Source organism: Zalophus californianus, chromosome 17 (genome assembly GCF_009762305.2).
Source record: "Zalophus californianus isolate mZalCal1 chromosome 17, mZalCal1.pri.v2, whole genome shotgun sequence".
Classification (NCBI taxonomy): Eukaryota; Metazoa; Chordata; class Mammalia; order Carnivora; family Otariidae; genus Zalophus; species Zalophus californianus.
This window is the reverse complement of record NC_045611.1, coordinates 26,577,586-26,647,549: the sequence shown is the minus strand read 5'-3', so window position 1 is coordinate 26,647,549 and position 69,964 is coordinate 26,577,586. Positions and strand designations below refer to the sequence as shown.

Below are 69,964 nucleotides of genomic sequence, written 5' to 3'. Positions count from 1 at the left end.
TGGTCAGGACAGCTGTCCCCCACCTCACCCCAGGCCTGAGGAAAGGGGGCCCGTCGCTCTGACTCCCCCTCTGCTTCCCGCACCTCTGCGCTCTCTGAGGCAAGCTCCCAGTCACCGCCCAAAGACACAGGAAATCACGTTCCGTACCTGGTTCCCCAGCCCCACTGCACTCATCTGCTGATTCAACTCCAACCGGGCAGTCAGCGGTGCCTATGGATTTTGAGGTCACGCTGGAAAGGGAGAGGAAGCCTGTCCTCCTTCCTGGCATGCAAGGAACACAGCAAATGTGCCGTGCAGCCAGCACTGAGGGCCACCAGCTCTGTCAGGATGTTTGGGGGCAGGGGCGGGGGGGGGGCAGGGCGTGCAGAGAAGGATCTCCATCCCCAACGCAAGAAAACGTCACCCAGTCTCCTGCAGGTTCCAACCTCAGCAGGGAAGCCAGCCCCCACCAAGGCCCGCTCTGTCGGCCCAGACCACCTGATTTTCCTCATCAGGGGCACTGGCTCTCCCCGGGAGGGCAGCACCACCATGAACAGACCCAGGTGGAGCGACCGGGCCAGTCCCAGCAGAGTCTGGATGGAATTACAGTGCGGCAACGCAGGAGGCTGGGGGGGGGGGGGGGCTGGCGGGAGCCCAGACCCTGAGTGTGCAGCCAGAGCCGGGCTGCCCGCTCCCCAGCGCTCTGCCGACAGAGCAGAAGCCGCTGGGGCTCTTCCATAAGAGGAGATGTGATCGGAAGGCAGAAGACAAGCCCAGCGCAGGCCGGGGTCCCACCCCTTGGCAGGCTTGGCTCGGAAGAGAAAGATGCTCCTGATGGGGATTTTATCACACCAAAGAGAGCACAAAATCCACACATGTGGCCCGGGTGTCCTCAGATGTTCCCTGCAGGGCAGGGAAGTGATCTTCGAGGCCGCCTTGGCCCCTTTCCACCTGGCACTCTTGACTCTCTGCACGCCTCTCCAGACCACCCCAGCTTTGTTTCCAAGGAAGAGGGACATTACCTCGGCTTGTTTGTTTATTCCTTATCTTGGTACGGGAGCCTGAGGGGCCCATGGGAGTGGGGTGGGTGGGTGGGTGGCAGCCAAGGATGGGGGTGGGGGCCCTGGGCCTAGGTCCAACCCACAGCACCTGGCTTTTATGAGGGACCTCGGCGCCTACCTGAGCCAGAACCCCCCTTTTACCAATGAAGAGGCAAACCCAAAGAGGGCAAACAACTTGCTCCAGATTGTCCAGTAAGTCAGTGCTGAGGCAGGCCCCCTCCCCCTCTCCAGGCCTGACTTCTAATCCCCACCTGTTTGTACAACCCCTGACAACACCTCAGGGACTCAGAGCAAAGCTGGGCTATGAAACCACGCATCTGTGCTTTGATTCAAAAAGGCTCCAAGAAAACAAGAGGGGCGGGGTACGGGTGGGGGTTCTAGATGAAATGATATTAGCGAAACTGGGTAAGGTTTAATGCAGGGTGACTGAAGGCTAGGGCCCACAGCGGCTGTCCTGCCAGTACCCTCAGGCCTTGGGTGCTGGCCAGACCCCGCAGAGCCACACACTCCCATGATGGATGGGTGTACAAACCCACCTAGGAGCCCAGAGTTGCCTGCAGGGGCCCAAACCCAAATACTGGGAGCTTCAAGTTCAGGTCACAAGGGATGCCTCCTCTTTTAAGTAGGATTTGCCCCAGAACAGGAACCTCTAACAGACAGAAAATAATTACCAAGCTGACCACAGGCCTCTAAGAGCATTACTCATGGTTCTTGGGTCCCTCTCTTGACTAGAAACCTCCTAGAATCAAACTCTTCTTTTTATTTTTTTTAAGATTTTTTTTTTTTAAAGTAATCTCTACACCCAACGTGGGGCTTGAACTAACAACCCTGAGTCCCAGGCTCTACGGACTGAGCCAGCCAGGCACCCCTCAAATCCTTCTTTTTAAATTGACCAATTGGCGATAAATACCGTGAAATACTGCAGGGTGTTCAGTTAAGCCAAGACGAGCCTGTTGTCCATTTCTGACACCCACTATACATTTCAGAGTAAAAACTTTAGAAGTCTACCCTGCTTATTACAGTGAGCACCAGTGAATGTATAGAATTGTTGAATCACTGTGCCGTACACCTGAAGCTAATATAACACTGTGTTGTCAACTATACTTCCATTTTTAAAAAAAATTTAGAAATCCATTTCTCAAATGAGGGGTCCCACAGAAAAGGTAGTGGAAATGGATAAAATTGTCCCCACCTTTTCCCTGAAGAACTGAGGCCCCTCTGCATACTTGCTGCTAGAATCTAGTTTTAGCAAGAAACCTACTAAATCCGTTTAGTGAGAAATCCCCACCCCTGATAAATCTGATCAAACTCCCCATCCCCACTACCCCCAGGTGATACCCAATCACCCTGGCCTGCCTCCCCCACCCCACCCCCTAGCCGCCTCCTTGGCTACAAATTCCCCCTTGCTCTGGTTGTATTGGGGATTGAGCCCAGGTCTCTACTGGAGTCTCTTTCCCTATTGCAATAGTTTGTGTGGGTTTGGGGGGGTTTTTTGTTTTGTTTTTTGGTGGGTTTTTTGTTTGTTTGTTTTTGGTAAAATCTATCCTCACTGCTTTAACTTCCCTCCGACTCTGTTTCTCCTTAATGGTTTTTGGTGCTGTGACCCAGAGCTGAACCGGAACCACCATCGGACTCACAGACATGACAACCAGGCTTCGCGGTGTCCACCTAGACCTTCTGTCTCCAGTCTCTTTGCTGGGGCTTGAGTATCCAATGATGAATCCGACTCCAGAGCCCATTGCTCTGAATAAACGTCCCCTGAAACACAGTGAGGATTTCAATTCTTAGGATTCTGGGTATACTCTAGAAGCTGGGTCGAGCCCTAAGCAAGCAGCTGTTTTTAAGAAGCTGTGTTAGAGTCCTGGGTAAACAGAGGCTAGGTGAGTCCTACGCTTTTCTGATTCAAAGAGGCTAGTCTCTGTAAGGAACAGAGGCTGGGTTAGAGTCCCAGATATTTCTGTTCATAAGTATAAAGGTACCGTTAGTCAAGAACATGGGAGCTTTTCAACCCACTGAAAGCTCTCCTCAAACTCCTGCTGACAATATCCTTCTAAGGCCAAATGCTGTCCACTTTCTTTCTCATTAGCAAAACTTTACTAAAAACTCTCTTTACAGTGGGCCCTCTGGGGGGCTCTTGGGATATGCCCAAATTAGTCCACCTAAGGGGAGCCCTCGGGCCAAAAGGAACAAAATTCTCTGATGCACAATGCTCTGCTTAGTTCACTCGGTATGAAGAAACCAAAAAGCAACTAAATGATTCAAACCTCATTCAAACTATAGAAGTTCTTCAACAATGTCTTCAGAGAAACTGTTCTGACTCAGTAAACCCCCTAGAACCCGTCATAGCGCCCCGATTTCCCCTTGCAGTTCTCCTTCATATCCATCCCTCTCTCCCAAAATGTCCTTCACCAACACCATGCCCAGCCCCTCAACTCCCTGCAACTGGAAGGTGCACCAGACCCCCATCTCTTGCAGATGAAGCCCAGGGTGAGACCCCCCTACCCGTTCTCAAGCCAGGCTGACAGAAGAAACGCCATTTAAACCTTGGTCTCAGTCAGAATTAACACGTCACCATCGAGGACTTTCCTGACTCCTGAAAGAAAAGGAAAAGATTCACTAGATACTCTAGGATTGTTCTGGGAGCATGCTCTCCAGATTCCCTGATTTAGATCAACTTCTCCACCTATGGTTTGGCCTTGGGGATGCGTCCCTTCGGTTTGGAAAGGTCAAAGGAACACCATACCTGAAGACCCTCAAGGGTACCAGACGATGTCTAACTCCCATTAGAAAAGGAGGGATATAAGGAAAAAAAGAAAAATGACTAGAAGCCATTCTTTAGGTCTCTCTCACCAAAATTGACTGGTCATGGATTCAAAATTAAAAACAAAGATGAAATGTGTCTAATGATCACCGTCAATTAGAGACAACAGGAAGGAGCTCTCGGGGCTGGAACTGACCTTCCAAACAGCCGCAGCTCTGGCCACAAGCTTTGGAAATGGTCTCAGAGCAGAGCTCCCTGACACATTCCAGAGAAATAATATTAACTGGCACAACACAGACATGTCTAAGCGCCAGACATTAGCCCAGCGTTACAAAGATGGTATTTCAAAACCATTGGGAATAAAGAATGCAAGCTCATGGCATTGCAATTAAAACAGCTAGGAGGACCTGAGAATTTTCATCTATGGCAAATTCCAAAATCACCGTCTTCCATCAATCGAGACACTTGCTGAAATTGAAGAAAGAAGGATGTTGGGCCTGGGAGTGCCAGGCCTCAAGAGGAGGGAAAAAACCCGAGTCCCGTCCTCACCAGAAAATTCTTGACTCTCCTCCTAGGAAGTAAGAGTCCAGTGCCCTCAACTGCCACCAAAGTCACAAGGGGGAAATAACCATACACGTTTCAAGGGCACCCCACCACGCTTCTCACTGACTCCAGGGCAATGTGTCCTACCCTTAACCCCACCTTGTTACCCGGCCCCCTTCCTCGAATCACCAAACTTTACCAGTGGTGAGTTTTGATAATTTACTTCATGATCTACCTGCCTCTGTCTCCACCCCTTAATATTTCCATGGGGCCTCCTGAAGCTCAGTGCAACTTCCTTGCCAGTTCTGCTGATCCAGAAGCCTGTTTGGAAGGAATCTTCCCATGAGTAGGAGATAAAAGTTTATCAAGCCCTGGAAAGTCTCCTTCTACAGGTCCCTGACTCCTCCCCTCCACATCTACCTCCCCTAACACTCTGACTTCCCTGGGGTCCTCTGCCCCCTTCAATTAACACCTTCCTCACTGAATATTTAAATCACCTATTAGGATTCTCTCTTCTTTTTTTTTTTTTAAGATTTTATTTATTCATTTGAGACACAGAGATAGAGAGAGAGAGAAAGCATGAGCAGGGAGAGAGGCAGAGGGAGACGCAGGCTCCTCACTAAGCCAGGAGCCCGATGTGGGGCTCGATCCCAGGACTCTGGGATCATGACCTGAGCCGAAGGCAGACGCTTAACCATCTGAGCCACCCAGGCGTCCCAGGATTCTCTCTTCTTTACGGACCAAAAAACCTGACTAATATGGACGCACAGAGATACAGAACCCCTTAAGGTATAAATAGATGTTTCCATGTGCCTCCCCAGGATTTCTCAGGATCATTTAAAGTCAGAAGGACTGGAGGGGCCCCACCCGATAATCCAAGATTTATTAGACAAAAAACTTCTAATCCCCACTTCTAATCTATGCAATACTCCCATTTTGGCCATTAAAAAAACCAAACGGGCAAAAACATCAGCCCAAGATCTGAGAATCTCTTAACAAAATTATTAAATCCATACTTGCCTTGGCACCTAATCCTAACACTATCTTGTCTGCCACTCCTTCGAACCCCAGTACCTCCCAGTCCTCCACTTGTGTTTCACCTTGTGTAGAATTCCCCTTCATAAGGAATCCCAATACGTGTTCTGCTCACCTGGGATAGCCACCAACACGCCTGCACCGCGGTGCCCCCAGGCTCCACTGAGGCACTTCCCACACACCTTAAATGTCAGTTTGAGGGGCTTAAAATTCCCAGGAGACTCCACCTTAATCCGATGCGTAGATGACCTTCTTCTATGTTCTGACAGTTATGGCAACTCCTCTTGGACACGGACTACCTTCCTAAGGCTTTTTAGAAAGAAAGGGCCACAAAGTGGCTGAAGACAAAATTCAGCTAAGCTGTGTGTCTGATATCTGGGTCACTGTACTTCGGCTGCATGTAAAACTATCTTCACAGACCAAGGCTCCCCTGTTTGACATTTTCCCCTCCCTGAAAGAAGAGGACAACAGATAGGCATTTGGGGTCTTGGAGGATATTGTAGGATGTGGCTAGACCTACATTCTCCTGATTGCCTCACCCCTCTGTGCCATGACTAAGGAGGCCTCCCCAGATGCGGGAATCTGGGGTCCCCTATCCAAAGATGCTTTTGAGAACCTTAAGGGCTCTCTCTCCACTTTCACTTCCCACACTTACACTGACCAGTTACTCCCTGCCTTTTTCTTTGTGCATGAACACAAGGGTCATGCCCTCAGAAGCTTATTGGTCACCAAAGATCTCAGCCCCGTGGCTAAGGCATAATCCCCCTTGCCCATGAGCCATGGCTACAACCACCAAACTTGTCCCAGCTGCCTCTGATTTAGCATTAGGTCATCTGCTGTACAGACCCTATTGCTTAATGGAAACACATAGTACTTTTCTGCATCTTGACTTACCTCTCATGAATCTTACTACTGTCCCCCCTCACATCGCTATATGTCACTGTCAAAACCCTGTCACCTTGCTTCCCTTACCCACTAATGGGATGCCCCACCATGGTGTCCCTAACACTAGTCCACGATCCTGTCTTAGGCTAGATTCATCAGAACCGCCCCATACACACTGACCTCACTCTTCATGTCAATGGCTCCAACCTCTGAAAGGAGGATGGGGCCTTCCAGGATGGATACGCCACCACTGATCAACACAAACCTCTAGAATATTGAGCCCTGCCAAATGTCAAATCAGCCCTGGTTGCTGAGTTAATTGCTCTTATTCGGGCTTCCGGTAAGAGCAGAAGGAATAAAGGTTAACATGTGTACTGAAGCTGCTACACCTTTGGGGTAGAACGTGACTTGGGCACGTAAAACAGAGAGGATTCTGACAGCAGCCAGTCCCCCCAGTCAAAAACAGACCCCAAACCGCAGAACTTCTAGAGGCACTGTTATTATCCCCGTAGACTACGATGGTAAAAACTGAGGGACACGGCACAACAAATTCAGACGTGACCTAAAGAAACAGACCGACTGGTAAGTACGCTACATCAGCAGACTCCTCCCTGCCCACCCCAGAAATCCAAGGGTTTCCAAGCCTTGGGACTACACCCTTGCATCCCGCTTTCAGGGCCTAGACCCCTGGTGGGATTATTCACCTGCCCCTGAGAGAGCACTATTTTAGGACGACTCCTCAGGCAATCATAAAAGAAATCCACATGGCGCAAATGGTAGCTTCAGACTCGGGAAGAAATGGATGGGGAAAGCTGGATGTTTAAGCCATTCAGATAGACTTTGGAAACAGCCAGATGGCTGCTCCACAGTCCCCAAGTTCATCTCTAGAGTGTGGGGCTTATTCAACACCACTCTCACGGAAAAGGACAAAGTGCAGGATATAGGAGACAAACGGTAGTTTGGACTCTTTGGCTTTTATTTGGACCAAGCGGTCGCCCCTTGCCTCAACGGCCAGAAACAGAAGCCTGGAAAAACCATAAAGGTGCAGCAAGGAAGGGAAGCGGCTCGCCCTCCACCGTGTCAACCCAGATACTTACCCCTTGCGAGAAAACCCCGCACCTATTCCAGTCCATCCTCACAAGGGTCTCGTCTTTTCCATTGTAATTTTACCACAGGCCCTTTTCCAAGAATGAGCATTTATCATCACACTTACCTAACCAGCACTAAATCCAACATAAAAGCCCCAAGCCACGACAGGGTTCCCTGGAGATCCCTCATGGGAATGAAAATGTCCCCACGGCACCTCCTACCTGGTTTCTCAGACCCAGCCCAACCCCATAGAAACCACCTCCAGACACAGCTTCTCCCCCATCCTCAAAATTAGCATTCTCTGGTTATCCTCAGCCACCAGATGGTTATTTTTATGACCCCTGGCTAATTCCTGATGGTTCTGACTTTGTCTGGGGAACCCACGCTTCTTGGTTGTCCCCTGCCAACCAGACCAGCTCTTGCTACCTCGTCAATCTTACCAAATCTTTTCATCTTACTCTGTTTCCTGCAATCTTCTTGCATTCTTAAATTCTCTCTAAAACAACCACCCCCTCCCTCAGGGTCACCTCGCTCTCACTACAAGAACAAGAGGTATCCATGACATCCCAGATCCTCCAAATGGTGATCTCCGTTCCTGGGAAGGCGAGGTAGAAAAAACAGCCACAAAACTGGGCCTGCATTCCATCCAGGATCTCTCGACTTTTGGGGGAAAAGTTTGCCACTTTTTTGGGTACCATCCCTAGGAATTTATCACCTGGCTCAAGAAGTTAGATTCCACAACAGAATCATCTACTCATTGCTGAAGCCATTCACCTTGTCCCTAGATAATATCACCGTGGGCCTCGAGTCAGTGACCGGCCAACTACAAGAAACCCAGCGAGCCATTCTCCATATGACCCTGATTACAGAAGGGGGCACTTGCCCAGTGGTCAGAAGTAACTAGTGCATCTTCAACTCCAACAATCTACCAGACATCTTTGCCATAACCAGGAAGGTTCGAGAGGTGAATGAAGAAAACCTTTCACTGCCATTCTAACTCACACCAAGGAAGGATAACAGGTCCTGAGACTTTTGGTAGATCTCTGAAGGTCTGTGAAGTTGGGTACACATATTGATTCCGTCTCTAGCGTCCATCTACTTTTCTTCAAGGTATTCCTCTCATTAAAGGTCCTGTGTGTCGTACAGAACAGCAATTATCTATTGTCACCAACCACATAAGGAATAGACTTACGTTGTTCAGAGGAAAGAAGAATTTCTTTTCTTCACTTGAGCAAGGGGGGAGACTGACAAAGATTCTTTGCTTGACCAAACTTTAGTCAGGATCCCCCTGAACCTTCTCCCCAAGGAGGCCCTTCTATGTACTTCCTTCTAGAATCCAGTTCAGCAAGAATCCTGCTAAATCAGTTTACTCAGAATTTCCCACCCTGAGATCTTATCACGTTAGGCATCCCTACAACCCCCAACCCCCACAGGTGATATCTGATCTCCCTGGTCTACCTTCAGCCAGAAGCCCCCCATCCCCACCCCGCTCCCCACCTCCCACTCCACTTGCTTCTTGGCTATAAATCCCCCCTGTTCAGGTCGTATTTGGAACTGGGTCCAGTTCTATAGTGGAATCTGTCTTCACCTACTGCAACAGCCTAACCTGTTTTCTTTCGCAGTGGTCTTTTTCCTTACCTGCCAGGTCTCTGAACATGCCATTTCCAAGCTCAGCCGGATCTCTGGCGATTTCCAGGAGGTGAGGCGGGCTTGTCCACCGCAGGGCTTACTCTAGAGAAACCTGCCCTCAGGTAGGGAAAGTTCCCATTCCCAGTGCTGGGAAGTGGCAGAGGAGAGGAAAGGTCTCCACCCTCCTGTCCTCCCCACCGGGTCTTCACCTCACAACCCTGGGGCCCAGTCGGTGGGGCCAGGACCGCTATCCATCTGGATTCACAGCCTCTGCGGACTTTAGACCGGGCCCCCGCCACCCCAGGCCGTCCGCATCCACGCAGACGGATCTTAAGCTGCTCCTGCAATAGGATCAAATCTAGCACTTTCAGCTCAGCTCTGTGGAAGTTTTGCCCACTGGCCCATCACTTTGTGGAACCACACTGTTACATTTCACTTGCACAAAACAATGTCCTCTGCTTGGACAAAGTGTCGAGACAGCAGAAGCATACCTGATCCTCAGCAGCCCTTTGCCCCACATTCCAGATAAGGACATGGAGGCGGCAGGTAAGTGGCAAAAAGTGCAACTGCCTCCCTCTGAAACCTGTGCTCTTGTCCGTGCAAGGTGCCCAACCTGACTGGGCAACTGAGGAGGGTCACTCAAGGACCAGTGACATCCTGAGGCTTTTTGAAAAAGCCCCCGGGGCCAACAAGCCGCTAGATTTTTATCTTTTTTCCCCCCTAAGACAGGACACTTGGGTCCCTCTTCCCTCAGCCTCCCTTCCTGCCCTCCACTGCCTTAGTATCCCTACACACCCGCCAGGTGGGAGAAAGAAGAGTCTTTCTTCCTCCTTGCTCCCTCCCTCTCTCTAGGGGGTTGCTAGGAAGGGGGGGTGTCAAACCCGCTCTCCACAAGCACCGAGGGAGTGACGGGGGCGAGCTGGCAAGGACTCCCTCCTTCTGGGAAGAGTAAAAGGGCCGCTCAGTCGGAATGCACCGCCGGCACCTGCTACCGAGAAGCCCTCCAGCTGAGGTACCGCCGCTGGCCCCCGCCCGGGCCGGCGCGCGGAGCGAGCACTGGCCCTTTAAGAGCGGCGCGCGGGGAGGAGGGCTGGGAGCGCCCCGAGCTGCGCCGAACTCGCGGGGGACGTCGGGCGCCGGCTCCCTGGCTCGCTCACTCGCTCCGACCGGCTCCCTGCGCCTCCTCCCGGGACTGCGCGGGGACCCGGGCCCGGCCGGGCGCGGGGCGAGCAGAGTCCCCGGGCGGGAGGCGCGCGCTCTGGGCAGCACCCGGCCCCGGGCATGGACAGAGGGAGCTGGGCGCGCAGGGGGCGCCGCGGGACCGGGCGGCCGGAGCGCTGAGCCAGACAAAGGCTCAGGAGTTGCGCTAGCTTTCGGGAGCCGGGCCCCGGGCGCCGAGGCTGCGGGACTCCGCGGCGGGCGGCTCCGGCCGGCCACCTCCCCCCGTGGGCCGGCTCCGCGCGCCCGGACCTGCCCTGCCGGCTCCTCCTCGGGCGTGGGAATTTGCCGAGGGGACCTAAGCGGTTCCGGCGGGGACAAGGACCGAGAGGTCTGCCGCGCGCCCGCCCGGCGGGGAGCCAGGGAGCGTCGCAAGTTTCCGAGCCGCGTGCGGGGCCCCGGCGCCGGCCAGCGGGCGAGCCCTGCGTGCAGCGCGCCCGGCCGGGCTAGGCGCCGAGAGCATGGGCAGCGACCGGAGCGCGCCCGGACGGCCGGGCTGGGCGGGCAGTCTCCTCGGCGGCCGGGAGGCGGCGGCGCGGCCGCGACTGCTGCCGCTGCTCCTGGTGCTTCTGGGCTTCCTGGGCCGCGGCGCGGCGGCGGAGGACGCAGAAGTCAACGCCGAGGTAAGGACCCCCCTCTCGCCCGGCTCCTCCGCGGCGGGCCGGGGGCTTGCGGCGGGGTGGGGGGGCGAGAGGGAGCCACGCCCGCGGCCTGGGGCGAGGGGTGGAGGGCGCGGAGACGAGCCCCCGTCCGAGAGATGGGGGGCGGGGAAGAAAGGGGCCAGCGTAGCTGCCCCTCCCCAGCTCGCCCTCTGCGGCGCACCTCATCCCAAATCCTGGAGGGTGTAGGAGTCGCGCCCAATCGACCCCTACGGCCCTGCCCGGGTCACTGATCCGCCCCAGCCCGGGTCCCGGGAGTCGCTTCTGCTGCCCCCAGCCCTCGCTCCCCTCCTTCCCTCTCCCCGCGCGGCTGATTCCTCGAGAGTCCTGCGGGCGCGCCGTGACGTACCCTGCGAATGGGGAGGGGGCTGCCCTGGGGGGACCACGGGCGGAGCGGGCAGCTCTCCCGCCTCGGTAGCCTCTGGTCTGGGTGACAGCGAGCCGCGCGCGGCGGGCCGGGAGGTGGGAAGGGGTGCGAACCTCCGAGACAGCAGTCTCGGGTTGCGGGGCGCTTTGGCGACTTCCTTGGGCTCTTGCGCGGAAGCCGCCCCGTGGCCAGGTGGGTCCGAGAAAGATCCTGTCTGCCCCCGGCGCTTTCTTCCACTAGCGCCCCTACGCCGAGGCCTGGGTCGGAGAGGGCAGACTCCGAACGTGTTATCAGGAGCCCGCCTGACGTCCCTCCGGAGCCCCGTCTCCGGATCGGTCCCGCTAGTGACCAGGCGCGGCCTTCTGGGCGCAGAGTGGGGTCCAACCAGCATCCCCACCACCACACGCCGCCTCGCACGGGGTCGCCCAGCGCGGTCCTCCCGAGCACGGACAGTGAGGACGGTAGCTTCGTTGCCCCAGCAAAAGCTGGGTCCCTTCTGTCCAGACTTCTAAGACCCGACTCCCTGCCCCGGACTAGGAGAAGGGTGGGACTGGGCAGGAGTGAGGGGGTGGGAGGAGAGACGCGCCTCTGTGCCAACCCCGGTAGGCTCGGGCCTCGGTGCCCTTGGGCGGGCCTGGAGCCTCCTGCAGCCCGGGCTGTGGGCCTGAGTGCCTTCTATTTGCAGCCGGGCCGGCGCTCCCTCCCAGCCCCCCGGCGGCTTCCCCACCTCCCCCGGCAGCCTGGGAGATTTTTCCGATGGAAGCCTGCCCTTCCCCGCCCTACTTTTAATAAAAGCATGGAGGAAGGGCAGGGAATTCCTCCCGGCTCAAGTTACACCTCCCATCCAGTTCCCCACCTGCTCTGCCCTCCCTCCCTGGCCTGGCCAGGGAAAGCTGCGGGGAGCCAGGCCTTGGCAGGAGGTGGAGTGGGAGCCCAGCCCGTGCCCAGTCCAGCTGCCCCCTCATTTCACACCGGTGGTCAGGCAGGGGCTTATAGGGAGTTCCTGCTGGTGGGGACTCCTATCCAGGTACTGGGTAGAGAGTGCTTATTAGGCCCACCTGCTACTCTGGAGAGGGGGAGCCAAGGACTGCAAGTCATAGAACCACCCTTGAGGAGTTTACAATCTCTTTAAGAATGGCATCTGTGGGGGCACCTGGGTGACTCAGTTGGTTAAGCCCTTCGGCTCAGGTGATGATCCTGGAGTCCCAGGATCGCATCCTCATCAGGCTCCCAGCTGAGCAGGGAGTCTGCTTCTCCCTCTGACCCTACCCCCACCCCCCACCCCCCCACCCCCACTTATGCTCACGCTGTCTCTCACTTTGTCTCTCAAATAAATAAAATCTTTATTTAAGAAAAAGAATGGCATCTCTGCACAGCAAGCAATATATGGATCAAGCTCGAATTTGGTGGCCATGCCTGTGAATTGGCATCCTGGATGGATGGGGTGCTGGGACCTATAGTTGGAGGGGCTTTACTCTCTTTCCTTTGCTTCTGCTCCTCCATCACTCCCCTCCTCTCCCAGCTGAGGGAGTACCCATAGCCCAGGGCCTGCACCATCAGCCCTGAGTACCCACAGACCAGGGCCCTAAGCCAGTGGTGGCTCTGGTTAGAGATTTGTGACTGGCCTGCAGGCTGTCTCCTGGGGGAAATCCTGGGTTGGGGCATTGCTGGAGGAGACTCTGGAAGGTAGAGTCTTGATGTTGGCTTCCAACATCAAGGTAGGACCCTTGATGTTGGAAGCCAAGGTAGACAGAGGGGTAGAGACAGGTGGACTATCCCAGCAACTACAGTTGGCTTTGGGGCACAGGCTGTTCTTTGGAGTCTGTCAAGTCTGTCCAGATTTGGGCCCAAAAAGTCAAGCAGCTTCAGCAACCAGCCAGGAGGCCATGGGAGAACTGTCCCCAGATCCCCCAGCACTCACGGCCTGTGCTGAGGCCGACTCAGAATGGCAACCCCGCAGCCCTGGGAGAGCCCTGCCCTGCCGAGCGCTCGGTTCTGGCCCCTTTGCTCCTTGACCAGATGCTCCCTGCTATCCTCACCGCTGCCCAGCTGGGATTTTGACTTCTGCCTGAGGCCAGCTAGGGGGTTGCTGTGGTCACCACTGCCCCCCACCTCGGATTAGAAGACTGAATTTGGCATACTCCCCCAAATTCATAGGTTGAAACCTGACTCCCGAGGCGATGGTATTAGGAGGTGGGCCTTTAAGAGGCGATTAGGTCATGAGGATGGAGCCCTCTTGAATGAGATTGGTGCCCTTATAAAAGCTGCCCGAGAAAGCTCCCTTGCCCCTTCCGCCATCTGAGGGCACAGCAAGAAGTAGGTAGTCTGCACCCCAGAAGAGAGCCCTCCCCAGAACCCAGCCGTGCTGCCACCCTCATCTTGGACAGCCGGGGCCTCCAGAACTGTGTGCAATGCATGTTATAAGCTGCCCAGTTTATGGTATTTTTGTTATTGCGGCCCAGACAGACTAAGACATTTGGCATCTTCCATGTCATCCCGAGGTTGATGTGGCTCACACAGCTGGCCACTCAGGCGGGGGCCGAGCCCCATGGCCAACTCTGCTTTCTGACCTGGAGATGTGGTCTCTGAGGCAGCAGAAGCAGAGAGGGGTTGGGGGCTGTCTGCTTGGATGCCCTCCACCACACAGGGTCCTAGGAGGACCCCACAGATGAATGTGAGGACCTGGGGCCATGCAGGTGGCGGAACACTCCGAGCCTGCGGCACCCCATAGGTACCTTCTAGCTGGAGGAGCCCCCCTGAATCAGGGCTCCCGTGAGGCTGCTCCCCAGGAGGACACCAGTTCTGGGGATGCCTGGAGACCAGTGGCTGTGGACTGGGCCCTTTGGGGGAGGTAGCCCAGATGTTGCATCCCCAGGCAAGAACGGCATAGGTATACAAGCTGGGCTTGGATCAGAGAGACAAAGAAGGGCGCCTCTTACCAGATACCATGACCCTGGTGGGAACAGCAGGAAATGAGCAAGAAGACCCAACTCAATCTCTGACAGCTGGACAGACAGACGAGGACCTAGGTGCCAGCCATCATCCAGCCTGTAGAGATGCTTCCCATCCTACTGCCATCCGATGGTCAAGCTGCCAGAGCCGGGAGGCCAGGGTGTGGAGCAGCTTTCCAGGGCTGGCCGTTAGCCCTGAGAACTACCTTGTCCTCCCAGAACTGATTGCCGCCCCGGAGGGGTGAGAGCCCAGCTTCACGTTGAGCATTTAGGAGCATGGCACCGGGTACTCAGGAAGCGCCTGCAAAATGGTGGCCAAGCACAGTGACAATGAGCAGCAAGTAGCATTTGCTGTTGCATGCTGGGCAAAAGGCTGCAGGGTGCCATCCTGTGGGGAGTCTGCAGGGCTGGAGCCAGGCGGGAAGGAGGTTGTAGGGGTGGGGCAAAGCTGCCCTTGGCCGTCCCCCCACCTATCCAGCCACCCAGGCTTTGCCCCGGTGAGTAGCCCTGTCAACACTGATAACGCCTACAGGAGAGTTTCCAGGTGAGGCCTCAAGGCCTAGCTCTCAGCCAGCCCCAAAACCACTAGCAAACAGGACAACTTTCACCCCGCCCCCCTGGCCAAAGAACCCATCTGTTTTCCCCTCCAGGTTAAGGCTTGCAGGAGCAGGCTGGTAGGGGGCAGGGTAAAGAAACCCAGGAACTCAGGCAACCACCTCCTTCCTGCTTCCCTGGCTGGACATCCCCCACCCCTCCTACGCCCCCTGCCACCCAGAGCCCCTTCCCCACTGTAACGTAGTGGGGGAGGGCAGCTTGAGCCCCAAATAAGCAAGTGTGTTCTTCTGGAACTGCTAAAATATGGACCGTGCTACCTCGAAAGGTAAAGGATCCACCAAGGACAGGGGGGCCTGGCTTGGTGCCCCCTCTCCTCACTGGCCTTGGTCTACATCATCTCTGCTGTCATCCCTGTGTGGTGGGGAGGGAGTGATAATACTGACTCTGTTTTGCAAGGAAGGAACAGGGGCCTCAAAGAAGCTTATTTAGCCCCCCTCCATCACTCGAAGGCCTGTTTGGCGGACAAGCAGTTGGGACCCAGGGGCAGGTGTCCCTGGGAGGCAGGTTTCTGCTCAGCCTGAGGAGCAGCTTTCAAACAGTCATTAATGCCCAAAGACAGAACGGGCTGCCTTGGTGGCAGTGGGCACCCCATCTCTGCAGGGGTGCAGGCTGGAAGAGTCCTGGGCCCCGCTACGGTCCATAGAGGCTTCAGTGAGGTAGCTGGATTTGACGGCCTTGAGGTCTTCTGCAGACTGAGGCGGGATGAGTCTAGGGCTGGGTTGGGTCCCCTCGCTGGTGAATGTGCTCCTGGCTCAGATCCCCTGGAGAGGGCGGGCCCAGTGGGCCCGGGGTGCATGCTCTGCATCTGCAGGGCCTGTGGCTTCCCAGGACTACAAATCTCTTTTCAGCACTGGCTCTGTGCCGGCCAAGACTGCGAGTGCAGAGCCAGGCAAGGCCTTGGCCTCCTCCCAAGAGCCCACAGACCAAGATACAGAGTAAGGGAGACAAGCACGACAGGGACTTCGCACCATGGAAGGTCCGGGTCTGTCACCGGCAGCCCTGACAAGATGCCTTTTATGCCTGACCGGCAGCCCTGCCAGGGCGTGCTTGGACTGCACGGAGAGCTGGGTCCGATAAGGCGGTGGGAGGGGCCCCAGCCCTCTGAGGCGGGGAGCTGGCCAGGGGAGCTGGCTGTGGTGGCAGCAGGGGTGCTCCCCCTCCCCCCGCCCCCCACGGCTGCTTAATGCACAGCATCGATCCGCAGCTCCTTCTCAGACATACCCTCCCCGTGGGCCTGCCTTGGCATTGCCTCAGCAATTCTGGGGGCCAGCCCTGCTGACACGGCCCAGCACCCAGACCCGGCCAGAGAGGCGGGCTGTGGGGAGGACTAGATGCCCTCCCCCAGTGCTGTGCTGGGCTCTGCTCCTTGGGAGCTGGTGCTACTTCACACGCGGCCTGGGCCAGGAGCACTGCTTGTAGGCTCCAGTTCTAGCCAGACAGCTGTGTGACCCTGGGTGGGCTACTCGCCCTCTCTGAACCTCACTGTCTGTATAATGGGGACAGGGTACTTGTGAGCATTGAATGGGATGAGAGTAAACTGTCTGGCCCGCGGCAGGTTCTCAGCCTTCTGCTACGGTGTTTATGGCCTCTCCTAGGGGCTGGGGGGCCAGGAATCTCCCCTCAGACTCCTGATGGCCCCACGTTTGCTTACCTGGGGTTAGCCACTCACCTGAAGCATTTATACATACTTTTTTTTTAAATTTTATTTACTTATTTGAGAGAAACCATGAGCGGGGGGAGGGGCAGAGGCAGACGGAGAAGCAGACTCCCAACTGAGCAGGGAGCCTGACACGCAGGGCTCGATCCCAGGACCCTGAGATCATGACCTGAGCCGAAGGCAGATGCTTAACCAACTGAGCCACCCAGGCGCCCCTCATCTATACATACTTATGGGACGGGGTCTAGAGCTCAGGAAAGAAATGCTGGAAGAAGCCGGGTGGGTAGGTTCTCTCTGCATGGGCCCTAGAGCTCTTTTCAACCTTCCCTGCCTCCCCCTGGACAGTGGCTCTCATAGAGGATCTCCCCCCTACTTTGCTGCTTCCTGACCCATCTGTGCCTCGGTTTCCCCACCTGAGAAACAAAGTTTCACCTGCTTAGCATTATCCCACCTATGGGACTATAGGTAACAAGGAAGAAAAGGAGGCTACTTTTGTAAAGGACAGACTACAGTCACCAATAGGAGCAGGAGGGGCTTGAACACAGGTCCTCCTCAAGTTTGAGACTAGGAGGTTGGTCATGACCTTGGGAATCACGACCCCCTTTTGGCCCATGGCAGCAGAGCATGTCAGCAAGCTGGGACTTTAGGGGTACAAGCAGCCCCTGTCACACACCTGTGCACCCCGATCCCATGCTCTTTTCCCTCCGCGTCCTCACCTTCTGGGTTTGTCACACTCCAGCGGTAGGGTGGAGGGAAACATCCTCCCAGACACATGGGACAGGAAAAGCCCACACAGCCCTACGGGTGGTGTAGACTCATGGGCACTTGGCAGTCAGCCCTGAGCACAAGTCTGCCAGAGTCAGGCAGGCTCCGGCAGCTTCTTCACCCTTCCTCGGGCTCGGCTGCTCGGCCCAGGCCGCGTATCTGCTCTCCTCCCTCACGTGCCATTGCTCCCCGGCCTGGCTTCTCATCCTGGCCATGGCCAAGGGCATTGGTCACCAGGAGACTGAGGGCTCAAGGCTTGGCTGATGCTGACTGAGATGGAAGCTCTTGGCCTCCCTAAGACCCCAACGGTGCTTGTCTGTGGGAAGGAGGGTCCACAGGCACCCATGGGACCTTCCTGGCAGCTCCTGAGCTGCCCCCAGGAGTGAAGGGCCTCTCAGCCCCGTCAGCTCTGCTGGGCTCTGGAGCTCTTCACTGCAGACAGGCCCAGCTCCCCTCCCTTTCCCTCCCCAGGGCCCCAGCCTGAGCCTCCCCCTGTCACTGCAGACACCACTAATCAGCCCCTTGGTGGCCTGTGATTGCGCTCCCTGAGATATTTTTACCTTATGCAGATAGGTGATGTAGAGGCGCCCTCCTCCGCCAGCAGGCAGCTCCACCTCTCCCGCCATCCGCTCTCACTGCCGGAGCTGGCCTCACATCTCCGCCTTGTCTTCTGTGTCTGCCCCAGCTTCTTTGGGAAACTGCCCATTACGGGCAGTGGACTTCCCACCCTGCCCCTCCCATACACACAGAGCCTCAGGAGAGGATTCCTGTGCTTGGGAAGAACAGGGAAGGAGCCCTGGGCCAGAGGGGCGTGGAGGGCCAGTGGCGGGGGGCGGGGGGGTGCCTCAAGGCCTCCCCCTGCTGCTTTGCCCTCACCTGAGGCCTCCTGGCACTCAGGCCCTGTGGGAGGCTGGGCCCTTCATCTCTCTCTGGAGAGGCAAAAGACTGCCGTTCCAGGGACAACCAGACAGGCCTTTGTCATTAATAATACATTTACTGAGCACCTTTCCCTACGCGGCACATCACCACGCAGTGGTGCGGACTCCCCATCGAATCCTCACAGGAACCCGTGCAATGAGGCAGGTCCTGGTCCAGCCCGCCCCATAAGTGGGATTTTTTTTTTTTTTTTACCTCTGCAAGTTCCTCCCCAGTGCCTCCTGGAGGGCAGTGCCTGGGGCCAGCTGGCCTGCTAACCCCTCCCGGCGCCCGGAGCTCGGCTGCTCCAGCCACCATCCCAGGGCAGGGGAGCTGCTCGTCGACAGAAGCTCCCCTCTGAATGGCCTGGGCACTGTGGTCCTCTCCTGCCTCCTTTTCGGCCTGACATGGTTTTCAGTAAATGCAGCACTTGATGAGTAGATGTTTGATTTTTTTTTTTTTTTTAACAGCACTAACTTGTGCACCTGGAAATAAAAACTTGGCGGTCTTTAGTCTGACAACAGCCTAAAACACAGGAGGCATGCAGCCATACCTCAGAAGTGGCTGGGCCAGAATCTGTCCCCAGCTCTGCCACCAGAGCTGATGGCTGTTTCCCAGGGCCTGGGAGGCCTGGAAGCTGCAGTCGGGCACCTGTCCGTGTCACCCTCTTTGGCTCAGCAGCCACTCCCTCCAGTGGCCACCTGGACACCGCTGAGCCGGCTGTGTGGGCCGCCAAGCCATGCCGGGGGGCTGGCAGGCGGCACTCAGGGAGCAAGTCTTTGAGGACTTGGATGTGACGCTGGTGGCAGACAGACATGGGCGTGGCCCTGGCCAGCTGACACAGGGCTGTTGGTTCATGGCAACCACCATATCTGGCCATCACCCTGTCTTATGGGACTTTGATGTGCAGCCTTAACCTTCCAGAGCCTCCCAGAGAGCAGGCCTCAGGTGCCCTCACCCTGGGGGGCCCCCAGAGACCCAGGGTGGGCCAGGAAAGGTACAAAGGACACTTCCCTGTGGCCAGAGCCTATAGCAGTCCCTGGCCTCTGTGCTCACCAGCAGCCTCGCGTGGCTGTCACCATGCTGTCACGGCCAGGATGGATTCTTAGCACAATTCAGCTCGGCTCATCGGGGATCCCGTCCTCCAGTTTGCGACTGTGACAGTCCTGTCTGCTCGCAGACTTGCAGGCGTGAAGCCCTCCCTCTGCAGGAACACCTGGTCTCCCCAGGGAGCCTGGAAGCCCCTGGAGGTCAGCACACCTCTCCCGCGGTCCTCCACAGCCTCCAGCTGGTACGGTGTCTGGCACGGAGAGGGCGCCACAGAAACACTTGGCAGGAGGTGGGGGGGCGGGGGATGCATGGACAGATGGATAGATGGAGGAGACTTGCCCAGCAAGCTCTGGAAGGGGACGGCACCCCTGTTGTGTGCCAGCCGCTTTTCCCAGGGCTGCCCCATTGCTCCCTGAGAAAACTCAGGCCCGGTGAGAACAAAGCGTTTGTGGCAAAGCAGGGACTGAACTGCAGGTCTCCTGTCCCACCGCAGTGGGCCTGGGTGGGCTGCCCGAATCCATCTCTTCTCCCGGGAGGCTTACAGTCTGCAGGGGAGCAGCACCAAGGGGCTGGTTTTCCTACTTGGGGAGACCTCAAGAGGTTCTGAACCCTTCAGGGTCCCCAGCAGTCTGCCAGGAATGGTAGGGGGCCTGCCCTGGAGCAGCCAGTACAATAATAAGGACAGCTACTGTGGACTGTCCTCACGGACACAGTTCCCATCCTAATGGGGCAAACAATAAACACCGAACTGAAATATATAATGTGTCAGACGACAAGGACAGGAAAGGACAAGAGAGAATGCAGAGTATGCAGATGGGGGTCTTCTTTTAACACTGTGTTGTCAGAGAAGAGACCCCTCCAACAAGGTGAGGTGAAAGCAGAGACTGAGGAAAATGGGTGTGGGAGGCAGACAGATGCCTGAGAGTGTTTGGGCAGCAGGAACAGCAAGTGCAAAGGCCCCGAGGCAGGAGTGTGACCATCGGGGAGGTGGGTAGGGCTGAGGGCTGAGGCAGGGGGCAGGTAAGGAGCGCCTGGCAGCTCCTGTAAGAACTGGCTTTGCCTCTGAGCTGGGAAGTCTTTGGAGGATTCTAAGCAGAAGCAGAAGATTGACCAGATCTGACTTGTAAAGGCCTTTTGTTCTGGCTCTTGTGTGAGAACAGACCATAGGAGTGGACACAGGGAGAGCAGTACAAAGGCTCACACGGTCACCGGCAGCAGGAGGGGGTGGCAGCCCCAGCAGGGCGATGGTGGCCATGGTGGGCGGTCGTCGGATGCAGGCTGCGTCTCTTCAGAGGTAGCGGTGCCAGTCATACTGACCCAGGGGTGGCCTCTCCTTTGCAGAACTGGCTGAGGCTCTACGGCTACCTGCCCCAGCCGAGCCGTCACATGTCCACCATGCGCTCCGCCCAGATCCTGGCCTCAGCCCTGGCCGAGATGCAGCGCTTCTATGGGATTCCCGTCACGGGTGTGCTCGACGAAGAAACCAAGGCGTGAGTCCCTCCGTCTGGCCCTTCCCAGGCCCCACTGGCACCTGCCCTCCTTCTGGCCTGCTCTGACAGGGGTTTGGCAGGTGGAGTTTCCAGAACAGAGTGGCTTAGATAAGAAATGGCAGATGGCTGGGTCTTCCCTGTGCTGTTCTCATTGGCTGGGAGAGGCGGCCTGAAGCTCTGTGTCGAGGAAGCTCCTGAGGCGAATCAGGCTGGGCAGCAAGGAGCATGGGATGGATTAGTGATGTCTGCCACAGGCAGGGCGGGAAGGAGGGAGCAGCACGCGGGCCCTGGACCGTGGCTGGGACATTTGGCGCCGTGCTGAATCTGACCGAGGTGACAAGACCCAAAATTGCATCCCTGAGCATGCACTGAGCACAACGTATCACGGACGGAGGGCCTCAGGAGTAACTCTTCCATTCCTGGGTGATACCGGTGAAAGGGGGCTCACCTTCGTGGAGCCCCTGCTGGGCACTCGGTCTTCCAGTCTGAGTCAACATGCCTGTTTCTCCGATGAGGAAACTGAAGCGCAGAGAGGGTCCCACCCCACCACACCCATACAGAGGGCAGCTGGAGGCCAAAGGCAAAAAGGTGGAAGAAGGTGGACTGCCTGGAAGAGGCAAAGCCAAAGCGGGCAGGCATCGGGAGGGAGGCTCTGGGCTTAACGCTCTGTGTCCGTGACGCAGGTGGATGAAGCGACCCCGCTGCGGGGTGCCAGACCAGTTTGGGGTGCGTGTGAAAGCCAACCTGCGACGGCGGCGGAAACGCTATGCCCTCACGGGGAGGAGGTGGAGCAGCTACCAGCTGACCTTCAGGTAGGGACCTTGGCTGTCCAGGGCAGCAGCCCTCCCACGGCATCAGCCGGACACTGCCGGCTCCCCTCCCCACCCGGCCGAGGCCTCAGGCTTCCTAGAGGGCTTGTCTGGAAGGCTTCCTTTCCCAGAAGCCCACCCCAGGGTGCCCAGCATAGACCATCCGACCCGCTCCCATGCCGACAAGATCAGCCGCATATCCAGGCAGTCTTCCCCCGGCGAAGGTCAGGACCCTTGGAGCTGCTTCCGCTCTGTCCTCCTTCCCTCCCGGCTCCCCGTCCCACCCACCAGCAGCTGGGGGGCTGGCCGCACAGCTGGGGGCCTCCGCAGTGCCTGGCACACGGGGCTTCAGGCATCTGAGGGGTGGGGGCGGGTAGCAAGGTGTTGGAATCCAGGCATCTGTCAAGTGGGCAGACAGCAAGTCCCCTGCACAAACCCTGGTCCAGGCACCCTCCTCCTTTGGCAAGAACCGCCCCCCCCCCAGCCACGTCGCAGTCCCCAAGGGATCCCCTTCCTGTTTTAGTCCAGCCACGGCCCCACCCGCAGCTCTATCTCCTGAGGAAGAGCAGCTCCTGCGGCCACTTAGACCCCAGGCCCCCAGAGCGAAGTCATGGCCCAACCAGCTTTTAATGGAGGAGATCTGTCCAGCACACAGAAGCTTAATCTGATTTATGTGGGTAATACCAGGCATCCTCCTGCCTTTATCACGTGCAGACTCGGGGCCCGTGTTCTCCATGAGCTCATTCATGTCATCCTCCCAGCTCCCCAAGATGAGAGCCAGGACTCTCCTTTTCCCATTTTACAGATGCAGAAACTGAAATACAGAAAGACGAAGTCGCTTGCCCAAGGTCATGTAGATCATGTCAGAGCCCGGCCTTGAACTCAGGACAGCCTGACCCTGCAGTCCAATAATCAGAACCGCTTGGCCCGGGTTTCCTAAACCTCAGCCATTTGTCTCCAAACCGTCTAGTTCTTTCTCTTAGCTACATAGCACCTGTTCTTTTATTTGCTTCGTGGTTTTCTTATTTAAGCTAATTGGGCGCCATGCAACCTTATTTAGTGATATCCTCATGAACTCCCGGGTTTGACGTGTTAGTTCTCCTTTTCAAATTCACGTCAGAATGAACTAATGGTTGGTATTGATGGGCACTGTCGGTGAACCAGCTCAGATCTTAGGCATGTCTCTTGGGACCATGTGTCTTCACCCACACCCAGTGGGTGCTAGCAGTGGACAGTGGAACCCAGTAGGCCCTGGGTTCACTCCTTGTCTCCCTGCCCACCTGCAGCATCCAGAACTACACAGAGAAGCTGGGATGGTACCACTCGCTGGAGGCGGTGCGAAGGGCCTTCCGCGTGTGGGAGCAGGCCACACCCCTGGTCTTCCAGGAGGTGCCCTACGAGGACATCCGGCTGCGGCGGCAGAAGGAGGCTGACATCATGGTACTCTTTGCCTCTGGTTTCCACGGCGACAGCTCACCATTTGATGGCACGGGGGGCTTTCTGGCTCACGCCTATTTCCCTGGCCCTGGTCTGGGCGGGGATACCCATTTCGATGCAGATGAGCCCTGGACCTTCTCCAGCACTGACCTGCATGGTGAGGACACCTGGCCAGGGCAGGGGAGGGGAGGCACGGCACAGCCGGCCCTGGGCATTGCCCTCTGACCCGGTTCAGCAGTTACAGGGTTGGGAGGGGAGAGCTTCCCTTGCGCATTTCTCTGGAGCACTGACCCTCCATCTCAGTCTATTGTCCCATGATCTCTAAGGGGTGGTAGGGAAGGGAAGGGATCATCATACCCATTTCCCAGGTGGGGAAGCTTGAGGCCCAGCAGTCAAGAGCAGCTCAGCCTCTCCTAAGATTAGCAGAAGGGCCAGCTCTCTGATAGCCTCAGCCCACAGGGCCTGTGGGCCGGGTCCTAGGCCAGGCCAGAGCTGACTATGCTGCCCGCCCCCACTGCAGGGAACAGCCTCTTCCTGGTGGCAGTGCATGAGCTGGGCCACGCGCTAGGGCTGGAGCACTCTAGCAACCCCAGTGCCATCATGGCGCCGTTCTACCAGTGGATGGACACCGACACCTTCCAGCTGCCCGAGGACGACCTCCGGGGTATCCAGCAGCTCTACGGTGAGTGGGCAGCGTGGGTACGGCTGGGGGGCTCTGCACGCCGGCTCTCAACTCCCAGCCCGACGAGGCATACGTACCACCACTAACCGTGTTTTGTAGATGAGGAAACGGGTCCAGAGAGGATTAGTGACTTGTCCACATCACTCAGTGAGTAACTGATGGTGCTAGAAATCACGCCCAGGGCTGACCGACTCTAGGGCCTGGCCCTCCCCCAAGGCCTTCATGGGGGCTCCAGGCTGGGGTCCCCAAAGCCCCTCACTGACCCCTCCTTTCCTCCTCAGGGTCAGTGGTATTCTTATTAGACTGGGAATGCCCCTGGGGTCCCAGACCCCGTTCTTCCCACTCTCGCTCCCAACCCCAGGCCGTCCCAGGCTTTCCAGTGAGTGTTGTTGGCTTATCGCTGCCCAGTGGCTTTGAGGCAGGTGGCACCCCCCTACTCAGGCCCCACCTGAGAAGGCCTCCAGTGGTAAGGTCTCCTGAGGACCATTACTGTGGGTCAGGGTCTGTGCTCAGTGCCCCACGGAGCCCCTTGTTAGGGCTGGCGGTACCTGCCCTGCTGGGCACATGGCAGACACTCCCTTACAGACACCCCGGCAACCTGGCAATGAGATGGGCCCTCGGCAGAGGTCACGGGACCATGTTCTTTCCTCTCCTCTGCATGTGTCCCCTACTTCCTGGTCCACTGAAGCAGGCTAGTGTGCTGAGGGGACTGTCCCCAAGGGCACGTGGAGTCCGGGGCAGCCTCAGGGGCACAGTGACCCACGTCCAGTGTGGGGAAGTCGAGGAGGCTGTATGGAGGAGGATGGAGGTCCTGTGGGTGATAGCTGGTATGGCGGAGGGGTCTCCTGTGGACAGACAGGGACTTGTCCCTGGCTAGGCCTACCACAGAGGCAAATGTCCCTCTGGGCTGGGGGCCCCAGGGTCCCCTGGTTCTGAGTAGGAGAACCTGGCATCCTGGCTGGGTTCTGGGGCTACCTGCTGACTTCCCACTCCCCCCACCCGACTCTGCAGGCACCCCGGATGGCCAGCCACAGCCCACCCGGCCTCTCCCCACCGTGACTCCCCGGCGACCAGGCCGGCCAGATCATCGGCCCCCCAGGCCCCCCCAGCCACCACCCCCAGGTGGGAAGCCGGAGCGGCCCCCAAAGCCAGGCCCCCCAGCCCAGCCCCGAGCCACGGAACGGCCTGACCAGTATGGCCCCAACATCTGCGACGGGGACTTTGACACAGTAGCCATGCTGCGTGGGGAGATGTTCGTGTTCAAGGTCTGGCCCCTGCCCATGCCTCCCCTAGACCCTTGGCCCCATCTCAGAGCAGGAGAGCAAGCCCCACATCCCACTCCCTGGAGCCTTTCCCCATCTGGCTGCCCAGGCAACCCCACCCCTCCTTCACTGAGCAGCCTATGGGGAGCCATCAGACCCTAGACCAAGAAGAAACCAGTCTGAGGGACAAGGGGCTTGACCAGGGTGACACAGACCTGCAGGGGCCTATGCCCCACCCAGGGCTCCCTCCCCGGGGCCACCCTGGCCTTCTGAGCTACCCCTCCACATCTCCCTGACCTGGGAAGGGGTGGATCGAGGAGATGCCTCTCCCAGGAGGAGGCTTGCTCTGCCCACTCACACACACGCCTTCCCCAGGGCCGCTGGTTCTGGCGAGTTCGACACAACCGCGTCCTGGACAACTATCCCATGCCCATCGGGCACTTCTGGCGTGGTCTGCCCAGTGACATCAGTGCTGCCTACGAGCGCCAAGATGGGCGTTTTGTCTTCTTTAAAGGTAAGATGGGGCAGGTGGGAGGCCTGGGCAGCCTTTCTGCCCTGGCCTCTGACCCAGCGGGCCTGAGGGAGGAAGAGAGCAAAGGGCTACATTGCATGTGTCATCCTATTGTCCACTGTGGGGGGAGACAAGTCAAGGCCGGGGTGGGGGAGGTAGATGGAAACCAGGAGACACCCGCGCCCCTGAGGGCCAGAGGCTGCTCCGACTGGACGTGAGCGTCCATCCTCCGCATCATGGGGGCTCCGCATCAGTTCCCTCCCTCCTGGCCTCTTGTGCCTCCGCAGCCCCTCCTCGTAAGAACAGATCCCCCAAGCCCACTCGGGCAGGATTTCTGGGGTCTGCCAGCAGGGACAATGGAGCTCCCGACCACCAGCTCTCCCGCAGGGGCCTTATCCCCCTTGGGAGGGCCTCAAGGGCAGTACCCCCTGACGGACTAGCTGTGTCCCCAGCCCCCTGCCGGCCTCAGCTCATGCTAAAAGCCCCTGGGCCCAGAGGCCAGGCAGGGCTCCCCCTCTTTCCTCTCTCTCTACAAGAACTGTGTATGGGGGCGGGGCAGATGTTCACGCTGTAATGCAGGCCATTTATAGTGTGACTGTGTAGTGTGTGTGTAGGTGTGAGTGAGTGACTTGTACGTGTGAGTGTGTCGCAGGTGCCCATGAGTGCCAAGTGCGTGCAACATGCAAGTGAGTTGCATTGTGTGTTGTCTTGGGTATGTGTAGGGGTATGACTGTGTGCATGTGTGGTGAGAGAGAGAGAGTGTGTGTGTGTGAGCGTGGCCATGGATGTGAATGGATTTGTGGGCCCAGGATCGCACTCCCCGAGCCCCTTCCCCACAGAGCCCCTTCAGCCCCAGGCCCGTCCTCGCCCATCCCCCACTCCTGCAGGTGACCGCTACTGGCTCTTCCGAGAAGCGAACCTGGAGCCTGGCTACCCACAGCCACTGACCAGCTATGGCCTCGGCATCCCCTATGACCACATTGACACGGCCATCTGGTGGGAACCCACAGGTCACACCTTCTTCTTCCAGGAGGACAGGTGAGCACCCCCTTCCCCAAAGGGAGAAGGCCCCAGTCCAAGCCCCCCTACCCAAAGAAAACCCACAGCCCGGTGCTTTTGGTCACAGGTACTGGCGCTTCAATGAGGAGACGCAGCGTGGAGACCCCGGCTACCCCAAGCCCATCAGTGTCTGGCAAGGGATCCCTACCTCCCCCAAAGGGGCCTTCCTGAGCAATGATGCAGGTACCAGGGCCAACCCCCTGCAGTCTGCCTAGCACTCACCATCCCCCCTCCTCCACACCCAGGATTCACCCAGCATTGCGATGGCAGGTATGGGGGACACTGTGTCAGGCCTGGGCCGGGGGCTTCCAGAGCATGACTCTCCTGATCCTTCCTGCATTGTCTCCATCCCCTTTTTACAGTCAAACTGAACCAGCGAGTTTGAGTAAAGGGCCCCAAGTCCCACCACAAGGGAGTTGGGGAGTCAAGAGTCCAACCCAGGTCTGCCTGTGTCCAGAGCTGGCACTCGGGATGGCCTTGCTCCCTGCAGAGTCCAGCTGGGCCTGGGCAGCCCACTGGGAGCCTGAATCCTGAGGGGGGTGAGCTTGGCTCAGGTCACTGGGGGGCAAGGGTCCTCGCAGGGTGCCCACTTTCCCACCTGGAAAGGAAGCTTGACCTCTGTCACTATAACTGAGCAACAGGGAGCTGTGGCTTTTATTTCTCCAGCGGGGTCTCCGGCGACCTTAAGAAAAACCATTAGTCTTGGTTCTCAGGTTCCCGGTTCTTGGGCTCAGGGGAGACCCTGCTGGCTTTGCCGGTGCTTAGGCAGGTCACATGGCGTCTGTGTATGATGGCATCACTCTGCAGCCCCTCTGATCTCATTGTGTCCAGCAGAGTATGGACTCACCCACAGTTCAGACTTGACCCTTCCTGGGGCTGAAGGGATGTGGGCAAGGTGCCCAAGGCCGCAGAGCTTGTCCAAGGCAGCGTTGGGCTCTGTTCCAGCCCAAGCTGCAGGCTGGCTGTGCGGCCTTGATCAAGACACTGGCCTCTCTGGTGTGGGGTGGAGCCAGTCCTGGGACAGGGTAGCAGGGCCGCCTGACTGTAGCCCCGGATGCAGCAGGCTGCAAGACCCTTCGGTGTCCCACCCCGGTCAGTGTCAGCCCAGCCAGGAAGCACCGGAAGCATAGTCAGGCCCTTGACCGAACCCCCCCCCCATCTCTGAGCCCGGTCTGGCTTCTGGAGTTGGGAGGGGGCAGATTTGAAGGTACTCACGCCAGCAAGTGAGAAGGGGGGGGTGCTTTAAAGCCGGGGCGCCTTCACGGCCTGGGCTTCTTTGAGGGTCTCGGGCGGGTGGGTGGGGCACGGCCTGACACCACTCATCCCCGCTTGCCCCCCACCCCCCCGCAGCCTACACATACTTCTACAAGGGCACCAAGTACTGGAAGTTCGACAACGAGCGCCTGCGGATGGAGCCGGGCTACCCCAAATCCATCCTGCGGGACTTCATGGGCTGCCAAGAGCACGTGGAGCCGGGACCCCGCTGGCCCGATGTGGCCCGTCCGCCCTTCAACCCCGACGGGGGTGCAGAGCCCGGGGCGGGCGGGGACGGCGAGGAGGGCGAGGAGGGCCATGAGGCCGGCCCGGGCGGCGGCGAGGGGACAGGCGGGGATGGGGACAGCCGCGTGGTGGTGCAGATGGAGGAGGTCCCGCGGACGGTGAGCGTGGTGCTGGTGCTGGTGCCGCCGCTGCTGCTGCTCCTGTCTGTCCTGGGCCTCAGCTACGCCCTGGTGCGGATGCAGCGCAAGGGCGCGCCGCGCGCGCTCCTCTACTGCAAGCGCTCCCTGCAGGAGTGGGTCTGACGCGCCGCGCCCCGCCCTCCTGCCCCTCTCCGCGCTGCGGGGGCGGGGCCGCTGGGCACCGAGCCGGCGGCCTTCCAGGGCTCCCTCAGCCCCTGGGGGGGGGGGGGTCTCCAGGCCCTCTGCCGGCCCCGCCCCGTTGTTTATTTATGCCCAGGTTTTGTTGTTGGTGGGGTTTTTTTGTTTGTTTTTTTGTTTTTGTTTTTTTTGCACACTAATTGAGTATTTGTTTCTACTTTGCTGACCAGGAGCGGGCGGTCCCTCCTGGCAGGGGTTAGAGCTTTCTAAATGGAGTTCTGCTCCGGACAGGGAGTGAGCCCCTCGCCCCTGCCCGCCCCCTCCCCCCCCCACCTCTGGCTTGGCCACAGCCAGAGGAGCAGAGGGTCAGAAGGCCCAGCTGGAAAGTGGCTAAAGGGTTTCTGAGGCTCCTTCCCGCCCTGGACCCTCCTCAGCCTGGGCTGGCTTTGGAGACGCGTGGGGCCTGACTGGTCTCCACCCACCTGAATGTCTGCCTTAGAAGAGCTTTCACCCAGGGGCAGCCCCTGGCCACAGGGGACAGAAGGGTGAGGTGGCCTACTGGCCCTGAGTCCTGTGGAGTTTTGATTCCTTCCCCACCTACCCCTGTCAACCTGTTACCCAGGCTTCTCATGCCCAAGATGCCTACCCTGGCCCTGGCCAGCCGAGGGGCCCGTAGTCCCCAGCTCCCACATACCCCTTGAGCCTACCCTACACCTCCTCCCCTCTCTGCAGAAGAGGCCCTGAGCCTGCCTTACCAAGGACCAAAGGGGGTCTGCCGAGGCCCCTCCACCCAGGGGCCTCACCAGCCCCCCAGGCTGGGCTTCCTGCCCCTGTCCACCCCTCTCTGAGCTATGACCCACCTGGGCTCCTTCCCTGGGCTTCCTCCCACTCTCCCTCACCCACACCACCATCCTCAGGGGTCTCGGAACCCCACCAGCCTCAGGCACCAGCTGCCAGCCTCCCAGCTGTCCCAGGAAGACAGGGGGCTGATGGGCGCCCACAGCCCACCATGCACCCGGCTTGGGGGTTCCTCCCCTCCAGCTCCCTGTCCCCCAGGGCACTGGGAGGAGGGACACTGGTGGAGGGAGGCTAGCAGCTCAGCCCCTCACACAGACTTGCAGGCTGCAGCTCTGGAGCCCCCAAAGGAGCCCACTGTGGCCTGGAGACTCCCCTTCTCCTTGGCTCAGCCTTAAGGGCAGGGACGCTTCCTCCTCCTTTTCCTTCCCAAAGTAAGCAGGAGGCAAGGCTGCTGTGGAAATGGTACTGTACAGCCGGCTCCGTCCCCTCTGCTTCCCCTCGGCCCTGAGCAAGCGGGTCTGCCACCCAGACCCCTGAGGCCCCTGGAGGGAGACGCATCTCATGGACTGGCCTGGAGCTCGGGTCTGGCAGCTTGCTCCCCCCTCCATCCTCAGAACCGGAGAGCCAGCCAAGGGATGGGGGGGTGGAGGGCAGTGTCCACCCCCATACATTTCTTTCTGTAAATACTCTGCACTGATTAAATTGTACAGCCGGCAAGTGTGGCCTCATTGGAAGAGGCCCTGGGCCGGAGGGGCTGTGGGTGACAGGAGTGAGTCCAGGCCGCGATTAGGGCACTTGCCCTCCGTGTGGAAGAGACCTTGTTCCCAGTTCTCCGGGGTTCCTTCCCAGTAGCCCTGGGAGGGGCAGAGCTCAGAGGAAGAGTGAGGGGTGGCTGTCCTCCACAGACCAGAAGCAGGTGGGGCAGGGGACTGGGGTTGGCCCTGCTGGGGTGGGGCAGAGAAAGAGTGCAGAATTTACTGGACATTCATTCACGGTGAGAAAGAGCATCCCAGCTTCCCACACGCAGTGTGTGTCTAGGAGGGGTGGGACCGCCAGGCCACGCCCCCCAGCCTTTCTTCCACCCATCCAGACGGGGTTCTGGGCAGCCTGAAGACCCAGCTTGGAGGCAAGAGATGGGAAGTGGTACCGCTTTGGATTTGAAAAGTTCCCCTTACCACATGCTCTGCTCAAAGGTGGGGGGGGGCGGGCACCCAAGATCTGCCCTGTCATCTTTGAAAAAGCAGGAAATCACGCTGGGCAGCCTGCAGACAAGGCCCAAGAGAGTAGGAGACGGGAGCTTTACTGCCCCTGGGGTCTGGGCGTGGCTGGCAAGCCTTGGACCCCACATCCATCCTCTGGGCCAAGCTATTGGGCACTGGCCTGCACCCCCAGAAATGCAATGGTCTGCTGTAGTGGGGTTCCACCCCAACCATGGAGCAGGCCAGGCCTCCACAATAGCTGGGGCAGGGTCCTTCAACCTGTTCCAGGCCCCACCCTCCCCTCAGCTGCACACCTCCTCCCAGCCCCCCTTGATCCCACCCTTTCCTCTCTTTGTGTTGAAAACTGGCTGAGGAAGCCCCAAAGGCCTCTCAGGCTCAGCTAGGAAATGGCCCGTGAACCCCCCCTCCACCACAGGGGCCTTGGTGGGCAGCATGGGGGTCCAAGGCACACACCATCTTGTCAGCTTTCTTGTGGCAGAAGCCACAGGGCCCCACCCAGGTCTGCCTTCTGCCTGAAGCCCAGAGGTCACCAGGCAAGTGGGGGCACAGGAACGAAAAAGGAGAGGACATGAGACCTCTCACCGAGCTCTTCCTCAGAACCCAGGCTAGGGAACAGAATTGGCAGAGGAGGCCTGAGCTTCTCAGGAAATCTCCTGAGGAGACCTCTACCCCCAAACTCTCTGGTGAAATCTCAAGACAACCCAGTGCCTGAAGGAACAGCACATCTGGTGAGCCCATGGGTGTGAAGGTCTCTGAGGTGTGGTGTCAGGCCTCAGCCCTGCCTCACAACTTGACACCCCCTGGCCCTCCCCCAGGATTAACAGGAACCTGCATCTTTAAATTGGTTTTGTTTAATGTGGCTGCACCTAAACTCACCATGGGCCCCACAGCACCTGTCTTGCTAATTCCCAAGTAAGATAATTAAGACTTAACAGATACACAAAAAGAAGCAAAATCTAAGTCATCTCTCCCCAGGCCAGTGTTGACAGTTTGGCGTGTTTCTTCCAGCCTTTTTTCCCTCGCATTTGCACAGCTTGCAGTTTTAGAGTCTAAAACATCCTGGGCTTCGGCCCAACGCCCCGGGTGCTTACATCTCCGTGGAGGGGGTAACGCGACCTGCTGCATGGGCCGCTGGGGGGGTGGGGTGAACGGAGGATGGGCGGCTGTACACGGCCGGCCACCACGGTGCCTGGCACATGGCAAGTGCTCAGTGTCGACTTGCACACTCCCCCACTTACATTTTATTCATGAGAAAAGTGGGGCTCAGAGAGGTCAAGTGACTTGGCCAAGGTCACACAGCCAGGACACAGCCACGCTGGGAGAAGAACCCAGACAGACTGACTTGCACAGCAGCTCAGCCCCAGCTTACCCTGGTGCTGCTGGAGAATAGAGACAGCAATGAGGAGGCCCCTGCCCACCCTGGTCTTCCCTCCCCACACATTCTAGGGGCTGAAGACCCCAGGGCCACCAACAGAGCCCCCTTTCAGGCTGGGGCAGGGGCCAAGCTGGCCGCTTCCTCCCCCTCCGACTTGGCAGAAAAGCCTTTTTGTTGTGGCTCACACAGAGGCCATTCTCTGGCTCACGGGAAGGAATGGCCAGCTTCCTGTCCATCCACAGCCTCCCAGACTGCAGTGGACTCCTCCACGTAGGTCCGAGAGGAACAGGGCTCTCTGTGCCTCCACGATGTCCAGTCCTGCCTCTGGGGCCCAAGGCTGCCAGGCTTTACCCTCCAACGTGTGAAACCACAAGAGAGGGGAGGGGTCTGCCACCCCTCGGCTCTCCCAGAAAATGCCGGAGATTCCAGGCCTCATGGCACTTTCAGGGCAGAAAGTGCCTTTCTTGTGACCCACCGAGCACTGGTAGAGGCCCCTGCCAGGCTGCTTGCCTTGTCCCAACTGTCCCCTGCCCTGGCTTGCCTCTGTGCCTCAGTTTATGCTGTTCCCTCCTACCGGAAAACCCTTCCCTGCACATTTCATGCTGTCTCAATTGTATCGATCCTTCAAGGCCCCGATGAAGGCTTGCCTTTTCCAGATTCCCACACTCCCTCTTCAAGATAGTTGAGTTTCCTTCCTCCTCCGGCTCACCCAGCACTTGTGTCCTGACCATTCCTTGTCTCCAAGCCTAGCCTACCCATCCTTTTTTTTTCTTTTTTCTTTTTTAATTTAAATTCTAGTTAGTTAACATACAGGGCAATATTGGCTTCAGGAGTGGAATTCAGTGATTTATCACTGACACACAACACCCCGTGCTCATCCCAACAAGTGCCCTCCTTACTGCCCATCACCCATCTAGCCCATCCCCCACCTCCCTCCCCTCCAGCAACCCTCAGTTTGTTCTCTGTCGTTAAGAGTCTCTTATGGCTTGTTTCCCTCTCTCCTTTTTCTCTTTTCCCCCTTCCCTTATGTTCATCTGCTTTCTTTCTCAAATTCCACATATGAGCGAGATCATGTGGTATTTGTCTTTCTCTGACTGACTTTTTTCACTTAGCATAATACCGTCTAGCGCCACCCATGTCACCGCAAATGGTAGCCCGCCCATCCTTACAGGCACCCAGTGGCCCCATTGCTCAGGAGCTGTGTGTCCTTGGGCAGGGCACTTCATGTCTCTGAGCCCAGATTCCCCATCTGTAGAATGGGGCTAAGAGCGTGCGTAGCTCATACGCTTGGGGAGCTTGACCGAGTGAAGCCTTGTGAACACTTAGAACAGCCCCTGGCCCGTGTCAGACTCTAAATAGCTTGTTACTAATACCTCTATTTTAGGTGCGGGTGTACCTGCGGGTGTACCTGACTGACTGCACTGAGGAGGCTTACCTCCTAGCCTTTCTCCCCTGGGGGTGTTTGTGGGATGTGGTCAAAGGTCGAGGAGCCGGGGGACAGGTGCCAGGAGGAGGGACATTCCTGTCCCACCAGCCCCCCTCCCAGCTGCCGAGCCCCTCCTCGCCCTCGGCACCAGCCCTTCTTCCCAGACCCTGACTCCGGTTTCCCCCCAGGGGCCCCTGACACCTCCCACCCCCACACTGTTCACCCACCTCCATCTGCCAGAAATAGCCTCCAAACCCCCCCTTCATTTCCAGCCAGGCTAAAAGGCCCCTCCTGGAAAAAACGGTATCAGTCCCCTGTCAGCATGGATCACAGCAATACACTGGATTCCATTAAGAAATCATTCCGAGTCACTGGAAAGGGAGAGGCAGCTAGACCCCAATCATTTCATCAAAACCACACAGCACCATCCTAAAACCCGTCGGCTCCGGTCAGATCAACCTCTCTGTAGAGATGGGGATACTGAGGTCTGGAAGGGGGCTGATTTGGCCACGGTCCCTCGCTGACCCTGAAACAGTCTTCTGGTCTTAGGCAGGACTCTCTTCCACCCCCTTCTCCCCTCCCCACCCCACCCCACCCCCACCCCCACATGGGACCTCCTCCTGCTCTTTGGAGAGCTGAGGGCAGGGTGCTGTGATTAATCCTGCCTTCCTGATAAAGGGTATGTCTGTGCTTCACAGAGCACAGATCATGGAGAGGAGCTCTGCCCTCTGCAAATAGCCCCCCCATTGTCCTGTGGGAACAACCCCTCCCTCCCTCTCAGGCCTCGGATTCTGGTAGAGCTGACCCCATTCCTTTGGTGGCCAGATGATCTTGTGACCCAGGACTAGCCAATCAGCACCCCAGCTCATGGTTCAGGGGTGGGCAGAAAACCCATGCCGGGCCAATCAGGGCCTCCCTAGGACTTCTTCTGGAGCCCCTGGGAGAGAGAAGTCCTGTGTCTGCAAGGATTGCTGAGCTACCACAGCAGGAGCTAGCGGGTTATCCTGACACCATGTGTAGAAAGCCTGCCTCAGAGCAGAGACAGCACAGAGGGAAACAGAGCCTTGAAGATTCTGGAAGGCACCATTAGAGTACCCGGATCCAGCAAAGCCTGAAGCTCTAGGGCCCTAGGCTTTCAGTGTCATGTACCAATAAACTCCCTTTATTTCCTAAGCCAGTGTGGGCTGTTACTGGTTTGGGTCTTGGCTTCTTAGATTTTTGCCCTGACTGATGCCCAGGGTTCCAAACTTGTGCTTAGCTTAATGCCTTCTTTTTGCCCACCTAGGACTCTTCACAGGATAGTGCCAAACCCCATGACCACAAGGCACGTATCTCTTCGACCCTTGAATGTTTACTGAGAACCAGGCCTCTCTCTCAGGTCCCTGACACAACCCCCCAGCCTCAGTAATGCCGCCTAAGACAACATGGGGCACCCGAGTCTTCCCACGAGGCCCTGGAAATCAAGGAGCCAGATGGTGGCAGGTGTGGGGAGTTGGGGAGGCTCAGTTAACTGTTCCCTGGCTTTTCCAGGTTGCAAAAGGTAATACATAGCCATCGAGGACAATCAGGAAACCAGAGAAAAGGCAAAGATGACGATGAAATATGCCAATAATTTCTACTCTCCCGCCAAACAGCCCTAACATTTGAATGTAAACCCGCAGGCTTCCCCTTATGAGTATATATTAACATAGTTTATGTTTAAAAAGTGAGTTCATACCAGGCATGTTGTTTTTTCACCTCTTTCCCATTTAATATAGCATGAGCTTTGGATGAGAAACAAACAATGGAGAAAACTTTCACTTTATCAGTTGCTTGCATTTTTTTGAGCATGCATTATACGCCCATAATGATGAAAGAAGTAAGTAAATGGTATACCTTTAACCCCTTTTTGTGTCCACAGGTTATTTTCTACAACATCCTTTTGCTGAATGCATTCTATGGATGCCCCAGAGGAGTTTCCTCAACCCACAGCAATTACAGATAATATTTTAGAAACATCCATAATTATTGCTAATAGTTCTTAAGGGCTCACTCTGCACCAGCCATTATATGCTTCACAGGGTAGTTTTTCTGTTTCCACTTCATACCAGAAGAGCACAAGGCTCAGAGAGGTGAAGGAATTTGCTCAAGGTCACACAGCTAATCAGTGGCGAACTCAAGCCCACATCTGCTTCTGACCCCAAAGCTCGTGCTCTTGACTGTTCATTTATCCAATAAACGTCTGCTGATGTCAGGAGTCAGACCAAGGATCCAGCAGTGAATAACACAGAGACCTTCCCTCATGGGGCTCACATTTGAAGGAGACGGACATCCCAGGCAGAGGGAATAGGCTGTGCAAAGATCCTGAGGCTGGACCAGGCCTGGAGTGTTTAAGGAAGAAAGGAGACAAGCAGCATGACAAAGGGGAGGTGGTGAGGATAGAGTGAGTGGGGGCAGGTCCAAGCAATGGAGTCAAGTGTTGGATTTATTCTAAGCCTGACAAGAAGGCTTTAGAGAATTTTAAGGGGTTAGGAGGAAGGTGGCATGATCTCTGATTTCAAAATATTTCTCTGGCTACTATATATTTTGATAAGCTCCTTTTGCAAACATCCAGGACTCTTGCCTTCAGAGAGAGTCCTAGAAGTGAAATCACCAGCCCAGGATGTTCTAAGACTTTTATTACATACTGACAAATTACTCTCCAGAAACAAAGTAGCACTTCCCTCTAGTGACTGAGTGCCCATCCCCGTCTCCACCCCGACAACACACACTTGGTATGAGATCACTTTTTTGTTGTTCGTTTTTTTTAAGATTTTATTTATTTATTAGAGAGAGAGAGAAGAGCAGAGGGAGAGGGAGAAGTAAGCTCCCCACTGAGCAGGGAGCCCAACACAGGGCTCGATCCCGGGGTCCTGGGATCATGATCTGAGCCGAAGGCAGACGCTTAACCAACTGAGCCACCCAGGAGCCCCATGAGATCATTTTTGTCAACATGATTGGTGAAAGTAATGTTGCTTTGTTGGTTTTACCTATAGTCCTTTGATTGCTGCTGAATTTGCAGAATTTGGGAATTTTTTAGGGGAGAGAGGATTGCCTGCTCATGCCCACTGCCCAGTTTTCTTTCAGGGTGTTTCTTCTTATTGATTTGTAGGAACTCTTTATATTGTGAGGAAATTGGCCTTTTGTTAAGCAATGAGTTTTAGAGCTACAAAGTTCTCAGCCCAAGCCCCTCGTGTACAGATGGGCAAAGTGAGGCCTAAACAAAACTGGGTACTGGCCCTAGTCAGTGCTCTGAGTTCTCTGGAGCCATGCTAGTTCCAGGAGGACGTCCATGCCAGCTGTGTTCATTGCCTAGCGAGAATCCCCTCCAGCCCTTCCTGATGTATATAAGGTTCTTTCCCCGTCTCGACCCCTAACTCCCCACTGGAGCCTCTGACTCAGTTCCTAAAGGAGAGGAAACCATTCTGTAGACAAGGGGCTGTGTGTGCAGGTGATGTCACCCACGAAGGAATGGGTCCCAGAGAACAGAACTTAGTTTCCTGGGTGGGGTGGGGTCTGGGGGGGAGGGGGCTGTGCTCCTATCTTCCCCTTGTCCCCAGATACCAGGAGGGGACACACCATTTGATTGGGAGGCTGGCCACAAAGACACCCCACACTCCACACCCCACACAGCAGGAGCAGACTTTAGAACATTTGCAAGGGGCATCAGAGAAGGGGTAGTGGGATGAATCAGAAAAAGTCCTGGATCAGGGCTCAGAAATTCAGGGTGAGAGCCCAGCTCTGGCCACTTCCATGAGCAATCAGCCCTTGCTGTAAGATGGGGATTCAGTTCAACAGTGTACTTAAATTCAGGCAAACGCAAGGCCCTGCTTACTGTGGCAGTATCAGTGGTGTTGCCCACCCGGCACCCATCCACCTGTTTCTTGGCTGCACACCTTGATTTTCCTCTAAAGAGTCAGCCCTCTCCCACTCTGATTTGATGACCTGCAGAAAGGCTGCCCTTCCCCCACCCCCAGCTGTAAGGACAGGTGAGAACTAGGTGGAGTGAGTCCCCTAGCCCTTCCTGCATTCCTTCTAGGGTTGGGCAGTGACCCAAGGCATCTCTGGCCCATACGTGGGAAGAGCCTGCATGGAAAGCGAGCAGCATATAAAGGAACAGAGATACGAGACAGAAAGATGACATTGTTTGAGCCCCTGGATATAGCCAGACCTGACGTCAATACCCTTACTTTTTTGCAAGAGCCAATAAATACTGTCTTCAGTCAATCATCTGAGTTGGAATTTCTGTGCTTTGTAACCAAACACAACCATCACTTAATCCAGTTTGTCACCAGTCTGGGGCTCAGTGAGAACAGACTTGCTTCAGGTCACATACAACTTGGGAGCAGAGTGACAGCTCTAGAAGTCCAGACACACCGTCCCCAGCCACAGTGCTCTGCTCACCAAGGTCTGCTAGGTCGCACGACGCACAGCCCCACTCACTTTCCCTCACGGCCAGGTGAACTTGCAAGTTAACAGAAGGCTTTGCAAACACACGATCTTGTTCAGTTTCATAAATGCATCGAGCTGTTTGGGAACCAATACGAAGGAAGTCTATTTTCAAAACATGAGAAGATCTTTGTGTGCAAAAATGTTCATTCACCTTTATTTGCAGTGGGAGTAACTGGAAGCAACCAAAGGATCCAATAACAGGACATTTGTTAAATAAGATGCAGCATATTCTTTGATGGAACAGCATGCAAGCACGTTTACATAGATGATGATTCTGGAAATCGTCCATGTGGCAGCATGGAATCCGGCCACGGAGGGGCAGTGGGGGGGGGGGTTGGGGCAGCGGGGGAGGGCTCTGCTGGGGACCACAGAGGACAGAGACCAGAGGAGAAGGGAAATAAGCACCATAGTGTATCATAAAGGGGCCTTCAAGTGCATCTGGTCTATTTCCTATTGGGGAAACTGAGGTCCAAAAAAGCACCATGGTTTGCCCAGGGTCCCAGAGAAAGTTGGTGGCAGATTTGGACTCAGATCTAGTCCCGTGGTCCCTGGAGGAAGGTGGCCCCAGCCCTCACTCAATTACTCGCCTGCACTATATGCATCCATTCTCTGTGTAGAAAGTGCAAACACTGCAGATAAGGCTACAATCCAGAACCTCCTTACTGCTCAGAGGTAACTGCTCCTTCAGTGTGGTGTTGGTCATTTCAGAACACTTCCGTGCATTTATAGACGATATCTATATATTCATCATCGAGGAAGTATTTGTTTTATGACCCATTTGTTTGCTTAACATAAATGGTATCATATTGTGTGCAGTGTTCTGCAGTTTGTATTTTCACCCAATATTATGTCCTGGACACCTTTCCATGTCAGCATGTACAGATCGACCTCGTTCCTTTCCATTGCTCTCCATTTTGTGCAGAAGAGATCACTAGGGATAAGTATGGCAAGGTTCCCCGTCCTCCCTGAGTGTACAGGAAGGTGGCCCCACCTCCTTTGTACATAGGGCTGTCAGTAGAAGCGGCAGGTGGGACTTTTGGTGAGAGGCAGCTCACACAGAACGGCTTCAACCCTCTTTCCCTCACCCTGAAGGGCTGATCCCTGAAGCTTCTTGTGGAGAAGGGGGTGCCCTCTACGATGGCAGAGACTGCCTCAGCCTGAGTCCCTCCTTGAGTGACTGTGTGGAGCAGAAGACTCGCCTTCCCCCAACCCTCACCTGCACTGGACACGTAGGCGGAGCAAAATACAACTGCCGTGTGTTAAATCATGCCGATGTCAGGGTAAAGTCAGCTCTGCAGCTTAAGGGCGCCCGGGGCCTGGCTGACCCACGCAGTCTGGGTGTAATCGATTTTCAAAACAATTCCCTCCGCCGATAGGTTGCTCCTAACGTGTTCATATTACAGACCCCGGTGCAGTTTGCTGTTCCCGTACCCGCCTCCCTGTGCATGCTGGAGAGCATTTCTCCAGGCTTTTCTCCATGTGCCCCCAACCATGCATCTCTGCTCTGCTCCACCTGCCCTGGGAGCCTGGCCCTGCAACTACACTTCCTGGCAGGCTCGCTCGCCCTCTGGCCTCTGTTCCACTAATAGAAGGTGCCTGTCGTTGTCTGTAGGGCAGAAGGGAAGGAGGGCTGGGCACCTTCCCCATCTCACCCTAGCCCCGCTTGGCTTCACTGCACTTCACAGAGTCTCTGGCAGTGGTAAACAGCTCCCCGCAGGCAGACCCTCGAAATGGGCTCAGGCGATACTCTCCCTCGCCTTGACCTCTGGGCTAGTCTAGTCTCTCAGCTTCCCTCGTGGCGTCCAGTGACACCTGACGACACCTGTGTAAGTCATGAAAACTCCATGTTTTACTTGGCCTGCCTGGAGTGAATTCTGTATCCTGCCAGGGCTCCGTTCATTACACTAGAGAGAAGGTCAAATCCCCCAGGCCCCTGGAAATGCATCTTGTCTATCTTAATACATGCTTCCAAACTGCCCTTCCAGGTCACGGTGGACCACCTGACCTGAACAGCCTGACCAGACCACGGCAAAGCCCTGGGAGAGACAGGAACGCAGGGCTCCCTCCCTGAGGCTGGGCGTCTGGCTCCTGAGGTGCAAGCTGCAGTTTCAGAGCCGGCGTCCTGGCTGACCACCCACTGCACACGGGTGAGCCCGGGGAACCCCTGTCTGGACCCATGCCCAGGCCCCTGCCAACGGAGACCGGCCTGCCGCACCTTCCCCGCCCCCGTCCTGCTCCAAGGCAGGACAAAAACCTGACAAGCGTGTTTTCACCAACCTAAGAGTTTCGGCCCCTCTTTGGGGACTGTTTGTGTTTCGGGTCACGTTGTTGGCTGCCCTCACCTCCTTCTTTCCTCTGCCAAAGTGTGTTCGCTGGGCTGCCAGGCCTCTGGGAAGCTGGCCGTTCTTGCCCTGAGCTGCTCGGTGGGAATCTCCTGTTCCTATTCCAGGCCCTTCCATGTACCCTGTGCCATTTCACTGTCTCCTCATAGTCCAGCAAATGGAAGGTACTGCCTCCATCTGACAGACAGGGAGCTGAGGCCCGGCAGGGGACGGCAGCTGGCTCAAGGCCCCTACGCAGGTTAGGGGCTAGGGTGACATGCCAAGTGCCCCCCGGCCCAGGACCCTACTCCACCCACCCACCCCAACTCAACCACCAGAGGGACCAGGCCTGGTGGCAATCCCCCTCTCCCAGTCCTTTGACTCATTAACAAGGGCAGAAACGGACCTGCCCTCACAGCAGAGGGTTGGCCCTTGACCAAACCCTGCCCCCCACCTGTTTTTGTAAATAAAGTTTTGTTGGATCGCCGCCATCCCTCGCCGGCCGTGTACAGCCGTCCCCCCCATCCGAGGTTTCGCTTTCCACAGCCTCAGTTACCCGAGGTCAACCGCGGACCGGAAGTACACGATCCTCCCTCTGGAATTGTTAGAAGGTCAACGGCAGCCCGATGCTGCCACGTCTCAATGCCTGTGTCGTTGGCCTCACCCCGTCTCCTCACACAGGCGTTTCATCACCCAGCATCACTGCGGGAAGAAGGGTGCGCACAGCCCAGTAAGGGGGCGGGGGGAGAGAGAGAGAGACGACACCACGTTCACCTAACTTGTATTACAGTATCTTGTTATAATTGCTCTATTTTATCATCAGGTTTGTTGTTCATCTCTTACTGTGCCTGATTTATAAATTAAACTTGGGGGCGCCTGGCTGGCTGAGCCGGTGGAGCACGCGGCTCTTGATCTTGGCATGGTGAGTTCGAGCCCCACACTGGGTGTAGAGATTACTTGAAAATATTTTTTTTAAATCTCAAAAAAAAAAAAAAAAAAAACCTTTAGGGGCGCCTGGGTGGCTCAGTGGTTAAGCATCTGCTTTCGGCTCAGGTCATGATCCCAGGGTCCTGGGATGGAGCCCTGCATCTGGCTCCTTGCTCAGCAGGGAGCCTGCTTCTCCCTCTGCCTGCCACTCCCCCTGCTTGTGCTCTCTCTTTCTGTCAAATAAATAAAATCTTTAACAATGACAACAACAATGTTATTGTAGGCATGTATGTATAGGAAAAAACATAGTATATACAGGTTCACGTCTATCCGTGATTTCATGCATCCCCCCACAGATAAGGGGTGGGGGTACTACTGTGCAGGGTTCAGTCACATCAGAGACCATATGGTCCCCAAACCTAAAGTATTTGCTATGTAGCTAGGGCCACGTTATGACTTTCTAGGCATGTTTATGCCATCCATCACAAGCCCCTTCCTTGTAAAAAAATATATATACCCATAATTGTATAAAATTATATTTTATGACTGAATTGGTATGAAGACAAATATAATCCAGGCTGGATTGTATTCTCTTTTTTTCTAGTGATTTTATTTTATTTATTTTTTAAAGATTATTTATTCATTTGAGAGAGAGAGAGAGAGAGAGAGACAGCACGAGTGAGGAGAGGAACAGAGGGAGAAGCAGACTTTCCGCGGAGCAGGGAGCCCGATGTGGGGCTCAATCCCAGGACCCCCGTGATCATGACCTGAGCTGAAGGCAGACGCTTAACCGACTGAGCCACCCAGGCGCTCCTTTCTCATGATTTTAAGTTAATTAAAACATTTCCATGGGCCCGTAGAACAACTGTGGACCCTAGGCACTGCACCCATTATGCCTCATGGAGAAACAGGCCCTGAGTCTGCCACACTTTGGGTCCCCCATTGCTGACAGTAAAGTCCCAAAGGGAGACACCCCTATGGTTAGCCCTCACCTTGGTCCTTACTCCAATAGTAAGGGGGCAGGGAGAAGTTTGATGGGTTGGAAGGGAACCATTCAGGGCTCAGACAAAATGACTGCATATATTTCTTAGGATGAAAGTATTTCATGGGACACCTGGGTGGCTCAGTCGGTTAAGCGTCTGCCTTCGGCTCAGGTCACTATCTCAGGGTCCTGGGATCAAGCCCTTCATCGGGCTCCCAGCTCCTGCTTCTCCCTCTCCCTTTGCCCCTCCTCCCTCCTTGTGCGCTGTCTCTCTCTAATAAATAAATAAAATCTTTGAAAAAAAGTATTTATTTCTTTTCAAGTTTCCCTATTTTGTATTTTTTCAAATTTTTAAATATTTTTTTTGGACTAAATAATAGATGGCGTGGGTTAAAAAATATTTTGAATGTCCCAAATAATTTGCAAAGGAATGTGACTCTCCCTTCCACCTCTGCATCCCCACCCCCTTGCTGCCACGGGTGTGATTTCTTTCCCAGCAGACTGCATATACAAGAAGGGACGCATGCACAGGGTTTATCACACACACTGTCCCACTCCCGGCCTCTCCCCCTCTTACGTCTCTATTCTTTTTTAATTTTTTTAAGATTTTTTTTATTTGTTCAGAGAGAGAGCGAGCGAGCGAGCAAGAGCAGGAGCCGGGAGGAGGGTCAGAGGGAGAGGAAGACGCAGGGCTGGGAAGACGCAGGGTTGGATCCCAGGACCCCAGGATCATGACCTGAGCCAAAAGCAGACGTTAAACCAACTGAGCCACCCAGGCGCCCCTTAAGTCTATATTCTTATGCATAAATGCAGCTTCTCTTTGTTGAATAGCTCTTTGGTATTCCACTGAATGAAGATACCATAATTAGGACATTTGGGTATTTTCAGTATTCTATTCCAACCGTTGGAACCACAAACGCTTCCGTACAGACCAGCCATGTTAGAATACATTTTTTCCTTCCTTCCAAACAAATCTCTCCGAAAAGGAGTCTCTTTCTATACAAATTTTGATAGGGTCTCTCCCATTACCTGAAGCTTTCTGATTCCTTTATTTTAAACAAGGAAGTACTATTTGCAGAAGACACAATAGCCTGAAATGACCTCAGCAAATTCTAATTTTGGATGTTTATGGCGGACACCCAGCAGAACGAGTTGGGGGGAGAAAAGGAGGCAAAGACATTTAACACAGATTTAGTATTTTTCCTGGGGATATGACTTCACAATTGCAAGTGTTAAAGAAGCCTGTAAACAAACCTTTCAAAAATTACTTTAGAAAGCAATGCTTTAAAAATTGAGAGCACCCATTCACCAGACACCATTAACAAAATAAACAGGAAGCCACAGAATGGAAGATACTTGCAATCCACATGTCCAACTAAAGACTTGTAACCAAAATATACAAAGAACTCCCACAGAACAATGAGACAAAAAAGCAGATGATCCAAAAGGAAAATGGATACATAACTTGGTCAGTACCTCATTAAAAAAGGATACCCCAATAACCAACAAACATATGAAAACACAATCCATTAACCATTATGAAAATTCCGATTAGGACAACAATGCAATACCATTAACCCACTAGAAGGGCTGAAATGCAAAAAAAAAAAAAAGAAAAGAAAGAAAGAAAAAGAAAGAAAGAAAGAAAGAAACAAACAAACAAACAAACAAACAAACAAACAAACAAAGAAAAGAAGAAAACCACTATCAAGCGTTGACAAGGATGTGGAGCAACCAGAACTCTCACACCCTGTTGATGGGAATACAAAGGGCAAAACTTTGGAAAACTGTCTGGCATCATCTGTGAGAGCTGTACACAGCTGCACTCCCTGACCCAGCAGCTTCACTCTTCGATGTAGACTCGGCAAATATGCATATACCTGTTCATGAAAAGGCATGTGTATGAATATTCATAGCAGCACTGTGTGATTGTGATTTCTAATAAGAAATAAACATTTGGTCTTCTTCAAGGTTCCTGGCACATGACTTCTAAGACCCTTGGAATTTCCTAATGATGGGAACTATAAGATGTCTTTTGTTATGTTAACGAGGTGATGTTTGACAAGCCCCCAGGTTACCTATGGATGGGGGCTTGTTGCCAGGGAAACCAATCAGTGATTAGAGACTTGGAAAGTTTAGTCCCCCCCCTCCGCCCCCGCACCCCACACCTCCAGAAAGGAAGAGGGGCTAGCGATTGCGTTCAATCACTCACTGCCCATGATTTAATGGCCCACACCTATGTAATGAAGTCTCTTGCCCTGTGCATCTCTTCCATCCGTTTCGGAGTTAGATCCTTTTATAATAAACTGTGAATCTAGGAAGGAAAATGTTTCTCTGAGGTCTGTTAAGTGGCTCTAGCAAAATAATCCAACCCAAGGAAGGGGCCGTTAGAACCTCTGATCTACGGCCTGTGGATCCAAAGCACAGGTAACAGCCTGGATTTGCTATGGGCATCTGAGCGGGTGGGGGAGGGCAGTCGTGCAGGACCGAGCCCTTAACCTGTGGGCTCCGATGTTATCTCCAGGTAGATGATGTCAGAATTGAGTTAATTGCTTTGCGATGTGGGACAAAACACATAGCAGCATTAGTACTATTAAGTACTCTTTTAAGTACTACCTGTGATGATAGCCAAACAAACCAAGTGTCCCTAGACAGGACAATGGATAACTGTGGTATAAACATACACATACTACAGAGTATTAGAAATGAACAGACTATAACTGCAGGTAATGGCATAGAAGAATCTCAAAAACATGAGTCAAGGAAGCGAGACATAAAAGAGTAAAGGCTGTATGACTGCATTTATATAAAATTCAAAAGCAGGCTAAGCTAGCCAACAGGTGGGAACAACAGATGAACAGATAAACAAAATGCGGTATATCCATATATCTATCCTTATATGGAATATTATTTGCCATAAAAGGAAATGGAGTTCTGACCCCTGCTGCAATGTGGATAAATTTTGAAACCATGATGCCAAGTGAAATAAGCCAGTCACAAAAGGACAAACACTGGATGATTCCATTTATATGAAATATCTGGAGACAGAGTAGAGTAGAGGTTACCAGGGTCCGGGGTGATGGGGAAATAAGGAATTATTGCTTTATGCTTAAAGGGTCTGTCTGGGGTGATGGAAAAGCTTTGGAAACAGTGATGACGGTCGCACAATGTTGTGAATATAATTAATGTCACTAAATGTACAACTAAAAATGGTTTCAGTGGCAACTTTTTAATAATATATGCGTTACCACAATAAACAACATTTTTTAAAAAGATCCCTATATTGCAAATAAAGAAATGAAGTCAAGAGGAGGGATTAAAAAACAAAACAAAACAAAACAAAAAAACCCAGGTCAAACCAACCTCTGGTGTTAGAAATCCGGCCAGCGGTTCCACTTGGGTGGGGGATAGTGGCCAGGAGGGAATCTGGAGTGAGGGTGGATTCTGGTGAGCTGGGCATGTTCTTTCTCTTTTTTTTCCCCCCCATTAAACAGTCTATTACAACACTACATCTATTGTAATCAAAGTGGTGCTGTTTACAGACATTATCATATGAACATTTTTAACAAGAACAAACTACTATAAAAACAAGCATTTACTTGACGTTTTTTTCCAATTGCTTGCACGTTATAATGGCCAAATGTATATAACCAGTAATAAAGTTGCAAAAGCTATAACTTTTTAAATCACACAGGTTTCCTTCAAATAAAACAGTTAAGCGACATAAAAAATAAAAGTAGAGCTACTGGTTACCATTTTGCAGATTTGCTTTATTCAGATCTATTCCTGTTCATTTTATCCATGAATCCTTACAGGTTCAGTTCAATCACAAGAAGCAAACTGCTGGACAAGCGTCATTTTTCCCCCACGAAGACTGTTTTGTCTGGGAAGGTGTTCCTCTTCCTTCAGCTTCTTCTAACGATGACGATACTCGCGCTCTCGGTCCCGTTCTCGGTCCCGATCTCGGTCCCGGTCCCGGTGTCTCTCTCGTTCTCTGCTTCTCTCTCTATAATAATCATCATGACGATCTCTACTACGGGATTTATGACGCCGACTCTTTTCTCGTGATCTACTATGGTCCCGCTCTCTTGATCGTTCACGTCTTGATCCAGAACCATAAGACTTGGATTCAATGCCATGAAGGCAATCTTGCAAAGAGATAATAACTTTGCAACGATCATCAGCAGATACTTTGGATTGTTTAATTAAAGAAATTGCAGTTACCAATGTCTCAATAGCACTCCCGTAATCACCAGCACTGGCATCAGACACGGCTCTTGAAATAGCGCTGCTTGAGATTGCCCTATTTCTATTCATGATTTCTTCAAACTCAGCTTCACTCAATGGCGTTCTTGCAGTATCCATTTCCCTTCCCGGAGGCCCATAGTCACCCCTACCATATGGTGGGGGTCGGCCATATGGATCTGTTGGTGGTGGACCCCGGCTATCTGAAGTAGGCATGCCGCTGTTAGTCGGTGGAGGAAAGAAAGCCGGGTTCACATGTGGAACTCGTGGTGGGGCACCTGGAGGTGGTCCAGGAAGATGCGGAGGAGGAGCAAGTGTAAGGGGTGGCCCAAGAGGGCCAGGTGGACGAGGTGGAAAGGGGCCTGGAGGTGGAGGTGGTCCCTGTTGTGGAGGTGGCGGGCCAGGAGGGGGGCCGTAGCGTGGAACTGGAGGTGGAGGGCCAGGAGGAAGTGGACCCAATGGAGGCTGCCCAAAAGGTTGTCCAGGAAAAAGAACTGGTGGTGGAGGGCGATCTCCTCAATTAGGAGGCCCAGCTAAAGGAGGAGGCAGAACCTGACCAGGAGGTGGAGGACCTGGTGGACCAGGTGGGCCTGGAGGACCTAAGGATGGACGTGGTGGAGTCTGTCCAGCTGGAAAAGGTGGGGGTGGCCCTCCTGGTCCTGCTGGTCCAGGAAATCTGTCCCCCACCGGGAACAGCCCCTGGAAAACGTCCCCGTCCTCTACCACCTTGTGGAAATGCTGCACGTGAACTGCCTCCTGGAGGACCAGCTCTACCTTCCCCAGACATTTGTCCTGATTGTGTAGTTTTCCTGGACTGCATTTCAAATTGACTCAGGACCTGTTTATTGCATGGAGTTACAACAGGATTCTGACCATGAAGTTCTCTTTTAGGCAAGAGATCCATTAACTTTTTTGAGGATGCTTCAGATCCAACACCAACAAGGGCAAACCCCTTTGACTGGCCATTTGCCCGATTTTCAAAAAATTTTATCTCCAAAATATCATTTACTCCCAAAGAATGAACTGCTTCAGTTAAGTCTTCATCTGTTGTCCACCATGTTAGATATCCAATATACAATGCAATTCTCTTTCCAGTATATGTATAGACAACATTTGGTGCTGCTCCTTTACCCACATCATCACCAACAGTTGGTGGGAGAGTATCCATGTAATCACGGTCTTCTGGGGCATCTCCATTATTTGCAGATGGAGAGATGACATCATCATACAAATCTATCTGATCATGCCCACCATATTCAGCTTCCTGGTTGAACTCTTTCGCCCACATCCGCGTAAATGTCTATGTGGTCCACACCGTCCGCCATCTTCTCTCGGCCGAGGCTGCCGCCGCCTCCTGCCAGCATGTTCTTTCTCTTGATCTAGATGGGCTGGTTACATGGATCGGTTCTGTTTGTGAAAAATTCATCAAAATATTTGTGTATTTTTCTGCATGCATATGAAGAGATGAAACGGACCTGCACCATCTAGTATCTGGCAGATGGCTAATTGGGACCTGGGTTAAATTTTGGGGACAGCGTCTCAGGTGCCTGTTGCGAACACTTTTAGATGGTAGTCACACTGGAAAGTGGAAGGGGACACTCAGAGTGTGATCACAGGGACAGTGATGAAGAGGTGTGTGGGCGGAGTGTAATGCAGAAAGTAGAACATCATTATTTAATGAAATATGACAGAGTGGACAAAGCTACTCTTCTAAAGTGGTGTATTGTTTTAGCTAATATGTGATTTTAAAATATCTGTGTGTAGCTAAGTCAATACATTAAATATCTGAAGTATCTGAATATTTAACCGACACACCTGAAAGTTCTAGAGCCAAGCTGGCCCACAAATGTGTTGTTGGCTTGTTTTCGTTTTTTTATGATTTTAAATTGCGGTAAAATACACATAGCATAAAATTTACCACCATAACCATTTTAGGTGTGCAGTGCAGGGGTATTAAGTACATTCACACTGTTGTGCAACCGTCACTGCCATCCGTCCCCAGAACTCTGTTCCTCTTGCAAAACTGAAACTCTATGCCCATTACCCAGTAACTCCCCCTCCCCCCAGCCCCTGGCCACCACCATCGTACCTTCTGTCTCTATGGATTTGATTGTAACCATATAGTCAACGTCTTTTTGTGACTGGCTTAGTTCACTTATGTTCTCAACTTTCAACCATATTGTAGCATGTGTCCAAATCCCCTTCTCTTGAAAAGCTGAATAACATTCCATTGTATGGATATACTACATCTTGCTTATCCATTCATCCATTAATGGACACTTGGGCTGCTTCCACATTTTAGCTATTATGATCAATGCTGCTATGAACATGGGTGTTTTCTTTGAGACCCTGCTTTCAGTTATTTGGGGTGGAATTGCTGGGTCATATGGTAACTCCACTGTTAACTTGTTGAGGAGCCCCACCCTGTTTTCACATCGGCAGCACCCATTTGCATTCCCACCAACAAGGCACAGGGTTCTGATTTCTCCACTTCCTCTCCAACACGTGTCATTTTCTGGGTTTTGCTGATAGCCTAATAGCTAATAGATGTGCCATTGCTTTTGTTTTTGTTTTTGATCTCTTTGGGAAATAGAAGAGTGTCATATATGCGGGCAATATGCTGTTATTAATATACATGTGCAAGCATGCCTATCCCAGGGTTAAATTCCCAAATGTGAAATTTCTGGATCAGAGGATGTGTGCATTTTTTTTAAGATTTTATGTATTTATTTGACAGAGAGAGTGTACCGGGAGAGAGTACTCCCCTCGAGTGTCCTCTCCTCCATCCCACCCTCCACAGAGGCAGCCCAAAGGATTTTTCTCAGTCACTCCCCAAGCTTGGAACTCTCTGAGAGCTCCACGTCACACGTAGTTGTGTGGTGCCTCAACAGGAATTTGCCAGCAATTTGCTTTTGAAAACCGATGAAAGCAGCCGCAAGGGGACCCCCTGTGTCTCACTTTGGGTTCCCTCAGAAATGAGCCTGAGACAGGGATTCCAGGGAAAGTACTGTAGTTTATCACGGGTGATCCAGGAATAAGAGCAAGAAAGTGATAGGGGAAAGGAAGACAGAATAAAGGGCATGTTATCAAACTTGGTACCAACGTGGGAAGCCAGAGCTTATCCCCCTGGAGGACTCTGGAGGGTGGGGTAGCACGCGCATCCGCCATCCCGCCTGAGAGGTGGGGAGCTGGGGCACTATGCACCAACAGGCATCGACAACTGGTTGGGGGCTGCTCTGGGATGTTCATTCTCTGGCACCTTTGGCTGACTATGTGCATGGGCGGTATCAGAAACGCAGAACTGGCAGCTGCAAGTTGGACAAGCCTGCCTAGACCAGTAAAGGCCTGGGGGGCTGAGAGCCTCAGCTATACCCTATAATTGTGTCTCCCCGTTGTGTCTTCCTGAGTGAGTAAGACAACGGAAGAGCTGCAACTGGTGCAGGGAAGTCTGCACCCCAGCAGCTCATCTCGCTGTAGCCACAGGCCTTGTGGCTTTCCAGAACTCATTCTGCCTTCTCCTCATACCAGCTTCTGGATTTTCCTTGGAGGAATCACAGCTGACGTCCCATCCTCCGTCCCTGGGGTTGGGGTGGAGTTGGCCCCGCCCCTCAGATACGGGCTAGTCACAGGATTCTGACCTGACCAATCAGGAGATACCATCATGCTGCTGGGCACTGCGATTGGTTGAGATAATCAAATGATCCAAGTAGCTCCATCTAAGGTCTTCCCTAGACTTCGGCCACTGCTACTGGGAAGACGGGGTTCTCCTCCGCCTGGGCTTGTTTGGTGTGGAGCTGCGGGCCCTCTCGTGTCATCAGGAGGTGTCTGCGTGTTGGTGGCTGTTGTCTGAGAGCCACTCAGGGAAAACCCAGCAGGGAAACGGAACTGATTATTGGCGACCCCTTGAGCCCTGGATGCAGTCAAACCTAAAGTGAGGTCCACCTCGGACCATTCAGATAACAGGGCAAATTAAGTGCCCTTTTTAGCTTAAGCCAGCTTGAGATGGGCTTCTGTTGCTTACAGCCGATGGAATGCTAACCACTGCACCAAGGCACCTTGACATATGTGGTCACTGAGAATAATTGTAGGGCTTCCCTTGCCCATATATTTTGGGGGCAGACCATTAGTCTGGGTCTCCCTATTGGAGACAGGGGATATTTTCCTCATCATGGGAACCAGGGCAGCAAAGGTGAGAGATAGAGACTAAAGAGGCTCCAGCCTCACGTGCACCATGCTTTTGCTGCTCTCTCCTTCCTTCTCCACACCCTGGCCACACCAGGCTCCTCACCCTTTCTCACTCACACTCTGGATCTTGGCCCTGCCCTTCCTGCCTCTGGGGATCCCCATACCTCCCCATTGCCACCGCAACCAGCTCAAAATACCCTTTTTGTAAGGCTGGCCTGGACCAGACTCCAAAGAGAATGCCTTTTTTTCCTCCTCCTGTGCTCCTACTGTTTCTATCCTATTTAAAGCAGAGCATGGTACTCAGTATGATCATTCATTCCCTCATTTTTACAACAGTTATTTACCAAGCATCTTCTGTGCTTTTGTGCATTAGGAATATAGCAAAGGACAATACAGACAAAAATCAATCTTCCTGGAGCTTACAATCTAATAGGGGAACAGACAATAAAAATCAATGAATCAGGAAACCACACGTGGTATATCTGAGAGTAAGTACTACAAAGAAAAATCAAGCAGGGAAAGAGGATAGAGAGAGCTGGAATGTGGCCAGAGAAAGTCTTTCTGAGAACATAGCATTTGAGCAAAGGCCTGAAGGGGGACTGGGAAGTATAGTAGATTGAATGGTGGCCCCCCAGAATATATGTCCACGTCCTAGGCCCCAGAACTTATGGATGTAACCTTATTTGGGAAGAGGGTTTTTGCAGAAGTGTTAGAGAAGGAATTTCTGTTGTTGGGCCACCAAGTTTGTGGCAACTTATTATAGCAGCCCTAGGAAATGAATACAGGATATAAATCATGGGGGAATCTGGGACGAATGTTCCAGGAAGAGAGAATCTCAAGGACAAAGACTCTGAGGCAGGGACCAGACTTGGGTTTATAGAAGACCAAGGGGCCAGAGCAGCTGGAGCACACTGCATGGGGCAGCTCGGTGGGAGGTGTGGTCAGAGGTTTAGGGGACTCGATCATGAGATCATGTAGGGCCTTGTTGAAGCCAAGAGAGGGCTTGAGCAGAGGGGTGACACGACTGACTTACAGGTTAAATACACGAAGGAATAAACGAATGCATAGCAGCCACCCTATCACATCCCAGTTATGTCTCTGTCTGTCTATGCTGCTAAACTGTGAGCAACCTGAGGATAGGGACTATGTCTTAACATTTTTTTGCATCCCAGGGGTTCAACCTTAATGCCTGTCCTGGCTTTTCTTGGCCTACAAATCAGTAAGAAAAAGACCAAAAAATAGGCAAAAGGAAAATTCAAGTTTAGCCAACATAGAAAGAGACTGGCTCAGTTGCATTCCTTGGTATTCATCCAAGAGAAATGAAAGCATGGGTTCACAAAAGACTTGCCTATGAATGTTCACAGCAGCTTTATTCATAAATAAAAACTTAAGCAGCCCAGGTTTTCATCAACAAAAGAACGTATATTTGTGTATCCATACTATGGATACCATACAATGGATATTCAATACACTAAAGATAAAGCAATGGATGTTGGATTTATTCCACACTACTCAACATCACAACTAACTACTGCCATGACGTAGATCAGTCTCACGGAAATAATATGGAATGAAAGAAGCCAGACACAAACAAGTACAAACTGTCTGACCCCATTTATAGGAAGTTCCAGAACAGACAAAACTAATCTGTGAGGAAAACATAAGAACCGTGATTGCCTCTGAAAGATGGGGCAGAGACTGACTAGGTAGGGACAAGAAGGAATCTTCTGGGGGTCATGTTCTGTATCATGATAGAGATCTGGGTTACACAAATGTATGCATAGTCAGAACTGATCAAATGATACACTTAAGACTTTTGCCTTACCGGGGCGCCTGGGTGGCTCAGTCGGTTAAGCATCCACCTCTTGATTTCGGCTCAGGTCATGATCTCAGGGTCCTGGGATGGAGCACCGTGTCAGGCTCTGCGCTGAGGATGGAATCTGCTTGTCCTCCTGTGTGCTCTCTCTCTAATAAATAAAATCTAAAAAAAAAAAAAGATTTTTGCATTACCATGTGCAAATTTTATATAAAGCAAAAAAAAAAAAAAGAACCATAAGCAAATATTGAACTCCAGTTAATGACATGCATGTTCCCGTGTTTAGAGATGAAGTGCACTGATGTCTGTCCCTTACTCTGAAATGTGTCAAAAAAATAAGAATCGATGGATGGATAGACCAGTATGTGCTAAAGCAAGTCTGATAAAATGTTAATCGCAGAATCTACGTGGTGGGTAAATGGGTGCTCCTTGTCCAATTCTTTCTGCTTTTCCATATGCTAAAATTTTCATAATTAAATGGTTCTGGGGGCAAAGAGGATCAGTGATCAGGGAGGTGCAAATTATGAGACTCTATCTTCCACCCATTGGATCAAAATACAATGAGACTCTATCTTCCAAGCACTGGATTGCCAAAAATGTTCAAGACTAGTGATGCTCAGTGTCTGCGAGGGTGTGGGGATTCTCATATACTCTAGATGGATGGGTCTGTCACAGAACCCCTGCCAAAGCCACTGGCCTCGATGCCCCGCACGCTTCCTTCCTGCCCCCTTCCTTCCCTGAGTGGCTGGTCCTTTACATACAATGTATACAGTGTCGTATCCTGTTTTCTCAGCATTAGATTATCAACATTCCCCAACTTCTTTAAACAATCTTTGTAAACACTGTACTTAAAAGAAAAGAGGCATTGCAGGATTTGGGTGTTTGGGTTTGTTTTGTTTGGTTTTTGATGATGACAAAGTTCATTGTAGAAAAATTAGAATATACATAAAAGAACAAAGAAGAAAATAAAAATCCCCCGAAAACCTCCCACTCGGACGTTTTGTTGGCCCCCTCCCTGCCTCTTCTGTGCATATATCTGGGCACACATGCACACATTCACAGATTTTTATGTTTGTGTGCATTTGAACAAAATTATTATTCGATTTTCTTAAAATTCTTCTGGGATGTGGCTTTCCAGGCTGCCGGGTTCTTTAATGAGGAACCACATGATTTTTCCATAGTTGGGGTCCAGGTAGGGTCAGCCTGCTACTTGCTATGCCCTTGGGGAGCCCTGGGCAGGGACAGGCCGGCCGACCCAGATGTTAGGGGTGTGCAGGCTCCTGGGGTCAGAGAGCCTGGCACAAGCACCCACTGATTCTGGGGGGGGCACCCCATTCCCCTGGCCCCTGGCCTGGCTGCCCCAGCAGCCCCCGCTGCCTGCTACCAGGCTGCACTGGGAGCCGAGCCCATAATCACTGTCCCCTCAGGGTTCTGCTGCTTGTCCTGGCTTGTCCTCCCTGTCCTGAGCTGCCCTGGCAGGGCCCTGAGTCCACCTGAGGACTGTGGGAAGAGCCGGGTATGGGGGCCAGCCATCAAAGAGTCTTGCTTCAGGGAGGCTCTTGGCCCAAGAAGCAGCCTCTGTCCAGCCCTCAGCCTGGAGGAAACCCCTGCGCCCTAGGCCTCATTGTGTTGTCAGGATGTCCCGTTTCCTGACCGCCTAACCTATTTATGGGCCACAATGGCTGCTTCCCTGGGGAGGCCCCTACTGTACTTGGGCCCATCCTCCTCGAGCCTCTGGACTTGGCCCACGTGTCACAACCTAAACCCAGCCTGGGCTTGCCCTGGGGCAAGGACAGTAAACGGGTGTCACCTCAGGTGCGGATTCAGTAGATTGATGGGGACTGCCAGGTGCAGGGTGAGGATTCTGAGGCTCCATCTGGACCTAGCAAGAGAGAGTATGACAGTCCATCCACCGTGACCACTGTGTGGTGCTGAGTGACATGAGCTTATAGCCTGGTGACAGCAACCCTCTGCTCTGGCCCAACTTCCCTTCTAGTCTCATCTCCTACCTCCCTTCCATGTTCCTCCCCTCCAGCCACAGGTCTGCTCTCCTTTGAACATGCCCTGCCTTTTCCTGCCCCAGGGCCTCGTATTGCTCCTCCGGCCTCTTGAATCCTCCCTCACCCTGAGCAATTAAATCAGGCAAGATTTATCAAATGGAACTTTCAGCCCCAGTTAGCTGTTTAGTTCAACAGTTCTTACTCAACCTTCCAGACCCCAATTCAAAGGTTGCTTCTTCTGGAAGGCTCTCCTATGCCCCCAAGATGGGGCCACATAACCCACCCAGCCCTGACAGCATTCTAAAGGAGAGACCACCGGATCAATTTTGTGGGCATCTTAGACTCCCCAGAAGCAGAGTCTAAGGTGGGAATTCTTGTGCAAGAGGTTTACTGAGAGCCTCAATCTATAGGAAAGTGAGGGAAACAGACTAGGGCAGAGGCAGAAGCTGAGCAAGATGTGGTTTCAGGAGAAATCTTGCCTCAACTGGATCCCCCAGGAACTCCAGAGCATGCATGGCACCAAAGAATGTGTGGACCCCGGAGGCATGGGGACTGGGCTGCTCTGTGCCTGCATCCGTCATTGCTCATAACCTCCAGGCCATCTCCAGGGAATGCAGTGCCCATCAGCCAAGGGCAGCCTCAGATGGGAGTGGGCAGAGAGCAGCCGACAGCACAGCAGCCGAGGGAAGGGGCACCAGCCTTGGGATCTGGGTGGCCATGAACAGCACCTGCCTCTGGGAGTGTCCAGCACCCCCACCACGCGTGAGCTGCCCAGAGCACGGCATCTGAGGCACCATGGAGCTCAGAACTGGGCACCTGAGAGCACTTAGCATCCAACAGACAAAGCTGAGCCCAGAGAGGGCAGCAGCTCAGCGCTGATGCTGGCTGAGTCCATGGCCTGAGCCCCAGTGCCTTCTCAGCAGGACTAGTGTCTATGCCCCCGGGCCCCATCTCCTTCTGGTTGTGTCCCACTTCCCTCCCCTTGGTTGTGTTACTCAGCCTGGCTATATGTTGAGCAGGCTCTCTGGGAAGGCCATAGGCCTCTGTGTAGAGGATGTTCTGGGCTTGTCCTCAGCCCTGTCCACCTTCCACTCCTCTCTCAGGCCCAGGCATCATCCCTACACAGGTCACCTCTAGCCTGGCAAGTAGGATCCCAAATGCTGCCTCCTCCTGGAAGCCTCCCCAGACTGGCCAAGGGGCCTCTCAGCTCCACTCCCCACCCTAAAGACAACTTTGGGATTTACATGATAGAAGATGGTTTGTGCAAGAGCCTAAATATTAGAAGCTCCAAAATAGCCTTTCTAACATCACCCAGTTCGGCAATCATGCCTCCACAGAGACAGACCTGCCATAGTGGTGCAAGCTTGTGAAGCCAGCCTGCCTGGGTTGTGGTAGCTGTGCCGGCTCATGATGACCTGTGTCATCATGGGGGTGGCAGCTGTGTCCCCACAGTCCTCTGATACCCTCAGTGTGGTGCTGGTTGGTTATCATGGGCTTGGGTGGGTGGCCAACTGTTGACAGGCTGCATGACATGAAGTGAGTATATGTATTGGCCTCAGCTTTGCCTTTCTATGCTCATTGTGCTTATTTGAAATCAAGGTCTCCAACATTCAGAAATAAGGTTCATTATGGAAATGGGGACTAAATGATACCAAATCTATACTTCGTGTGCTCACTTAACACCCCACAACCTGTACCAGGACCTGGCACTCAGTACGTATCAGTGGATGGATGGGTAGTTGGGTAGTTAGGTAGATGGGAGGGTGGGTGGCTGGGTAGATGGATGGATGGGTGGATAGTTGGGTAGCTGGCTGGGTAGTTGGATGGCTGAGTAGTTGGGTAGATGGGTAGGTGGGGGGGTGGATGGCTGAACGGGTAGATGTGAGTGAATGGGTAAGTACCTGCTTTACAAATAGAGAAAATGGGGTTCCAAGAGATAGTACTACCTGCTCATAGTCACAAATAAATGGCAGAACCGGGATTCCTTCCTTATTCTTAAAGCACCCCAAGCCCACAATTTGGGAGGCCTATCAGTATGGAAGGAGGAGGCGGTAAGGATTCACAGGTCTCTGGAGAAGGGGAGAGGTGAACTGGTCAGGAAAAAGGTGATACTGCTCTTGCTGCTTCCTGCCCCCTGTTGGTGGTGGTCAGGTCTCCAGTCTGACCAACCCAGGGGCTGATCTCAAGGACCTAGGTCATCCAGCCACGTGGCAATGGTATTTACACTGGGATGTGGCGGTCAGGGTGCAGAGAGGGGCACGTCTGGGGAAGGGCTGGGTCCCTTCGAGCAACCTACAGGAGGAGGGGCCCGTGCCCATAAAAGGGGTAGGGGCGGGAGGGGTGTCCAGAAGCCTCACTCAGCATTCCTAGCTCACTGAGCAACCTATTTGGGGATGGCAGGGAAATTGTGGTAGGGTTCGGGCCAGGCAGAAGACAGAGAGGAAGGGGAGTGTGCCTGTGTTGACAGTTCCTCCAGGAATCAGCTCAGTTCATGCTTGGAGGAAGGAAGAGAGAAAAACAGGCCACCACACAGACCACCAGGCGGGAAACCGGAATCCCAGCTCTGCCCCAGGTGTGCCTGGCAATCTTGGGCACCAGGCCCCCGGGGCCACAGGGTCCTCACTGGCAAATAAGGACAGGAACAGCACCTGCCTCAAGCGTTGGTCTGAGGACAGCCAATATCCAGGGAGCTCAGGGACATGTTCCTGCCCTTCCCACCTTGGCTTCTGTGATCCTCACATCAGCCCTATTAGGAAAGCAGAGCTGGTGTCATGCCCATGTCTCAGATGACAAGACTGACGCTCTGGGTGGTGAGCTCAGGCTTGCTTCTTTCCCCCACTGATGCACCCTGCCTCTCCCCCACCCATGGCTACGCATGGTGATGGCCAGGCGCCTCCATTTCCCACCTGCACTCGGGCTGCACCACAGGCATGAACACACACACACACACACACACACACACACACACACACACACACACACACACACACACACACACACACACACACACACACACACCCCTGCCCCCTCTGCAGGGCTGCCCTGGGCTCAGCAGAGCTAAGGGTGGGAGCTGGGAGCAGAGCATGGTTTTTCCAGCTGCTGGGCTCCTTCTGCCAGAAAGTGAGGGAGGAAGGAATGGGAGGGGAGTGGGATGGGGGTGGACGGGTGAAGTGGGGGTAGGCGGCACTGGCTGCCTATTCTATGGAAGGATCAGTTTTTCCCTGGAAACACTCCATGGAGTCCTGCCCTCCACCCCTCTCCCTTTTCCTGGAATGAAGGTCCCAAGGCCCACCTGGCTGCACAGGCAGTCACGCCACCGGCCCAGTGTGGGCTCCAAAGCCCCCGCCCCCACCCCACCAGCGAACCCAGGCTCCTAAGTACATCTGTGCCTCATGGAGGGAAACCAAGGCAGACATCCGAAAACCACCTCCCTCCATGACTGAGTCCTGTCAACCAGAGGAACACGGTTCAGTCCATGACCTTCGACAGGTCATGGCGACCAGTCCCCTGCCTTGGGAATGCCAGGGGTCCAATGTGGGTCCACTTCCCTTGCGGGCCTGCTCTGTTGTGTAATCGAGAAGTTGCTGCTTATGTCCAACCGGATCATCCCCGTCTCCTCCCCTGTGAGTTGGAGAACAGACTGGGCCCTGCCTTGCCCCCGCCTCCCTCCCTGGCCAGCGAGCCTGGGCTGGAGGTGCCGGGTGCGGAGGCAGCGGACGCTCTAGGCCAGGCAGGACTGGCCCAAGTCCTCTGGCTTCTGGCTCCTCCGAGTGGCTGCGGCCCCTCACTCCCTCCCTGCCTCCTGCTTTCCGGTCCGCGTGTGCCCTTCCTCTTTCCGCTCCCTTCTCCCTCCATCGCCGGCTCTCACTTTCCCATTCCCTGTCTTCTCCTTGGCTTTCTTGCCCCCTTCTCCCTCGCGTTTCTCTGTCGGGGCAGGGGCCTGGCCACCTCTCCACCACCCGCAGGTCCCTGCTGGCTTCTCTCCCACCTCCCCTGCTCCTGGACCCCTCTCCTGGCTTCTCTCTTTCCCCTCCGGCCCAGACCCCTGAGGAGGGCCCATTACCTTCCCTTCCTTCCAAGTCCCTTCTCTGGTGCCAGGCTCGCTGGCTCTGCCCGCCCGCCACCCCCCCCCCCCCGCCAAGCGCCTCCACCCACTCCTGGCACATCTCGGGCCACAGGCTTGTCCTTCCTCTGGGCCTTTGCACTTGTCCCCTCCACCTGGAAAGCCATGTGCCCGCCCAACTCACTTCCAAGTCACTTCCTGGGAGTGGGAGCCCTGACTGGGAGCCCTGGGAGGGGGAGCCTCCCAGGGAGCCCTCCCCACCCCCTGGGCTTGCACAGCTCAGCTCCCTCTGAAGGCAGGTGTGTGCCCAGCAGAGAATGCCAAAGCCTCCGTGGAGAGACCTGGGTTAAGGGTGGGAGATCCAGGGAAACACTAGCCGGGAGGAATCCCTCACCGACCCAAGGGGAGGCGAGTTGAGGTGGAACTCCAGAATAACACAGCTGGGGGAGGGGGCTCTGAAATCACAAGCCCAGACCTTCCACTTGACAGCTGGTGAGTCAGGGCTCCCTCTGTGGGGTCCCAGGCAGGCACCCCCAGACCCGGCAGTGCACGGTTCTTTGCTCTCGGGGCGCTCTGGCTGATCAGTGCCACCCCAGCAGGCGGCCCTGGGGCCCAGCAGACTGTAAATCACCACCATTGTCTAGCCGGCCCCAGTCTCGCCCATACTTTAAAAGGGAAGGACAAGAATCTCCCCGCACTGGCCCCTCCGCCCGCTAGTCAAGAGGCTGGCGCAGCAGAAGAGAAAGGGGGTCTTTATGCCCACAGGCAGAAGGGCATCACATCCCCGCCCAGTCCCCCCACGGTGCCCTCTGGTGAAAGGCGCCTTTGTGGAGCCCCCAAGACTGGCCAGAGCAGACGCACAGCCCGCCCCAAGCATGAGGTGGTGGCAGGCAGCTGGAGGGTGCTCGGCCCCGGGGGGGGGGGGGCGTGTCACAGGCCACAGTGGGGGAGGTCGCCAGGCCCAAGGACCTGAGGAAGAGGCGAGCGGTGGCAGGAAAGGAGAAAGGACACACTCCCACCGCAGCACTAGGAAGTGGTCTCACGGCTGCCACGTCCTGTGTCCACACAGGCCCTGACCTTCCACAGCTGCCGAGGGGCAACTTCCTACGGACCTGTCACAGGGGAGGGCCGGCCTCCCCGCCTCCTCGCTGGTGGCTTTCGCACCTGCTCTACCCCTCAGCCACTCAGCCAGCCTTCAAGGCTTCGGAACTTCTGGCCATCCCCCCGGGGGAGCTAGAATGTTCTTCCCCAGGAGCCTGCCCTGCTGGCCACTGTCTTAGAGAGCCTGCTCTCACAGCTCCCGACTCTAGCTGCCCTTCCCCACCTGCTCGCCCTCTAGCTGGCCTCGTCCCTTATCCTTTGTCATGGTGCAATTTCTGTCAGTCTCCCCAGCGAGAAGGTAAGCTCCGTGAGAGCACTTCCGTTCATTTCTTTCCTTTATCTTGCCCCTGAGCCTGACCCATGGTGGGTGCGGGCTTTATATTTCTAGGAGGGAACGAACGGATCATTTCCTTTCATTTACCCTTCCTCCTACCCAGAGAGGGAGGCACAGGGGTTCTCTGGCCCGGGACTGAGGCATCTTTCTCAAGCCAGGCACTGAGAAAGAGGCAGAATTAGGATTTAGAGTCAAGGCTGGCTGAGCCCCAAAGCCATGCCTTTAACCGCTGTGCTCCCTGCTTCCCTGTGGCAGGCACCCTGCACACACCAGGCCCCCTGCCTGGCAGGATCCCAAGGATAGACGGGCTTAGCCCTGAGGGAAGGTTCTTAAGGATGCCCTTGGGAAGCGGCTCTGGAGTTCCAGGGGCCCCATCCCTCCCCTGCAGGTTGGATGGGATCCAGTGTGGGGTCCTCCAGCAGAGCGCCCTCCCTTGAGAACGGGGAGTGGCTCGACCCCTCTCTACACCTCACAGCTGTAAGCCTGACCCTGCCCAGTTATACATCATCAGGCAGGGCTCCTGACCCCTCTGGGACGTTAGTGCCCCCCACACACACCCCAGGTGGGGCGGGAACACCTGCCTGGCAGGTGCATCTATGAAGAGCGCAGGTGAAAATCTGCAGAAAAGGGCTCCTGGAGAGCAAAGCCCCAGATAAAAACGTGACCCTCACCCCATCTACAAAGGCCTGAAGCTGACAGGAAGCTAGGGGTGGGAAGGACGCCAGAGAAAGGGTCAGTCCCCCTCAGCCCTCAGCTGGAGGAAAAGTCTGAGCCAGGGCTGCCAAAGCTGTGAGTCAGCCGTCCCTGAAAAGCCAGGCAGCCCAGGGCCCGGCACCATGGAACCCAGACCTCCTCTGTGGGTGGGGAAGGTGGAGAGGGTCTCTCCAGGGAAGGGCAAAGCCACCCAGCCAGGAGCCAACGGAATCTGTCTCTTCTGAGCCTGATCCAACAACCTGCAGTGATGCTGGCAGCACCTGCTGGACCATGCTAGTCCCTGGGAAGGAGCTTCCTGACAAAGGCCACACGGGGCAGCCTGCACCCTCCCCGCAGACTGTCTTCATGCCCCCTCTGCATCCTGCTGCCCCAGGCCCACAAGCCCACAGCGCGCCCCCTGCCCAGGCCCCTCTGAGCCAGGGACAGGGCCTTAGGGAACAGCAAGGCAGCCCCTTCACTGTGCAGATGGGGGAGTCATCCCAGGAAGGGGTCCCACCACAACCAGCCAGCAGCAGAGCTGAGCCCCAAGGCCTGGCACTTGGCTCTGCTCTGAGGACAAGTCGTTCAAGTGCGTCTGCCCCTCCTGGTGCTGGGTCAGATGCTCTGGCACAGGCAGGCTCTGACTCCAGAGTGGAGATCCTGTCCAGTGCCCCCGCTCACCCCATCTCTCTCCACCCCCCACCCCCACTCACGATCCAGCCACATGGAATGTCCTGAAGTTCCCAAACTGGCCAGGTTCTCTCCAGCCTCCAGGTCTTTGCCCACGCTGTTCCTTCTGCCTGGAAAGTCACTGCCCCTTTTTTTCCCTGTACCACCCTTCCATTCTCCGTGCAGACAGTAGACATGGACTCCTCCAAGGAGTGCTCCCTCTCCTCCTGCCCTCTCTGGATTCCTAACCACCTAGAGGCCACTCTGAAGGGCTGTCGTTGAGCTCCAGCTCCCAGTGCCGAGGCCTGTACACAGTAAGACTCAGGGTTTACTTGGCGAGGGGCCTGCCGATGAAGGGGAATGAGCTCCCCATGCTGGAGGGTCTCTTTGGAGCACTTTGCTCCTCCCTCTCTCACTTCCCTCCTCTAACCACTTAGGTAGCTGGGGCGATTGGGGGGGCGCCTGCAAGGGGGAGGGGCCACTCTCCCCCACACTGTCTCGGTTGCCTAGCCCTTGGAAGGGCCCTCTCCACCCCTGCTCTGTTGGCCCCATTTCTCACTTTGGCTTCCTGAGCCCCTGCTGCTAATTGTTCCCTCCTCTCTGTATTTCCGTGTTCAGATTCCAGGCACAAGGATTTGAAGGCTGAGTCCCACTAAACGCCCAGGACTGGTCGACACTACAGGGAGCCAGTGATTCACTCAAAAGTCTATTTATTCATTCAACAGATGTGCTTTGAGCCCCAGATCTGTGCTGGGCCCTATCGTAGGTGCTGGAGATACAGCAGGGTAAAATGGACGCGGGCCCTGCCTCTCAGGGCTTACAGGCCAGTAGGCTCCTCCCTTCTCCCTGTGCTTCTGCGAAGCTCTGCCTTCCTCCCTGGTGAAGATTTCTTCCTCTCTCCTCTTCATGAAACCCCTCCTGGCACCCTCTATGAAGGGAGACACGCTGCTGGGGCCCTCGAGGGAGGCCAATCCTGATGATCCTGGTGGGTCCTGCCCTAAGCACAGTCCATCCATTCTCAGCGGGTCCCCCACAGCTCTATGAGGTGCCTATCACTACTGTAATTCTTGTTTCTGTAAAATGGGAAGGCTCAGGAGGTCAACTTTATGGCCTGAGTTCACAGGACGGGTAAGAGCCAGGATTCAAGCCCACCTTGGCATGTCCTAGAGGGAAAGGCATAACCTCTGGCCACTTGGCTCTTCCCTGCCCAGAGTGTTCTCATCTGTTCGTCTCATTGCCCTGCAGTGACCCCATGGGCAAGAAGGGCAGGTGCCACCAGACAGTATTGTCTCCACCAAACTTGCTTTCTGCTGGGAGGGAGGTGCTGGGGAGGTCTGCCTAGAAGGAGGGGGGTCTGGGCAGTGACCACAGGCTGCCCGGCCAGCTCAGTCCCTTTCAGGCGGCTCCCCTGCAGCCCCTGTCTCTGTCACAGGGGCTTCCTTTCCATCCCCACTGTTGCCAGTGGCACGGGGGCTAATGTTGGGAAGTTATGTCCATCTTCCCCACCCCCTCCAGCCAATCCAGACTACACTCAGGACACTAGCTCCATGTTCTGCATCCCCCATCTCCAGCCTGTTTTCTGGCCTGTCGTGGTCCTCTACAGCCCTGGTCTCAGGGAGGACCATGTCCAGCTCCCCAACACCCCCTGTAATTAATTATGTGGGCTGCCCTTCCAGTCAGGCCCAGCTCCAGCCCCTCCAGCCCACCCTGTGGCCAGGCCCCAACACAGCCAGCCGTGTCTCCTGGTCAGAAGCCAGTGACCAACTCAAAATAACTATTTCCCTTCCCTCTAACACAACTGTCTTTGCTGGGGAGGACAACAGCTGCAAGGGATTAGGGGTGGGGAACAGAACCAGAGAGCCCCCCACCCTCAGCCCTACACCCAGGCCCAAACCCACAGAGCTGGAGGCTGAGGCAGTGGATGTGGGGCCGAGGAGGCTGCCTACTCCAGTGTCCGGGGCTGCCTTACCCCCTGGAATAAAGTCCTCCTCCCCCGCCCCCCCAGCAGGAAGCATGAGGGGAGCTGGAAGCCCGCAACCTCCCCGAGCCCAGGACCCCAGCCAGGCCCACCTGTGGCCACTGGGCCAACCTCCAAGCCTGAGGTTGCTGCCCAGAAGTCAGGAAGAAGGAACTGCATGCTCTTTCTCGAACAGGAAGCCCAGTGCCCACTTCTGGGCCTTTGCTCCTGCTGTTCCCCGCGGATTGCCCTTCCCTTTATGGCCTCGTGTCCATGCCTCCTGACCCCTCAAAGTCCTCCACCAGAAAGCCCTCCTCCTGCCCCCAACCCCCTAACTAAATTCAAAGACTGTAAATTACAGCCTTTACCTGACCACACACCGTCTCTAATGGTATTTATTTCTCACAGGAACAGATGCCTGGCAAGTCTGACACAACAGTGAAATGGCAGAACCCCCTTCACTGGAGGAGATGGGGAGCTCTTTTGGACCCCACTGTTGGAAATGGACTGGCCAGGCCTCACTCTGAGCAATGACCTCTCACCCCGGGCTAGCTCAGGCGGAAGGACAACGGGAGGCATGACTGGGCTGAGGAGGGCCCCGAGTCAGCTGGGAGCTGAGTCCCCAAGGCAGGGCTCTATCACCGCAGTGCCCGCCCCAGACACGTCTTACCAGGAATAGGGAGCTCCCTACCTTCCAGGCCGCTGCCTTTCTCTCAGGGTGGGTCCTCTGTGCCAAATATGGAGTCTGGCCGGGACTCGCCATCTCGCCCAGGGACCACTCTCTCCGCCCACTCCTCCCACCTGCCGGCCCCGCCCACCTGCCGGCCCCGCCCACCCCCGCCCACCCCCGCCCACCTGCCGGCCCCCCACCCCCACCCCCACCCCCGACCCGAGCTGCGCACCCCTTCCCGGCCGCCCCTTTCCTAGGGCAGCCTGATCCTGTCCTGTTTCTCCCTTCCACCCTTTCCCTGCTTCTCCCTCATACTCTTCCAACTTTGAAGACAATCTTACATTACATGTATTTTTGGTAAACCACCTCATATACTTTTTGGAACGGCCCGGTGTCCATGCCTCCTGACCCCTCCAAGTCCTCCTCCAGAAAGCCCTCCTCCTGCCCCCAACCTCCTAACTAAATGAGATGAGAGATGTATGTTAGCAAGTAAATAAATATCTGCCCCGTGCCACGCATTAGTTTATCCTTTCCTACCCTTGCCTGAAGGCCCTTGGTGTCTGAGAAGGGGGCAGCACAGGGAAGGGGGTAGGTACTAAAGGGGACGGGCCAGCTATGCTTCTGTTACCTGTGTCCTGTGTCACTTAGGTTTTGGTAATCTGTTGCTACCTAGGGATTCACCCCAGAACTCCCTGGCTTAAAAGCACCACTGTTTTATTTGCTCCTGGTTCCTGTACCTTCGCTGAGCTCTCTGGGCAGTTCCCTGGCTGGTCTTGCTGGGAGCCATCTGCATAGCCTCACTCAGCTGGAAACTGAGGCCATGCTTCTGCACATAGTCTGGGCCTCCCAGTCTGTCTCGTCCAGGGGCCTCTCCACATAGTCACGGAGATGATTGCTCCAGCAGAGCAGCCGAGAGCCAAGAGTGTTTCCAACAGTAAAAACGCAGAAGCTGCTAGGCCTCCTTAAGGCTTTGGCTCGGAACGGGCACAGCATCACCTCTGCGAACACCCCGTAATTAAAGCAAGTCACAGGGCCGGCACTACACAAGGCGTCAATACCAGGAGGCAACGTTCATTGCAGGCCACCGCATTCACAGGCTGTCGCAACGTACGTGGGACACACTGGAAGCAGTATGTGAAAGATTGTAACAGTGGTAATCTGGGGTGGTGGGACTATGGGGTCTTTGAACATCTCTTATTTTTACATTTGAAAAAAGACAAGAAATAAGGGGAGGCTGAGAGGAGGCATCCAGCTTACTGTTCTGGGTGGAGCTGTCCCAGGCAGCTGTCATGGCAAGTCCCCTTGATTCCCAGGAAGTTGGGGCCTTCTGCCTGATGGGGCCCTGAGAGGGTAGGGAAGCTGTTGCTGATGCCAGGGCCTAGCCCTCTGGGAAATGAGCCTTCATTGGAAAATGGGCTGGGCCTTACATTTATAACAGGCCTGAAATTTAGGCTTGAGACATCATGTCTGAATGAGGTTCACAGTGGCCGAAGTATCCAGCCAGGAGTGAAAGAAAATGATGCTCATCACTCACCATGCAATTCTGAACATGCGTCCCATTCCCAAGGCTCATCACTTAAAATGCACCCTGAGTGTTTTTAATTAATCCAGCGATCCCTCACTGCTCCAAAGGGTAGCCCAAAGATCAGCAGCATTAGCACGACCTGTGGGCTTATTAGAAATGCAGATTCTAGGGTCTCACCCCAGACCTGCTGAATCAGAACTTGAATTTTAACAAGATCCCCAGATGATTCTTATGCACAATTACATTTGGGAAATCTTTTCGAATCTGTTCTTAAAAACATGGTTATACTACATTGAACCCCCCTGCCTTTTTTTTGGTGGTGATAAAGTCTTATTTCATTTTAATGCAACATCTAAAACAGCATTGTCCAATTAAAATTTCCTTTATCTGTCTGCACTGTTCAATATGGTAACCATTAAGCCAGCTACAGAGCCCTTGGAATGTGGCTATAATGACAAAAGTACTGAATTTTAAGTTACGTTTAAATTAATTAAAATTTAATTTAAATGGCCACAGGTCACTAATGGTTACTGTATTAGCACACATTTTAAATCTACTTCGTTTTTTTAAAGGTCTATATACCTAGAAAATTGCAGCCGGTCTCCCTTCATGTCCAGGGGATTTGCACAGCTGTGAGCTCCTTGTTACAATGTGATGTTATGATGTCAGAAGAAATATATATTTTGGTGTTTGACCCCAGTTCCTGGCCAGAACTCCTAAAACCTTTGTAATTTCCTATGCCATAAAGGTGCTAAGGAGCATCTTTTCTGATACTTGCTCTTTGACCTTGGTTCCTGACACAGAGCTCCTAAATCCCTTGGCGTCTCCTGGGTGACAGGAGTGTCTTTTGTTCTAATGAAGTGCCTCTTGGCAGGCTCCCGGGCGGGTGCCCTGAACAACCAAGCATGGTCAGAGGCTTGGAACTTTCAGCGGCCCCCGACACCCATCCACTCAGGGAGGGGAGAGGGGCTGGAGATTGAGTTAACCTCCGTGATAAGACCTCCATAAAAATCTCTAAAGTACGGGGTTTGGAGAGCTTCCAATCGCTGGTGACTCTGAGGTTCCGGAGCCTCCAGTGGAGGGCAGTGTGGCTGCCACCATGGGTTCCCCATACCATGTGAGCTCAGCCTTCTGGGGGATGGGAGGTGCCCTGAGGCGCCCTTCAGGTCCCAGTGACTTCCTCAGGCAAGTGGGGCACAATGGGACAGCTGATGCTCACTTCCCACAGCAAAGGCTAGTGGCCCCTCTAGGGTTCTGCTGCCTAAGGAAGCTCAAGGTTCTTCATTTCCCTTATTTGAGGTTGCAGGGATTTCCTGGGGCCAGGGCAGGGGCTAGTAAGGAGCATCTCCCCTCCCACACCCCAGTGCCAGCACACCAACCAACGTGGGCACAAACTCTGGGAATGAATCTCTACTCCCTGTGATTATATAGGATTCTCAGAAATACCTGTTCATTGGAGAAATGAGTCAAGTCCAAATACATGACTGGCCAGAAACGTTATCTAGGTACCTGTGTCCCCAGTAAAATGGGACCTAAGAATTTGGCAGGCCCAGCCACCTGAGACCTGCAGAGGATTCCCTTGTGACCCTGCTTTCCCATTTGATCCCTTGCCACACATCCTCCCACGCCCCAAGGAAATGCACCCGAAAAGAGCAAAGAGACGCTTGGTCAAGCTTTTGGAAGAGGTGGCAGGAATCTTCCTCACCTGCTTACTGGGCAATGTCCTACACGTGGTCCGGGCTGTGCTTTCAGAACGGCACCCCGCCTGGTAGCCAGCCCCGAGGGACGGAAAACTACAGCTCTGCGCTACCTCTCGCAGGTGGCGGCTCCTGACAGTCCCCAGGACCCTGACATGTTGACTTCGGTAGGTTTCCAATACCAAGAAAAGAGGCTTGAAAGGATTCTATTCTTCGGAGTTCAAGTGAACATGAGAGCAGTCTTGGAAGGGAGGCCGCTTCAGAGGGCTCCTTGGAACCCAAATGCTATTGTGCGAATGGACTGATTCTCCTGTATTTCCTGAACTGACTCTGTTCCCTCCCAACTACCGGGAGGGTTCACAACTGAAGACTTGTGTGCTCGCTTCGGCAGCACATACACAACTGAAGACTTGATGGAAGAGAGCTGGGGGAGACCCAAGTGACGAGAGAACTCATGAAAGTCCCTGTTCATCCTTATTCCCCTCATGCGGTGAAACAGCATAAGCTCTTGGTGGCATTCTCCAGCCCTTCGTAAGGGGATCCATCCCATGTGCTTCCATGTCCCACCCCTTGCACACTGTTTAGCTTTGCTTCAGACACCATGGATACCAAGAAGCACAATTTTTCCAAGGCTCATGTTCCATCCAGATGTTCAGTGCCTTGTGGATTTACGATCTGGAGTGCCTCATGCCACAGCCCAGAGGCCCTGGTGTTTTGCATTATAGGACTCCATATTTCAGGTTCTGGAAAAGGGGCAGAGATGTAAGTGACATACTAGAATTTTGTATAAAAGGAACTTAAAGCTCGAGGGGCGCTTTGCTTTAGGCTTTCCTTTCTTCCCAGCATCTGGCCTCTCTGCACTCAACTCTTGCTCACTCCAACTTGGAGCAGCTTCTCCAGTGACAAAAACACCAAAAATCACCAGGGGAAAGTGTTAACATGGAGATTTCTGGGCCAGATTTAGATCTACTGCCAGAGAATCTGCATCTTAATGAGCTGGGCCCCAAGAGCCTGCATTTTAATAGGCCAGGGCTAGGTAATCTCAATTTGACCTTTTTAAAAGTGAGAAGTATAATCAGAAGGATATATTCAACAGTGTGTGTAATTCAAATTGTCCTGAAGCAAACATCTGTGTGTCAACACTGCCCAGGTTAGGAGATAAAGCCCCAGCGGCCCTCGGAAGTCCCTAGCAGCACCCCTCTCATCTCTCCTGTCTCCCATTGCTCCCGTCCCCCACCCCTGTAAAGCAGTCTCCTGAGTTCGGAAATACTCAGTCCCCGGCCTGTCACTAGGGACTGTTGTTCATCAGTGCATCCAGAACAGTGCACTGTTTGGCTTATCTAGAAATCAGAGAGAAGTGGAATCGTTCCTAACACATTGTACCTTGCTTCCTTGCTGTTTGCGCTGCGCGTGGTGGTTGTGTGCTTCCACTCTTGCTGCACCTAGCGGCACAGTGTCCCTCTTCAGGGCTGTGTTGTATTCTGCCATGTGAAAACCACACAACTGATCAGATCCCTCGTTCGTGGGCGTCTCTTGCAGCCCAGCCCTGAGGTAAGTCTCCTCCTCTGGCTGCTTTTGTTGAGGAGGAAACAGCGGGTCAAAGATGTTGAGTGATTTAAGAGCCCGGGTTCGACAGCCTGAGTTTGAAATCTGCCTCTGACGGCAGGGCGATCACTGTGTGAACTCAGGCACGTTCACTGCTGTGCCTTGGTTTCCTCAGCTGTAAAATGAGAGTAATAGGGCTTGTTTCCGTGCTGTGAAAATTCAGTACCACGAATGCATGTGAGGCAGCTAAAACTTTGCCCCTTCAAATACTTTCAGTTCAGGGCGCCTGGGTGGCTCCGTTGGTTAAGCGACTGCCTTCGGCTCAGGTCATGATCCTGGAGTCCCGGGATCGAGTCCCGCATCGGGCTCCCTGCTCAGCGGGGAGTCTGCTTCTCCCTCCGACCCTCTTCCGTCTCATGCTCTCTGTCTCTCATTCTCTCTCTCTCAAATAAATAAATAAAATCTTTAAAAAAAATACTTTCAGTTCATAAATGGGAACTGGGACTTCCATCTTACTTCATATTCTTTGTGTGGTTTAAACTCCCCGTGAGCATGGGTTACTTTTGTGAACCACTAATGAAACACAAACCTTTGCCCCTACCGCTTTGTACCCTTAGCCTCAGTTGCTGAAGGTCCACTAACATGCAACCGTGAAGTGACAACCAGGCCAGCGCTCACTGCCAAGGGCGAGCTGAGTCTGGTCCTCGAGCTCTCTCCAGCAGCGACGTCTGACCTGGTTCAGCCACCTGGAGGGATTCTCCGACTTCTCACTGCCCTCTACCAAAAGGGCACAGCCAGCCACACGGGAGGCAGGAGGCCACCAACGCCAGGAGGGCGGGGATGGCACAGGACTCCAGTCTGGCGATCCGGGTCCTTGTTCCACCCCTGCCACTATTTGAGGGGCTAGCCCCCGTCTCTCGGAGCTGCAGTGTCCTGAGCAGTAAAACGGAGGGACAGAGGGCTAGACAAGGAGAGTGCCAAGATCTTTCTCAGTGAATTCCTTGACCCTTGAGGCTTTGGGCTAAAGCCGCTGAGGCGCTGGGGAAATCAGCTTGGAGATGGTTCTCTGGCATAGCTGTCTTCCTGAGAAATGCCCCAGGAGGGGCCTGGCCTGGCTACAGGGAAAGCATTCATGGGCCAGTGGCAAATAAGGGCCATAGTGGATCCACTCTCCCCCAAGATGAGTCCTGCTGGGAATGGTTGCACACCTATCCCATTGAGTCCATGACAATTAACTAACACTCTCAGTTGGAAGGCAATTCCTTCTAAAACACACCTTCCAGGGAGCCTCATAATGCAAATCTGGCTGCTTCAAGTTCTATAATCTAAGGTCACTCTGGCCCCAGCACCACGAAGGAGGCCGCTAACCCTCACAGCCTGTCCCTTCCTCCTTCCCTCGGCCTCATAACTCGTCGCCATCTTGCTGGTGAGCTGGAAGGCTGAGGGCAAGGGGCCACGTAGTCACTGGTGCCACAATTCACACTGGCCTGGGGCCAGTGTAGATAATACATCCCATCACCCTCAACGCCCCCTCACTTCCGCTTGGATGGATATGTAAAGCATCTGGGAAGTCAACAGCTGCCGCCTTCCACCCCAAAGAGGGAGGTGAGGTAATCCCCATACATAGTCGGACAAGTGCCTCGGGGTGAAAGGGGCTCTGTGTGGAGGAGAGTGTGTTACTGTATTTCTCTGGACTTCC

General features: G+C 54.4%; 2 protein-coding genes across 2 annotated transcripts; one reads left to right on the top strand and one right to left on the bottom strand.

Moving 5' to 3' along the window:
• Window positions 1-10,661: 10,661 nt before the first annotated feature.
• Window positions 10,662-30,458, top strand: MMP15 (matrix metallopeptidase 15). The gene is made up of 10 exons (XM_027620081.2): window positions 10,662-10,823; window positions 20,521-20,669; window positions 21,353-21,481; window positions 22,765-23,072; window positions 23,436-23,597; window positions 24,609-24,862; window positions 25,235-25,373; window positions 26,258-26,408; window positions 26,497-26,612; window positions 27,780-30,458. The coding sequence occupies exons 1-10, from the start codon at window positions 10,662-10,664 to the stop codon at window positions 28,229-28,231; spliced, it is 2,022 nt and encodes a 673-aa protein (XP_027475882.1). The 3' UTR covers window positions 28,232-30,458.
• Window positions 30,459-45,490: 15,032 nt separating this feature from the next.
• Window positions 45,491-52,068, bottom strand: LOC113936184 (cleavage and polyadenylation specificity factor subunit 6-like). The gene is given in 4 exon segments (XM_035725225.1): window positions 45,491-46,694; window positions 46,696-47,286; window positions 47,288-47,417; window positions 52,021-52,068. Coding segments are annotated over 3 exon segments (1,692 nt in total). The 5' UTR covers window positions 47,375-47,417; window positions 52,021-52,068; the 3' UTR covers window positions 45,491-45,680.
• Window positions 52,069-69,964: the final 17,896 nt, after the last annotated feature.

Excerpts from the sequence above, each read along its gene's own strand:
- MMP15 (XM_027620081.2), top strand. The coding sequence starts at position 10,662 with ATGGGCAGCGACCGGAGCGCGCCCGGACGGCCGGGCTGGGCGGGCAGT. Across the intron at positions 10,824-20,520 it reads ACGCAGAAGTCAACGCCGAG|AACTGGCTGAGGCTCTACGG; the intron begins GTAAGGACCCCC and ends TCTCCTTTGCAG. Across the intron at positions 26,409-26,496 it reads TTCTTCTTCCAGGAGGACAG|GTACTGGCGCTTCAATGAGG; the intron begins GTGAGCACCCCC and ends TTTTGGTCACAG.